The sequence below is a fragment of the Coregonus lavaretus genome (assembly GCF_964263955.1).
Source record: "Coregonus lavaretus genome assembly, chromosome: 10".
Taxonomy (NCBI): Eukaryota; Metazoa; Chordata; class Actinopteri; order Salmoniformes; family Salmonidae; genus Coregonus; species Coregonus lavaretus.
This window is the reverse complement of record NC_139997.1, coordinates 6,797,006-6,850,954: the sequence shown is the minus strand read 5'-3', so window position 1 is coordinate 6,850,954 and position 53,949 is coordinate 6,797,006. Positions and strand designations below refer to the sequence as shown.

Genomic DNA, 53,949 nt, shown 5'->3' with positions numbered 1-53,949 from the left:
GTTAGGTGGGGTGGTGGGGGGAGATGGCTGCCCTCTGGGTTAGGGTGGGGTGGTGGGGGGGAGATGTCTGTCCTCTGGGTTAGGTGGGGTGGTGGGGGGAGATGGCTGCCCTCTGGGTTAGGGTGGGGTGGTGGGGGGAGATGCTGCCCTCTGGGTTAGGTGGGGTGGTGGGGGAGATGGCTGCCCTCTGGGTTAGGTGGGGTGGTGGGGAAGATGGCTGCCCTCTGGGTTAGGTGGGGTGGTGGGGGGAGATGGCTGCCCTCTGGGTTAGGTGGGGTGGTGGGGGGAGATGTCTGCCCTCTGGGTTAGGTGGGTGGTGGGGGGGAGATGTCTGTCCTCTGGGTTAGGTGGGGTGGTGGGGGGAGATGGCTGCCCTCTGGGTTGGTCTACTCTTACCCATAAAGCAGCACTAGCAGCAGAACAGCCCAAACCCACAAGCCTCATTTGTTTACTTAAGTGGCTGTAGAACAGATTTATTTTCCCTTTGACCCCCTACAGTACAAACAGTAACAACGCAAACAGAAACATACAGTTAGGCCTAAAGGCCTTGTCTCCCTTGAAATCAGTTCAGCTGTTGATGATCGAGAGAGCCCTGTTTGCCTAACTAATTTTATGTCAGATCTATGCCAGTCTCTGTGCCAGTCTGCCCCTCCTCATGGGTAAGAGATAGAGAGCCGATCTGCTGCTGAGAGCTGAGTATGCCATGCTGGGAACACAGCGGGTGGAAGCAAACAGGTACTGCAGTGCCCAACACTTACTCAGACCCAGCCTCCTGTGCAGCGCGAACAGACTGCACGAACCCTCAAAGACAAGTCCAACTGAGATGGACCAGTATTTAAGCCCTTGTTAAGGGAGCTCTTCAGAGACTTGCGGAGAACTAACATTAGGAGATTATAGGAAATACTTGTTTACGTTTTTAAGCATTAAAACAAGTCTCAGATATGTGTCGCTAGTAACTAATTTGACATATTTTAGTTATTTGTCTTAAAATCAGCCTTAAAAGTGCCTTCAGAAAGTGTTCATACCCCTAGACGTATTCTACATTTTGTTGTGTTACAGCCTGAATTCAAAATGGATTAAATAAAAAAACAAATCTCACCCAATACACAAATACCCCATAATGACAAATTGAAAACATGTTTTGAGATTTTTTTGTAAATGTATTGAAAATAAAATACAGTTACAAGTATTCACACCCCTGAGTCAATACATGTTAGCATCACCTTTGGCAGCGATTACAGCTGTGAGTCTTTCTGGGTAAGACTATAAGAGCTTTGCACACCTGGATTGTACAATATTTGCATTATTATTTTTAAAATTCTTCAAGCTCTGTCAAGTTGGTTGTTGATCATTGCTAGACAGCCATTTCCATGTCTTGCCATAGATTTTCAAGCCAATTTAAGTCAAAACTGTAAATAGGCAACTCAGGAACATTCAACGTCATCTTGGTAAGCAACTCCAGTGTATATTTGGCGTTGTGTTTTAGGTCATTGTCCTACTGAAAGGTGAATTTGTCTTCCAGTGTCTGTTGGAAAGCAGACTGAACCTGGTTTTCCTCTAGGATTTTGCCTGTGCTTCCGTTTATTTTTATCCTAAAAAAACTACCTAGTCCTTGCCGATGACAAGCATACCCATAACATGATGTAGCCACCACCATGCTTGAAAATATGAAGAGTGGTACTCAGTGATGTGTTGTGTTGGATTTGCCCCAAACATAAAGCTTTGTATTCAGGACATAAAGTTAATTTCTTTGCCACATTTTTTGCAGTTTTTCTTTAGTGCTTTATTGCAAACAAGATGCATGTTTTGGAGTATTTGTACGTTGTACAGGCTTCCTTATTGTCACTCTGTCATTTACATTAGGTTGGTATGGTGGAGTAACTATAATGTTGTTGATCCATCCTCAGTTTTCTCCTATACTCTGTAACTGTTTTAAAGTCACCATTGGCCTCATGGTGAAATCTCTAAACGGTTTCCTTTCTCTCCGCCAACTGAGTTGTCTTTGTAGTGACTGTGTGTATTGATACACCATCCAAAGTCTAAATAATAACTTCACCATGCTCAAAGGGATATTCAATGTCTGCTTTAAAAAAATATATTGTATCTACCAATAGTTGCCCTTCTTTTCGAGGCATTGGAAAACCTCCCTGGTCTTTGTGGTTGAATCAGTGTTTGAAATGTACTGCTCGACTGAGGGATCTTACAGATAATTGTATGTGTGGGGTACAGAGATGAGGTAGTCATTCAAAAATCATGTTAAACACTATTATTGCACACAGAGTGAGTCCATGTAACTTATTATGTGACTTGTTAAGCAATTTTTTACTTTTAGGTTTGCCATAACAAAGGGGTTGAATACCTATTTACTTAAAACATTTCCGCATTTCATTTTTTATTGATTTGTAAAAAATTATAGAAACATAATTCCACTTTGACATTATGGGGTATTGTGTGTAGGCCAGTGACACACAATCTCAATTTAATCCATTTTAAATTCAGGCTGTAACACATCAAAATGTGGAAAAAGTCAAGGGGTGTGAATATTTTCCGAAGGCACTGCACAGCATGATTATTCTACCTATATATTGTACAGTATATAACAGAGAAATCTGCAGAGAGTTTCTATGACAACAGCAGAAGGACATTTGGATAAGCAGTCCTCCTGTACAGGTTATGATTGTTGCTTGACTGGCCGGCTGGCTGGTCTGCTAACATTTAGTGGCTTTCCTGTTTATATATACCAAGACACCCTCTCAGTATACTTAAACTCTCACAATGTAGGCTACAACACATTGCAACCTCCAGGAATAAGACTGTGGTCTCGCTACATACTCCTAAGGGGACGTTGGCCTACGGTATGCAATAAGCACAAGTCTATCTGTCAGAGTGGTGTGTGTAGGTGAGTGGAAGGAATCAAGCGCAGGACCCAGGATGACCTCAACCGTCTTTAGTAATGTTCCCAAAACAACGAGAACAATGAGTCGCCAACCCAACCGGGTGGCGCAAACAATTACGCACAAAACACAGTGCGTCAAAACAAGAAAAGCGCACGCAGTGCGAGCTCTCGGGAAAACACAACGAGAGAATACAATAAACTTCACAGAGGCAGGCTGACAATGAACAGACAAAACCAAATGAACATGAAACATAGAACGGTGGCAGCTAGTACTCCGGAGACGACGACCGCCGAAGCCTGCCCGAACAAGGAAGAGGAGCAGCCTCGGCCGAAACCATGACAGTACCCCCCCCTTGACGCGCGGCTCCAGCCGTGCGCCGACCCGGAGCTCGGGGACGACCCGGACGACGCGGAGCAGGGCGCGCAGGATGACCCCGATGGAAATCGGTCAGTAGGGACTGGTCTAATACGTCCCTCCTTGGCACCCAGCACCGCTCCTCCGGACCGTACCCCTCCCACTCCACGAGATATTGAAGACCCCCCATCCGGCGCCTAGAATCCAGGATGGACCTCACGGTGTACGCCGGAGCCCCCTCGATGTCCAACGGGGGCGGAGGAGTCTCCTCAATCTCAAAGTCCTGGAGTGGACCAGCTACCACCGGCCTGAGGAGAGACACATGGAACGAGGGGTTAATATTTTTGTAATCAACAGGTAGTTCTAACCTATAACTCACCTCGTTCAATCTCCTCAGGACTTTAAATGGCCCCACAAACCGCCGACCCAGCTTCCGGCAGGGCAGGCGGAGGGGCAGGTTTCTGGTTGAGAGCCAGACTCGATCTCCAGGTGCGTACACTGGCCCCTCACTGCGGTGTAGGTCGGCGCTCGTCTTCTGTCGACGTATGGCACGCTGCAGATGGACGTGTGCAGCGTCCCACGTCTCTTCCGAGCGCCGCACCCACTCATCCACAGCGGGGGCCTCGATCTGGCTCTCATGCCATGGTGCCAGAACCGGCTGGTACCCTAATACACACTGAAAAGGGGTTAGTTGGGTGGAGGAGTGGCGAAGAGAGTTCTGTGCCATCTCGGCCCAGGGCACATATCTCGCCCACTCCTCCGGCCGGCCCTGACAGTATGACCTCAGAAACCTACCCACGTCCTGGTTGACACGTTCAACCTGCCCATTACTCTCCGGGTGGTAACCCGAGGTAAGGCTTACCGAAACCCCCAACCGTTCCATAAATGCTCTCCACACTCTAGAGGTGAACTGGGGGCCTCGGTCAGACACTATATCCTCGGGTACCCCGTAGTGCCGGAAGACATGGGTGAACAGAGCCTCTGCGGTCTGTAGGGCAGTGGGTAGACCCGGCATGGGAAGGAGACGACAGGCCTTAGAGAACCGATCCACAACGACCAGGATGGTAGTGTTCCCCTGTGAGGGGGGAAGGTCGGTAACAAAATCCACCGAGAGGTGGGACCAGGGTCGTTGTGGAATAGGCAGGGGTTGTAACTTACCCCTGGGCAAATGTCTGGGTGCCTTACACTGGGCACACACCGAACAGGAGGAGACATAAATCCTCACATCCCTAGCTAACGTTGGCCACCAGTACTTCGTGCTCAGGCAGTGCACTGTCCGGCCGATACCCGGATGGCCAGAGGAGGGGGACGTATGAGCCCAACAAATGAGGCGATCGCGTACCTCGAGCGGAACGTACGTCCGACCCACAGGACACTGTGGAGGACTCGGGTCGGTGCGTAACGCCCGCTCGATCTCACCATCAACCTCCCACACCACCGGAGCAACCAGACAGGACTCCGGTAGTATGGGCGTGGACTCAACTGACCTCTCCTCTGCATCATACCGCCGAGACAGAGCATCTGCCTTCCCGTTCTGGGACCCAGGGATGTATGTGATTTTAAACACAAACCGGGCTAGGAACATAGTCCAGCGAGCCTGGCGAGGATTCAGTCTCCTAGCTGCCCGGATGTACTCCAGGTTACGATGGTCAGTTAGAATGAGGAAAGGGTGTTGAGCCCCCTCGAGCCAATGCCGCCACACCTTTAGGGCCTGTACCACGGCTAACAGCTCCCTGTCTCCTACGTCATAATTCCGCTCCGCCGGACTGAGCTTCTTACTGTAAAACGCACAGGGACGGAGTTTAGGTGGAGTGCCAGAACGCTGGGAAAGAACGGCCCCTATCCCGGCCTCTGACGCGTCCACCTCTACTTGGAACGGTAAAGAGGGATCCGGATGCGCCAACACCGGCGCCGAGGTAAACAGGTCCTTCAGTCTCCCAAATGCCCTGTCCGCCTCAGCTGACCACTGCAAGCGCACCGGACCCCCCTTTAACAGAGACGTTATGGGAGCTGCCACCTGTCCAAAACCCCGGATAAACCTCCGGTAATAATTCGCAAAACCCAAGAACCGTTGCACCTCCTTCACAGTGGTTGGGGTCTGCCAATTACGCACAGCTGACACCCGGTCTACCTCCATCTTCACCCCTGACGCAGATAACTGGTAACCCAGAAAGGAGACCGACTTCTGGAAAAACAGACATTTCTCTGCCTTGACATATAGGTCATGCTCCAACAGCCTCCTCAATACTCGGCGCACCAGGGCTACATGCTCAGCACGGGTAGGACTATACACCAGAATGTCATCGATGTACACCACTACTCCCTGTCCCTGCATGTCCCGGAAAATCTCATCGACGAAGGATTGGAAGACTGAGGGAGCATTCATCAACCCATATGGCATGACTAGATACTCGTAGTGTCCGGAAGTCGTGCTAAACACTGTCTTCCATTCATCGCCCTCTCGAATGCGCACCAAGTTATATGCGCTCCTAAGATCCAATTTTGTAAAGAACTGCGCACCGTGCAGTGACTCCGTCATAGTCGCAATCAGAGGAAGTGGATAGCTGTACTTCACTGTGATCTGATTGAGACCGCGGTAATCAATACACGGGCGCAGACCTCCATCCTTTTTCTTCACAAAAAAGAAACTTGAGGAAGCGGGTGAAACGGAGGTCCGTATGTATCCCTGTCTAAGAGACTCAGAGATGTACGTCTCCATAGCCTTTCTCTCCTCTTGAGACAAGGGATACACATGGCTCCGCGGGAGAGCTGCTCCTGACTGGAGATCTATCGCACAATCCCCCCGTCTATGAGGCGGCAGCTGCGCCGCCCTAGTCTTACTGAACGCCAGTGCCAAATCCTCATACTCGGGGGGAATCTGCAGTGCTGGCATTAGATTCGGACTCTCCACCGAGGTCGCCCCTATGGAAACACCCAGACACCGCCCCTCACATTGAGCAGACCACCCTTTAAGAGCTTTCTCTCGCCACTTAATAATAGGGTCATGGGTCATCAACCAGGGAAGACCCAGCACTACCGGATACGCAGGAGAGTCAATCAGATAGAGCTGAATTCTCTCCTCATGACCCTCCTGCGCCATCATCTGAAGGGGTGCTGTGACTTCCCTAATCAACCCAGACCCTAACGGACGGCTATCTAGGGCATGGACGGGGAAAGGCTTATCCACTGGAAGGAGGGAATCCCTAACTCTATACAAAACTGGCGATCTACAAAATTCCCAGCTGCGCCTGAATCTACCAGCGCCTTATGCTGGGAACGAGGTGCAACCTGTGGGAAACAAACAGGCAAGGTTAGGTGCACGACAGAAAGCTCTGGGTAAGCAGGGCGCCTACTCACCTGGGTGGACCCCCCAATGCGTGACCTGCCTTCTCCCTCACTAGAGAACCCGCCCCAACACCTAGCCGCGGTGTGCCCTCCACGACCACAGTTGGTGCAAGGGCCGGGTCCCCTCGGGCTCCTCCTCCTCCGTTCCCTAGCGCCAGCACCTCCGAGCTCCATAGGGCTCGGCTCGGAGGTGCTGGAGAGTGGAATGGGCGAACCCCCCCTCCCGGGACGCCCACGGGTGGCGAGCAGGGTATCCAGCCGGATGGCCATGTCGACAAGCTGGTCGAAAGTCAACGAAGTGTCCCTGCACGCCAACTCTCGCTGGACGTCCTCCCGGAGGCTGCAGCGGAAATGGTCGATATGGGCCCGCTCATTCCACCCTGCATCAGCCGCTAGGGTCCGAAACTCCAAGGCAAAGTCCTGGGCGCTCCTCATCCCCTGTCGGAGGTAGAATAGCCGCTCCCCCGCCGCCTTCCCCTCTGGTGGATGGTCGAACACAGCACGGAAGCGGCGGGAGAACTCCGCATAGTTCGTGGTAGCGGCGTCCATTCTCCTCCACTCGGCGTTGGCCCACTCCAACGCCTTGCCGGTGAGACAGGAGATGAGGGCTGAGACGCTCTCGTGTCCCGAGGGCGCCGGGTGTACGGTGGCGAGGTAGAGCTCCACCTGCAGCAGGAACCCTTGACACCCGGCAGTGGAGCCGTCGTACGCCCTCGGGAGCGAGAGCCGAATCCCACTTGGTTCCGGAGATGAGACAGGAGGGCTGACCGATGGAGCTGGGTCGGTTCGTGGAGGTGTGGGAACCCCGCTGGTCTCCCATCGGTGCAGGGTATTCATCACCCCCTCCAGGGCGTGACAGACCTGATTGATGCGGTCCTCCTGACCACGAAGACGTTCAGCCATCTCGGCTGTCGGCGTGGTCTCTCCTGCTGATTCCATGATAGATGCGTGATTCTGTCAGAGTGGTGTGTGTAGGTGAGTGGAAGGAATCAAGCGCAGGACCCAGGATGACCTCAACCGTCTTTAGTAATGTTCCCAAAACAACGAGAACAATGAGTCGCCAACCCAACCGGGTGGCGCAAACAATTACGCACAAAACACAGTGCGTCAAAACAAGAAAAGCGCACGCAGTGCGAGCTCTCGGGAAAACACAACGAGAGAATACAATAAACTTCACAGAGGCAGGCTGACAATGAACAGACAAAACCAAATGAACATGAAACATAGAACGGTGGCAGCTAGTACTCCGGAGACGACGACCGCCGAAGCCTGCCCGAACAAGGAAGAGGAGCAGCCTCGGCCGAAACCATGACACTATCTTGCTACAGAACGTGAGGAAGCATGTGAGCAGCCAAGTACTAACATAACACATGCTCCTATAACAACACAATAATTCACTTTAAACATGTCAGACCCATCTAGGTTTTGGCAATAACATTTTTGGGATGTTGATTTGATTTAACCAATATAGGCTTGTTTAACAAGCTTTATTCTGCTATGCCAAACGTCATCTCGTACCATTTTAGTAGTAAACTTGACATGAGTAGAAGTATATCATACAGAATGTGGGGAAATGTGAGTGAAACATCCTTATGTAACTAACTCATATTACTTTCTGTTATTGGCAGAGAGGTTTGGAACTCTCTTTCTTATTGGTCTATTAACTCATTTACCGCCTGGTGATGTCACCAGGCAGGCCAAAACTCCATCCCACCAAAACAGGCTGAAATTTCAGGCATTCTTTTCTAACAGCTCTTACATTAAAAGGGCATTATCATCATTTTCACAATATAACAGTATTATTCCAACCTGTGGAAATACACATAAAACACAGGAAAATACATATTTTTTGACTGCACTGGGCTTTTAACAACATAATATCAATGGAATTTAAGCATGTTTGTTTAACAAGATTCATTTGACTAAACCAAACTCTGGTACCACATCAAAACCACAACATTCAGAACCTGTTTAGATTATAACCATTTTGATGAGTGAAATTGTAAGAATTTACCTAAATCCTATAATACTGCCCATTACATATTAAGCAGTAGTGGTGATGTCATGTAGGAAATGATGTCCCAATGGGCCTGTCTGTCAGTAACAGAAGCTATCCTGTGAAAGTGTCCTGTCATGGTAAAACAAGGGGCTTGTGACATTCAGGAAACACTGGAAGAGAATGAGATCTACATTGTTCTATTTGTCCTAGACACTGAGCGCTGAGTTCATTGTTATGAGACAAGAAAAAACGACTTCCTTTGCCATCTCACATTTTAATTGTCTTAAAGTTCAGTGAAGCCCACCCCTCTGATAGCGTGTGAGGTTTCTCAGTCTCTCAGTTTCTCGCTCGCTGTCTTTCGCTCACTCTCTCTCGCCCGCCTATCAGAGTCCACATGCCAGACAGATACTTTCCCTTTCTAGATTGAAGAGGAGGGCGACCACATCTTTTCTCTCTGTTTCTTTTTTTCTGTTCTATGTAAACACCCTGGTCTAAGGAGTCTGTCATCCACCTCTACAGACCGGCAGAGCAGTATAATATGGCTGAGCAGTATAATATGGCTGAGCGGTATAATGTGGCAGAGCGGTTCATCTCTTCATCTCTGATCTCTACTCTGTTGCTTCACCTCTGATCTCTACTATGTTGCTTCATCTCTGATCTCTACTCTGTTGCTTCATCTCTGATCTCTACTCTGTTGCTTCATCTCTGATCTCTACTCTGTTGCTTCACCTCTGACCTCTACTCTGTTGCTTCATCTCTGATCTCTACTCTGTTGCTTCATCTCTGATCTCTACTCTGTTGCTTCATCTCTGATCTCTACTCTGTTGCTTCACCTCTGATCTCTACTCTGTTGCTTCATCTCTGATCTCTACTCTGTTGCTTCATCTCTGATCTCTACTCTGGTGCTTCACCTCTGATCTCTGTTGTAGTGACCACTGGAGGTTCATAAATAGTTTTTAGCATTTTTATTTGATTTCTTTCCTTTATTTATTTTTTACCCCAAACAACCCCTTACTGCTTCACCCCACTCCTTCCATAATGAATTTCACTCTAACAAAACTAAAAATTAATTTTGTCTGACCTAAATCAGAGGGTGTCTGAGCCATGAGTTTATTACACACTGTGCTTAACTTGTGTTGTGGAGGAGGGCTGGGGTATTATTATCTTTCAGCTACCCACCCTGCTATAAAAACTAGTGGTGCAACATCTCCACATTACAGTAATGCTGCTCTGCTCTCTCTCCCTACTGTGAATCAGACAAGCCTGCCTTCCCTGCCTGCTGTCTCTCGCTCTCTCTCAACTCCACTGTTGCTCTGCTCACCAACCTGTTTAAGCCTGCCAGGGACACACACACACCTCTCTGCGCTCCGGTCCGGTGGTCCACTGTTACACTCCTTTAGCTGTTGCTTGTCTTTGTATTGGTTTTGGAAGTGTTCCTGTTTTTTGTGAATGGGCGGCCGATGCGAGGTGGCTGTGACTGTGAATGGACTGACTGACTGACTGTCAGCTCTGGATACGCTATTCTGAAGAGGCAATGTGACAGGTCACTGGACACCACTGGTAGACTCTGAATTATAAACAAACAAGGAAAGAAAGGAATTAAGAAGGTAGGTGATGAGGATTCGGTTTAGAATTCTAAGGATTCTTGTTCGGAATTCTGCTGACTTTTGGCGTGCTGAAAATTCTGTATCTAGTTTGTGTACGTTTGTGTTTGAGTGAGTGTGCCTGCTTATTGCTTGCAGTGTATGGGTCTTCCTTTTCTACAGTGCACCTGTTCAGTGTGTATGTGTTTGTGTGTGTGTGTATAGTTAGCTATGTTTTAGATCTTTAGATCATGTCTGTTGTGATGTATTCCTCCCAGGTGCAACACTGACAGTGCCTCAGCTCTGGGTGTGGACACAGTAATTTATGACTCACGTAATTGTTTGGGTAGCACCGTGAGACGGCGTCTTCAGAAAATGAGGGTGCAAAGACCTCGTTCGCAATATAAATGTGGAGACAAAATTAATAGGAATGTATTTTACTGTGTAGAAGAAATGTTAAAAACAGTATTTTTGCTGTAACTTTTTTTGTATCTTATTTTAATCTCCTGATGTGGTTTCATTGAATTCATTATGTAGTCAAAACAGACACCTGTGCTGGTGGATTTGAGGCAACAACAAAAAAACTATGAAATAATAAAATGTGTGTAAGAGAATTGAACTCTTACACAGTACTGGGGCTAAGATATAACTTCTGAGACAAAAGTTAAGGTTTTATATGTTGAAGTTGGAGTGTGTTGAGAGAATAAGACTCTGCTATGGGGGTGAGAAGATTACTGTTTGTGACACTCTTATCCCCTCCAAATATAGGGATGAGGCTAGCTTGTTTTACAGCGATTGTTTGTTGTCTACTTTTTTTTAAATGGGGTACTGTATATATATAAAAAATAAAGAGATGTTGAAACACTCAAGTAAAATTTGCTATAAGGATTTGTTTTACAGAGTAGCAAATATGAAAATATATTTTGACTCTTAATGAGACAGTCTGAATTATAATTAATTTGTCATAAATCACTTAAACTCACAACACGAGGACAGGTTGTGAGCTTGATACAAGTGGTTGTCAAAGAAGACATCAACGATTCTTTAAAAACTATCACGTCTGCCATGGATCATCAATAATTTAATGAAAAGCATCAGTGGTCTAAATTGAACTCTTTAATTCAAACCGAAAAATGGCATTATCATAAGAAATATAAATAAATTAATATCTATTAATGATTTATAATGGTTCTATAAAATAATAATCACAGCCAATAAACTAATTATAAACCCTTTATAAAGATAACCTTATTGTAAAGTATGATATCTTGCTATATCATATTTAATAAAGTGGGTACTCTTTAACATTTTACCAGAATGGATTCAATAAACCAGAGGTTGTCCTCTGAGACCTAATAAACCACCAAAACAATGTCTTGACTGTCTGAGGCAGATAATGGTGTGAACCTCGGGGCTCTCCTGAAGGCTCAGTGGATGGCTCGATAATAAACTCCTCTGGGATTGGTCTTTATTTAAACAAACTACTGTGCGATTTGCTTATAGGTTTAATGAGCTTTCAATTCACTAGTGAAAACATTGACTATTTCTAATATATTCTCATTATACTTTCCAAAAACAAAATGAAACTTGGAAATAGCCAATTTAACATAAATCTTCAGATTATCAATATTTTTTTACACAGCGCACCAGCTGATAGTAAGTATGCTATAGGTATAAGTATACATCAGAGATGTCTCAATATACAGTATACAGTATCAACTATTTATATATTTAAATTCATTTGTCCTTCCCAATAATTCACTATTTCTATATGAACGTTTTGTCTATAGAAAAAGCCACTTCATCTACTGAATGTCACAGGTGTCGTCAAACCAGACAAGAGTAGTTTCATATCAATATCCTTTATATTCTGTGACTATACAGTTAAGAATACATTTGATTTAAAACAATCAACAAAATCATAATTTGGGAGTAAATAATAAATGTAAATAAATAGTTATAAACTTTGGTCGAGGTTATCTGGGAAGGCTCTGTGTTCACCTTTAGTAATTCAATTATTGGGAGTCTGATAGTGTACGGCCATCTTTATTTAAAAAATTCAGTGGTGGATAAAGTACTCAATTGTCATACTTGAGTAAAAGTAAAGATACCTTAATAGAAAATGACTCAAGTAAAAGTGAAAGTCACCAGTAAAATATTACTTGAGTAAAAGTTTAAAAGTTAAAGTAAATGCTACGCATCAAATTCCTTATATTAAGCAAACCAGACGGCACAATTTATTTATTTTTGTTTATTTTTACGGACAGACATGGACACACTAACACTCAGACATCATTTACAAACACAGTATTTGTGTTTAGTGAGTCAGATCAGGATGACTGCGTTATATTGATATGCGCGTGATTTGGACCATATTGCTGTCCTGCCTGTGCATTCGAAATGTAACGAGTACTTTTGGGTGTCATATATTTTCTTTAGGAATGTAGTGAAGTAAAAGTAAAAGTTGTCAAAAATATAAATATTAATGTAAAGAAAGAATACTCCCCAAAAAATTAGTTTTACTTAAATACTTTACACCACTGATTTTTTTTTATAACCAACTCATTCTAAACACAGACTGTAGGTAAGTTTGGCTCTAAATGCCGTTGTACAGTGTTCTGAGTTCCCTAAGTCTCCCAGCTAACACACTTAATTCGCTACATACGGCGTAGCTCAGTCCAGACAAGTGTTTCCCTTGGTAGCTCTGGGGTCACTAATCAGAGGTGGTGATGGGGAGTTTGGGGACACAGAAAGATAACTATGTTACTGTTAGACCCTGTCTGTCTGGCCCCTGGCAGCCTCTAATGATGACACTGCCTGCCACAGCACTAGAGGTGAGTGAGGAAACAGTGTCGTTAGCGCTGGAGCAGCGAGAGAGGGGAGCGTTGGCTACTGCCTGGCTAGCAGCCCATGTTCCCAGGGTGGGGGGAGACAGGCTTGCGTCCCAAGCGGCACCCTATTCCCTAAATAGGGCACTACTTTAGACCAGGGCATATAGGGATCTGGTCGAAATAGTGCACTATAAAGGGAATGGGGTGCCATTTGGGACACAGATAGAGACCAACCGCGGCCTCCCTCCCAGGCCCTCCCAGGCCCTCCCAGGCCCCTCTCTCATTCACTCTGTTGTTCTAAGCTCCACACCAACTATTTGACTTGGCTGGGTATTCCAGGGAGGGGCTCCTAGTCCTACACAGCGCTGGTTCTTGTGCAACCTGTTAGGGAACTTTTGGGGACATCTGATGCCTTTTTCTCTCACTTGCTCTCTATATCTCTTTCTCCCTCTCTTTCTCTGCCCCCCCCCTCCCCTTCTCTCTCTCTCTCTCTCTCTCTCTCTCTCTCTCTCTCTCTCTCTCTCTCTCTCTCTCTCTCTCTCTCTCTCTCTCTCTCTCAAGATCCATCCTCTCCTCCCTCTGTCTGTCCTCTGTGCTGAACGAATGCTGAGAGTTACTTAAGGAAATCTGGTGAAGCCAAGACCCTAAAGCCCACAGATCCCATCCCTTTGTCTCTTTTCCTTCTATTGTTACAGAGCTGACCTTTTGACATGACATCCATGCCTTACCAAGACCTAGAAGATGATTAGATCCCTTGTGTCAATATCAGCTGCTTCCAAGAATAATGCTAATATGGTAAAGCAGATGAAAGATATGCTAGACCTTATTGATCTTATGTCCTAGAGGTTATAGCAATCTGTGTGAATTGAGGGATAGTTTACTCTTATTATGGACGCATATTTTACAATGAAGCAACTTGCTCTTTATATTAACTGTCTGGAGGCAGAACAGATACAATAAGCTCTCTGAATTCCACTCTGTCTTTTGTTTCAAGTTGCCCATCACAGTTACTTCATCCTCCACTGTATATCTGTAGCTTATATATTCGCTTATAGGTCTTCCACTGTGTGTAGATACTGTCTACATCTGTATCATAATCATAGCAACTGTTCCCTAGCAACAAGATCGAGAACATTATACATTTGATTGGTAACTGAGCACAATGTCAACTAGAAATTAATTAAGGAGATGTTTTAAATATTTCTCCTGTGTGATGTATAGAGAGAGGAGTGTTAATATGGGGTTGGAAACTCATAGCGTACATACTCTGATTCTTCTGTAATGTTAACTATGGACCATTGAGATCCAATCAACAATGCAGTTGTGGCAAGAAGCCATCTGAAAGTATCTATCCACATGGCCGCTCTAACCACTGAGGAGCGGACAGCTAAGTTTAAGCTCTATTTATAGACAAGACATGAATGGGCGAGAAACTGTCCCAAACCATTTTTTCACTCACTGTAAACATTACTTAGAATGGACAAGACCATTTAGGATAGCATTCAACACCACTTTTACTATAATCAAAAGACAATGAATCGATCGTCAACTGTGGTCCGTGCAGCTCTGCAAAGTGATTTGTTGTATCTCTACATGTTCTAAATTAACTTGCCTGGTGAAATAATGTTTTATACATTTTATAAAGAAAATAACATGTCTACCTCCATAGTAATAACGCTTCTTTGTCACTGTGTTTCTGCTCCCTCTTTGGGATCTAGGCAGCGTTACTGTAAAGCTCTTTGGGATCTAGGCAGCGTTACTGTAAAGCTCTTTGGGATCTAGGCAGCGTTACTGTAAAGCTCTTTGGGATCTAGGCAGCGTTACTGTAAAGCTCTTTGGGATCTAGACAGGGTTACTGTAAAGCTCTTTGGGATCTAGGCAGCGTTACTGTAAAGCTCTTTGGGATCTAGGCAGCGTTACTGTAAAGCTCTTTGGGATCTAGACAGGGTTACTGTAAAGGTCTTTGGGATCTAGGCAGCGTTACTGTAAAGCTCTTTGGGATCTAGGCAGGGTTACTGTAAAGCTCTTTGGGATCTAGGCAGTGTTACTGTAAAGCTCTTTGGGATCTAGGAAGCGTTACTGTAAAGCTCTTTGGGATCTAGACAGCGTTACTGTAAAGCTCTTTGGGATCTAGGCAGGGTTACTGTAAAGCTCTTTGGGATCTAGGCAGGGTTACTGTAAAGCTCTTTGGGATCTAGGCAGGGTTACTGTAAAGCTATTTGGGATCTAGGCAGGGTTACTGTAAAGCTCTTTGGGATATAGGCAGGGTTACTGTAAAGCTCTTTGGGATCTTGGCAGGGTTACTGTAAAGCGCTTTGGGATCTATGCAGGGTTACTGTAAAGCTCTTTGGGATCTAGGCAGGGTTACTGTAAAGCGCTTTGGGATATAGGAAGGGTTACTGTAAAGCTCTTTGGGATCTACAAAGGGTTACTGTAAAGCTCTTTGGGATCTAGGCAGCATTACTGTAAAGCTCTTTGGGATCTAGGCAGGGTTACTGTAAAGCTCTTTGGGATCTAGACAGGGTTACTGTAAAGCTCTTTGGGATCTAGGCAGGGTTACTGTAAAGCTCTTTGGGATCTAGGCAGGGTTACTGTAAAGCTCTTTGAGATCTAGGCAGGGTTACTGTAAAGCTTGTTGGGATCTAGGCAGGGTTACTGTAAAGCTCTTTGTGATCTAGGCAGGGTTACTGTAAAGCTCTTTGGGATCTAGGCAGGGTTACTGTAAAGCTCTTTGGGGTCTAGGCAGGGTTACTGTAAAGCTCTTTGGGATCTAGGCAGGGTTACTGTAAAGCTCTTTGGGATCTAGGCAATGGATTACTGTTACTGTAAAGCTCTTTGGGATCTAGGCAGGGTTACTGTAAAGCTCTTTAGGATCTAGGCAGGATTACTGTAAAGCTCTTTGGGATCTAGGCAGGGTTACTGTAAAGCTCTTTGGGATCTAGGCAGCGTTACTGTAAAGCTCTTTGGGATCTAGGCAGGGTTACTGTAAAGCTCTTTGGGTTCTAGGCAGGGTTACTGTACAGCTCTTTGGGATCTAGGCAGGGTTACTGTAAAGCTCTTTGGGATATAGGCAGGGTTACTGTAAAGCTCTTTGTGACAACTGTTGATGTAAAGAGGACTATAAATGTGAAATAAATGTGATTGCTATAAATCAGTGACTTGCCTGGTTAAACATAATGTCTACATAGTACTCATAGTTAATGTCTGTCTCCCTGTTCTGTAGATCAGAGAAAGGAGAAGGAGAGTAGAGGATGGGCCACAGTGAAGATGACCTGATCGGGATTCCATTCCCCAACCACAGCAGTGATGTCCTGTGCTGCCTTAACGAACAGCGCCGAACCGGGTTACTCTGTGACGTGGTGCTCATCGTACGTGGCCAGGAGTATCAGACCCACCGCTCTGTCCTCGCCGCCTGTAGCCAGTATTTCAACAAGCTCTTCACCGTGGCCTCAGACGGAGGGGACAAGCACGGGGTGTATGAGATAGACTTCGTGGCCCCCGAGTCGCTGACGGCCATCTTGGAGTTCGCCTACACGTCTACGCTGACGGTGACGGCGTCCAACGTGAAGGAAATTCTTGGAGCGGCTCAGATGCTGGAGATCCCCTGCATTGTCAACGTCTGTCTGGAGATTATGGACTCTGGCAAGGGAGGAAGAGGAGGAGGAGGAGGAGGAGAGGGAGATGAGGAAGAGGAGGAGGAGGAGGAGGAGGAGGAAGAGGAAGAGGAAGAGTCGAGGAAGGACGAGCAGGAGGTTCATGAGGAGGACAACGCCAGTGAGTGGTCAACGAGGTCATCAGAGAGTCAGGACCAGGTCGGGTCAGAGAGAGAAGTACCACCAAGTCCACCCAGTACCTCCCAGTACCAGCACCAGTACGAGCTGCAGAGGAACAGGAAGTGCACAGACACAGACTCCCAGTGTGAGAAACCCAGGCGGGAGCATGAACGCATGGAGAGCCGAGCCCTCAAGGACTTTTCCATTGAGTCTCTGCTACAGGAAGGGCTGTACCCTAAACTACCAGCAGTCCTGGACAGGAGGGCCAACTTTTCCCCTCTGCACCCCGGCTACTACCCTCCCATGTGGGCTGCAGAGTTCCAAGGATTTCCCCCGCAGGTCCCAGACCCCAACCACAACCCCAGCCACCACGCCCAGACCCCGCCCCTCCGCCCCTCCTCCCACCCCCCTCAACTGGACAACCGACCTTTAGACCTGGCTGTGAAGAGAGAGGTCATCAAGGAGGAGCTGAAGGAGGAAGTCCCGCCCAGCATGCTTCACGGTGACTTCCTGAAAGACTTAATGACCTCCGGCCTGGGGATGGGGTCTGAGGGGCCTCGCCTCCACCCGGGTCAGATAAAGCACGAGGAAGACTTCCGGTCCTACCTGAGCTTCCTGAGAGCATCGAGCCACCTGGGGGCGCTGTTCCCTCCCTGGCAGATGGAGGAGGAGAGGAAGATGAAGCCGAAAGCATCCCAGCAGTGTCCCATCTGTAACAAGGTGATCCAGGGGGCGGGGAAACTACCCAGACACATGAGGACTCACACAGGAGAGAAACCATACATGTGCACCATCTGTGAGGTGCGCTTCACCAGGTATGACAAACTCTCTTCATACTGTACCATCTTCTGCAAGATTATAAAAAGCCAATAAACACAGTACTGACACATACAGTATCCATTAGTGATGCCGCGTATGTGGAGAAGTGGATAAGGGATTAGGTAAAAGTGTTGCCTGATCATATTCTAATATAATTATCAAAATGCCTACATGTAGAACAAGATAACAATCATTAACATCTGACATTGAGAGGGGTATTATGGGTGTGTTTTTGTGGTTAAGGCATTTAATTTGTATCCTCTCATCTGAATATCATCCGAGACCTAAGAAGTGGAAACCCCCTGTCTTTCTTTCTAGTCACTTCCTGCCTCTGCTCTGGCACGATAGTTTCACCTGGCACATTTAGTACATACCCCAGAGTATACCCACCAACAATGCTTTAATCTCTGATACATCTTTCAAAACACATACTTGAAAGGACAACCCCTTGAAAAATATATATATTTTGACCTCAATGGGACAACCTGGTAAAATAAAGGTGAACTAAAGTAAATCATATAAAATCCTATTTTTTCTATTCAGGCAGGACAAGCTGAAGATCCACATGCGGAAGCACACTGGTGAACGGCCCTACATCTGCCTCCACTGCAACTCCAAGTTTGTCCACAACTACGACCTGAAGAACCACCTGCGTATCCACACAGGGGTGCGACCCTACCAGTGTGAGCACTGCTACAAGAGCTTCACGCGCTCAGACCACCTGCACCGCCACATCAAGAGGCAGAGCTGCCGCGTCTCACGCCCTCGACGGGGCCGCAAGCCCGCTGCCTGGCGCTCAGCCAACAACGTCCTGCAGGGTCCTCTGGGTTCGGCCAATCACAACGAGGACGGCAAGGGGCAGGGTCTGTCTAAGGGTGGCTGCCGACTCCTGCCCTCCTCCCACAGAGGCGTTAGAGGTCATGGTCTGGGCCTGGGGGAGAGAGAGAGACGGGCCCTGGGTCTGGGTGGCAAGGGCCTGGGCTATAAGGACTTGAACAGTGACAGCAGAGAGAGCCAGGAGGGCAGGGAGGGCAGGGAGGGCCGGGAGGCTCGGCATCACTGGTCAGACAGGAAACATGTGGTTGACGAGGTGGAGCTGAAGAGACAGAGGGGCGTGTTCACCTTTGCCCTGGCGGGGCCTGGGGGGGAAGTCCTTACCCACCCTCCATTTTACACCCCGACCCCTGACCCCTGGACCATGAGACTGGAGAACCACGCCTCTCCCATCCCTGAGCCGGCCAACTGACACTTCCAACAGATAGCTAACTGATGCTTAATCTCAGAGTTCAAAGAACCATACAGAACAGAGAGAGTTCTCTGCCTGAAAGATTTTCTACCTGCTGTTTAGAGATATAAGGATATAAGGCTGAGGAAATGAGAGTTTGAGGGGAGTAATGTCTGGGAATATAAATGTATAAAAAACAGGGTCATTACTGGAAAACAGTTGATTTTAGACATCTCAGATCCAAATCATAAGGATTTTGATAAAAACATTTCATTTGAAGAAGTAAAACTGGATGAATAGATTTTGCATGTTGCAAAAGTACTAAAAACTAAATAAATAATAATAATACTCTCAGGACATGATAACAGTGTTTATATTTGGATTATTGACTACAATTAATGTAAATGTGTAATTCATAGTATAATTCATAGTATACTTAATAATGGCAATAGGTTGTTTCCCAAATTCACAGTCTACAAAGAAATAAACCGATATCAGCCATCAAAGTCATTTATAAGCTACAAACGGATTCCAAATGCATCCAAAGTTGCAGACCAAATATCAGTTCTAATAAACAGGGTAGCCAAAGCCACTGAAGAACATTCAACACCAGGAGAAAATTATTCACTTGACTTTAAAAAAAAGTCTGGATCCAAAACTTGTTTTCACCCTTGTATTGCCTTGTTCTCAGGTTTTGTAAATATATACAAAATGTTTTAAAGATTTTGACCATAGTCATATTGATTATTGTTGTATTATACTTGTTGTGGTTTTTATCATCGATAACCCATCCAAAGATGTGGAGTTTGATATTTCACAAACTTCAATAAGCCTTGTGTTACATATGGTATCTGTGTTTCTTCTAAAGACCAAGATGTGTACAATTTGTTAGACTGATATACACCGTATTATTGCTTTAGCTATGTCCTGCTCTTGATGGGTGCGTTAAGAAATTTAAAGGGGTTTGTACCCTATGTTCATATATTGCTCTTATCTAATCTATGTATAAATATTGCTATTCAGAATTGTTTTAATTGAAATGAAATGGGAAATTATTTTCTTGCTATTTATGCATATTTAAATTAGCCTTGGCTATATTTAGCAAATATGTTGTTTTATAAAGACACTAAATATTGTACTGTGGGTCTGGGTGTCTCATTATCTGACTTTTCTGTTTTGAGTGTGTGTGTGTGTGTGTGTGTGTGTGCGTGTACGTGTGTGTGTGTACGTGTGTGTGTGTGTACGTGTGTGCGCCTTTGGTACGAATCTTTCATAACTGGAAAATGGTTTAGATGCCATTTTAGAGAATGGATATTTGACACAATTAAATTAGGGCTCTATTCAATCAGATCCACTTTAGCCGACATCCGCATAGCGGTTGTTTTGGCGGTGGAACTGCATAGAGCTGTCAAATCCACAAGCGGCTCCTGGCATTATACCTAAAGCGGACATTGCCATTGGCAGCATGGAGTCGCATTAAGATAAATCCCATGCAGCCTTGTTTACAAGTAGGAACACTGGAATGTGAGATATAATCTACCCCTCCATTATGATGATAGAAATCCTCTTTTTTTAGTTTAATGATTTTCAATTTGAGCGTCATTATTTATCCTACACTTTCTCATTCTGAACTTCTAACAGGAGTGGCTGCTCACCGATTTGACAGATCCAATGCAGTTACAGATTTGACACCTCCGAAACATCAGCTATGTGGGTGCTAAACATCAGCTATGCGGGTGTCGGCTATCGCTGGTTAACGATTGATCTGATTGAATCTAGACCTAAATTAGGCCTATGGAATTTTGACATGTAAATCATGTATTTGCTCTAATTGTTTATAATGCTGCAAAACCTGTTTATTAAATCACCACATTTCATTAAACAAAATTGACTAAATATGTTGAATATACAGTATGCACTTTAGTTAATGTTCCGTACATCAGATCTTCATCTGAATAAGATGTATCTTTATATATCTTTTAACTTTCCTCCATTCCTCACATTTTCTCCTCACCCCATTCTCAAAACGCACTGGAGAAAAATATCAATTGAGAAATAGCAAGTGAAGTGTTTATTTTTATTTTTTAACAAGTGACCAACAAATTCAGGTTGAAGTGAGGGTTAATTAAATAAACTGCTTTTGGCAATCAGTTACAGTACACTTTCTGGTTTTGTCTTCGTAATGGACAAGCAAGAACATGACAGCTAGTAACGTTTTTACAGACGCAGCCACAATTTTCTCTCAGCAACTTCTAGACTTCATCCATCTGTATCTCTCCACTGCCCTCTACTGGGTGATTGACTATACTACAGTTTGAATATACACGATTATAAACTAGACCTCACACTGTGGTGCAGCTGTGCCCCAACAGAGGGTGCTATAGTATCACTTTTGATTTGAGAATACAAAGCACAACAAACACTGCAACGTCATAGGCTACACTCCGCTAAAGCCGGAATACGTTTTGCAAAGAAAGAAAAACGGCGTTGATTGAATAACAATAATTTATGAGTACACCATATCAGAACTTGAAATTATTTTCTGTTGTTTCAATTTTGGAGACATGGATGATTACTTTATACTGTCTGCAACAATATTAATACCGGCATGTCATTTTTCTGACAAATATGAAGGTAGGTCCCATCTTTAAAACATTTCTATGTGGAACCACATGTATGTAATTATCTTATATCTTATCATATCATGTGGTACCAGAGAATACTTTTGTGTATGCACTATGAAACTAAACAGATACCATAGGGATGCCAGTAGGCTACATGTTGATGTGTGGCTGATCCCAGTGCACAGAAACCACATCATACATGTGCTGCAGTTGATGTTGTTTTGAACAACAAGGGTCTGCATTGGGGCTGTCTCAGACATTTTTCCTTGATATTAATATTTTCAGTGAGAAAATAGACTTGAAGCTATAGATGAATTACAGTTATTTTCTTGTTTGCTATCACGCAACAGCAAGCTCTAGTAGCAGTGGAATATATACTGAACAAAAATACGTATAAACACAACATGCAACAATTTCAAAGATTTTACTGAGTTACAGTTCATATAAGGAAATCAGTCAATTGAAATACATTCATTAGGCCCTAATCTATGGATTTCACATGACTGGGAATATAGATATGCATCTGTTGGTCACAGATACCTTAAAAAAAAGTAGGGGCGTGGGTCAGAAAACCAGTCAGTATCGGTTGTGACCACCATTTGCCTCATGCAGCGTGACACATCTCCTTCGCATAGAGTTGATCAGGCTTTTGATTGTGGCCTGTGGTATGTTGTCCCACTCCTCTTCAATGGCAGTGCGAAGAGCTGGATGTTGGCGGGAACTGGAACACGCTGTCGTACACGTTGATCCAGAGCATCCAAAACATGCTCAATGGGTGACATGTCTGGTGTGTATGCAGGCCATGGAAGAACTGGGACATTTTCAACTTCCAGGAATTTTGTACAGATCCTTGCGACATGGGGGTTTGCATTATCATGCTGAAACATGAGGTGATGGCGGCTGATGAATGGCACTACAATGGGCCTCAGGATTTCGTTTACACGGTATCTCTGTGCATTCAAATTGCCATCGATAAAATGCAATTGTGTTCGTTGTCCATAGCTTATGCCTGCCCATACCATATCCCCACCGCCACCATGGGGCACTCTGTTCACAACGTTAACATCAGCAAACCTCTCGCCCACACGACGCCATACACATGTCCTGCGGTTGTGAGGCTGGTTGGACGTCCTGCAAAATTCTCTAAAATGACATTGGAGGAGGCTTTTGGTAGAGAAATGAACATAAAATGATCTGGTAAAAGCTCTGGTGGACATTCCTGCAGTCATCATGCCAATTGCATGCTCCCTCAAAGAGACATCTGTGGCATTAGGTTGTGTGACAAAACTGCACATTTTAAAGTGGCCTTTTATTGTTCCCAGCACAAGGTGCACCTGTGTAATGATCATGCTGTTTAATCAGCTTCTTGATATGCCACACCTGTCAGGTGGATGGATTATCTTGGCAAAGGATAAATGCTCACTAACAGGGATGTAAACAAATGTGTTGCATATATATTCACCCCCTTTGCTATGAAGCCACTGAATAAGATCTGGTGCAACCAATTGCCTTCAGATGTCACATAATTAGTTAAATAAAGTCCACCTGTGTGCAATCTAAGTGTCACATGATCTCAGCATATATACACCTGTTCTGAAAGGCCCCAGAGTCTGCAACACCACTAAGCAAGGGGCACCACCAAGCAAGCGGCACCATGAAGACCAAGGAGCTCTCCAAACAGGTCAGGGACAAAGTTGTGGAGAAGTACAGATCAGGGTTGGGTTATAAAAAAATATCTGAAACTTTGAACATCCCATGGAGCACCATTAAATCCATTTTTTAAAATGGCACCACAACAAACCTGCCAAGCGAGGGCCGCCCACCAAAACTCACGGACCAGGCAAGGAGGGCATTAATCAGAGAGGCAACAAAGAGACCAAAGATAACCCTGAAGGAGCTGCAAAGCTCCACAGCGGAGATTGGAGTATCTGTCCATAGGACCATTTTAAGCCATACACTCCACAGAGCTGGGCTTTACAGAAGAGTGGCCAGAAAAAATAAGCAAACACATTTGGTGTTCGCCAAAAGAGCAAACATATGGAAGAAGCTACTCTGGTCAGATGAGACTAAAATTGAGCGTTTTGGCCATCAAGGAAAACGGTATGTCTGGCGCAAACCCAACACCTCTCATAACCCCGAGAACACCATCATGGTGGTGGCAGCATCATGCTGTGGGGATGTTTTTCATCGGCAGGGACTGGGAAACTGGTCAGAATTGAAGGAATGATGGATGGCGCTAAATACAGGGAAGTTCTTGAGGGAAACCTGTTTCAGTCTTCCAGAGATTTGAGACTGGGACAGAGGTTCACCTTCCAGCAGGACAATGACCCTAAGCATACTGCTAAAGCAACACTCGAGTGGTTTAAGGGGAAACATTTAAATGTCTTGGAATGGCCTAGTCAAAGCCCAGACCTCAATCCAATTGAGAATCTGTGGTATGACTTAAAGATTGCTGTACACCAGTGGAACCCATCCAACTTGAAGGAGCTGGAGCAGTTTTGGGCAGAAATCCCAGTGGCTAGATGTGCCAAGCTTATAGAGACATACCCCAAGATACTTGCAGCTGTAATTTCTGCAAAAGGTGGCTCTACAAAGTATTGACTTTGGGGTGGGTTAATAGTTATGCAATAGTTTTCATTTTTTTTGGTCTTATTTCTTGTTTGTTTCACGATAAAACATATTTTGCATCTTCAAAGTGGTAGGCATGTTGTGTAAATCAAATGATACAAACCCCCAAAAAATCTATTTTAATTCCAGGTTGTAAGGCAACAAAATAGGAAAAATGCCAAGGGGGGGTGAATACTTTCGCAAGCCACTGTATGTTTTAATAATACATGTTTTTAACAATATTGCTCTTATTCTTGTGTGGAAATTGTTGGTAACTTTAATAACACAGTGTCTCCACAGCCCAAAGTCTTCCCTCTAAAATAAGGAAAAGACGTCAACACTCCACCATTACACAGCTTCACCAAATTCCCCAAACCTACGAACATGATACGATAAGCCCTGTTCACATTCACAACATTCATAACTAATCCATATCTTTATTGTCCAGGGGTAACCAGCCCAGACACTTAGCTTTAGACAAGTATGCCAACTACACAAAGCTTCTCCTTTGATAAAGTGTCCCCCCCAAATGGCACCCTATATAATGCACTACTTTTGACCAGAGCCCTTTGCAGATAGTGCAAAGTAGTGCACTAGCCAGGGAATAGGGTGCCATTTGGGAGGCATACAAAGTCATAACAACACCATAGCCTGACTGGGAAGACCGACATCATTGAAAATAGAACAAATCTGAAAAAGTTCTAAAAAAAAAAAAAAATCGAGGATGCAGTATGTTATCATATAACGATAATAAATGTCATTAGCGTAATTCCAAAAGAGACCGCAACTCACGGTGCTGTATATAATCCAATAATAATAATATAAGTATACGTTTCAGGTTTAATTGTCACATGCACAAGTACCGTGAGATGCTTAACTTGCAAGCCCTACTCAACATTGTAGTATTCAATATCAAAATAGTATAAATAATACAAAAAAATATATATATATATATACAGTGGGGAGAACAAGTATTTGATACACTGCCGATTTTGCAGGTTTTCCTACTTACAAAGCATGTAGAGGTCTGTAATTTGTATCATAGGTACACTTCAACTGTGAGAGACGGAATCTAAAACAAAAATCCAGAAAATCACATTGTATGGTTTTTAAGTAATTAATTTGCATTTTATTGCATGACATAAGTATTTGATCACCTACCAACCAGTAAGAATTCCGGCTCTCACAGACCTGTTAGTTTTTCTTTAAGAAGCCCTCCTGTTTTCCACTCATTACCTGTATTAACTGCACCTGTTTGAACTCATTACCTGTATAAAAGACACCTGTCCACACACTCAATCAAACAGACTCCAACCTCTCCACAATGGCCAAGACCAGAGAGCTGTGTAAGGACATCAATGATCATGAGGAAGGTGAAGGATCAGCCCAGAACTACACGGCAGGACCTGGTCAATGACCTGAAGAGAGCTGGGACCACAGTCTCAAAGAAAACCATTAGTAACACACTACGCCGTCATGGATTAAAATCCTGCAGCGCACGCAAGGTCCCCCTGCTCAAGCCAGCGCATGTCCAGGCCCGTCTGAAGTTTGCCAATGACCATCTGGATGATCCAGAGGAGGAATGGTAGAAGGTCATGTGGTCTGATGAGACAAAAATATAGCTTTTTGGTCTAAACTCCACTCGCCGTGTTTGGAGGAAGAAGAAGGATGAGTACTACCCCAAGAACACCATCCCAACCATGAAGCATGGAGGTGGAAACATCATTCTTTGGGGATGCTTTTCTGCAAAGGGGACAGGACGACTGCACCGTATTGAGGGGCGGATGGATGGGGCCATGTATCGCGAGATCTTGGCCAACAACCTCCTTCCCTCAGTAAGAGCATTGAAGATGGGTCGTGGCTGGGTCTTCCAGCATGACAACGACCCGAAACACACAGCCAGGGCAACTAAGGAGTGGCTCCGTAAGAAGCATCTCAAGGTCCTGGAGTGGCCTAGCCAGTCTCCAGACCTGAACCCAATAGAAAATCTTTGGAGGGAGCTGAAAGTCCGTATTGCCCAGCGACAGCCCCGAAACCTGAAGGATCTGGAGAAGGTCTGTATGGAGGAGTGGGCCAAAATCCCTGCTGCAGTGTGTACAAACCTGGTCAAGACCTACAGGAAACGTATGATCTCTGTAATTGCAAACAAAGGTTTCTGTACCAAATATTGAGTTCTACTTTTCTGATGTATCAAATACTTATGTCATGCAATAAAATGCAAATTAATTACTTAAAAATCATACAATGTGATTTTCTGGATTTTTGTTTTAGATTCCGTCTCTCACAGTTGAAGTGTACCTATGATAAAAATTACAGATCTCTACATGCTTTGTAAGTAGGAAAACCTGCAAAATCGGCAGTGTATCAAATACTTGTTCTCCCCACTGTATATATAAATAAAAGAGGTAGCTATATACAGGGTAAGTTAACAATCTGCAGGGATACTGGAGTATTTGAGGTAGATATGGACATGAAGGCGGGGTTTAAGAGAGAGTGACTGGAAGCAGGATAAATAATAATAATAGTAAACAGTATGGCGGCAGCATAAGAGGTGGGTGTGTGTGTGGTGGTGAGTGTGTGTGTGTAAGTGTCAGTGTGTGAGTGTGTAAGTGTGATGAGGTGTGAATGACGGAGTCAGGCGCAGGAGGTAAAACACCGAAATCCAGAGTTTATTCAGTGTACATGAATAAAGCGCAGCAAGCGTCAAAACGAAACTAGCACAAGGGAAAAATCCACCTTGGCTACATACAAGGAAAGAGTAGCTCAACCGAGCTACTCACTATCACAATGAACAATCACTCACAAAGGACAAGGGGGCAGAGGGAACACTTATACACAGACTAATGAGGGAATGAGTACCAGGTGTGTGTGATTGACAAGACAAGACATGACAAGACAAATGGAGTGATGATAAATGGAGCGGTAGTGGCTAGTAAGCCGGTGACGACGAACACCGAAACCTGCCCGAGCAAGGAGGAGGGGCAGCCTCGGCTGAATTCGTTACAGTACCCCACCTTGACACGCGGCTCCAGCAGTGCGCCGACACCGGCCTCGGGGATGGCCAGGAGGACGCGGAGCAGAGCGAGTCGGATGGCGACGATGGAAGTCCCTCAACAGAGAGGGATCGAGGATATCCCTCACCGGGACCCAGTACCGTTCCTCCGGACCGTACCCTTCCCATTCCACGAGGTACTGAAGGCCCCCCACCCGGTGCCTCGAATCCAGTATGGAATGGACAGAGTATGCTGGCTCCCCCTCGATGTTCAAAGGAGGTGGAGGGACCTCCTGCACCTCAGACTCCTGGAGCGGACCAGCCACCACCGGCCTGAGGAGAGACACATGAAACGAGGGGTTAATACGGTAATCAGGGGGGAGTAATAACCTATATGTGACCTCGTTGATTCTCCTCAGGACTTTGAACGGCCCTACAAACCGCGGGCTCAGCTTCCGGCAGGGCAGGCGGAGGGGCAGATTCCGGGTCGAGAGCCAGACCCGATCCCCTGGTACAAAGACGGGGGCCTCACTGCGGTGACGGTCAGCGTTGGCCTTCTGACGAAGCACGGCGCGTTGGAGGTGAACATGGGCAACGTTCCACGTCTCCTCCGCGCGCCGAAACCAGTCATCCACCGCAGGAGCTTCGGTCTGGCTCTGGTGCCACGGTGCCAGAACCGGTTGATAATCTAAAACACACTGAAATGGCGTTAGGTTCGTAGAGGAGTGGCGGAAATAGTTCTGGGCATATTCTGCCCATGGCAGGAACACCGACCACTCCCCCGGCCGGTCCTGGCAATAGGACCTCAGGAACCTACCCACATCCTGATTTACCCGTTCCACCTGCCCATTACTCTCAGGGTGGAATCCAGAGGTCAGGCTGACAGAGACTCCCAGACGTTCCATGAACACCTTCCAGACTTTTGACCTGAACTGGGGACCTTGGTCAGACACTATATCCTCTGGTACCCCGTAGTGCCGGAAGACGTGTGTAAACAGGGCCTCCGCAGTTTGCAGAGCTGTGGAGAGACCGGGCAGAGGAAGGAGGCGGCAGGCCTTCGAAAAGCAGTCCACAACGACCAGGATGGTGGTGTTCCCTTGAGAGAGAGGCAGATCAGTTAAAAAATCAACACTCAGATGAGACCATGGTCGTTGTGGAACTGGTAAAGGTTCTAACTTACCCGCTGGGAGGTGCCTAGGTGCCTTACTCTGGGCGCACACTGAGCAGGAGGAAACATACACCCTCACGTCCTTAGACAAGGTAGGCCACCAGTACTTTTCGGTCAGGCAGCCCACTGTACGACCAATACCTGGGTGACCAGAGGAGGGTGACGATCACGGATAATCGCAGGCACGTACTGCAGCCCAGCTGGACACTGCGGTGGAGATGGATCTGTGCGTAATGCCTGCGCTATATCCGCGTCCATCGCCCATACTACCGGCGCCACAATGCATGAGTCTGGCAGTATGGGGGTATTGTCTCTGGGCCTCTCCTCTGTATCATACAGCCGGGACAGTGCGTCTGCCTTCACGTTCTTCATACCCGGAATGTATGACAGTGTGAAATCAAACCGGGTGAAGAATAGGGCTTCCTCGCTGCCCGGATGTACTCCAGGTTACGGTTGTCTGTCCAGACGAGGAATGGGTGTTTCGCCAATGTCTCCACATGGTCATTGCTCGGACAACAGCCAACAGCTCCCGATCACCAACGCCGTAGTTCTGCTCCGCCGGGCTGAGCTTCTTTGAGAAGAACGCACAGGGGCGGAGCTTGGGCAACCTCGGACACATCCACCTCCACTACGAATGGTAGTGATGGATCGGGGTGGGCCAGTACCGGGGCCAAGGTGAACAGTTCCCTCAGGTTACTGAAGGCCCTGTCAGCCTCAGCAGACCAGCGGAGCCGGGACGGCCCACCCTTCAACAGAGATGTAATGGGAGCTGCGACCTTGCCAAAGCCCCGGATAAACCTCCGATAATAGTTGGCGAAGCCAAGGAAGCGCTGCACCTCCTTTACCGTGGTTGGAGTCGGCCAATTACGCACGGCTGCAATGCAGTCGCCCTCCATCTCCACACCTGTGGTAGAAATGTAGTATCCGAGGAAGGAGACGGACTGCTGGAAAAACATACACTTTTCTGCCTTAGCATAAAGGTAATTTTCCAACAGTCGGGCCAGTACTTTGCGAACCAGGGACACATGCTCGGCGCGCGTAGCGGAATACACCAAGATGTCATCGACGTAGGCCACTACACCACGACCAAGCATGTCCCGAAACACCTCGTTCACAAAGGACTGGAAGACTGAGGGAGCATTCATCAAACCATAGGGCATCATCAGGTATTCATAATGCCCCGTGGTTGTGCTGAATGCTGTCTTCCACTCATCTCCCTCTCGGATACGCACCAGGTTGTACGCACTCCTGAGATATAATTTAGTGAAGAAGCGCGCTCCATGCAATGACTCAACCACTGACGGAATGAGGGGGAGAGGATAACTAAATCTAATCGTCTCCTTGTTCAGTGGTCGATAGTCAATGCACGGGCGCAGACCGCCGACACTGCTACTCCTGGTGCTCTCTCCTCGTCTGACCATGTGTTCTCGCATACCCCGAGAGCATCTTGTCAGCGGGGTGGTGGCACAGGAATCCTCATCTCTCCCAAGTGGACATTCTCAATTTTTCCCCTGACCCATCTGTCTATCTCCTCATTTGAATTCCATGCTGTCACAGTCACTAGCCCATTTAAGCTTAATATCCTTGTCATCTATCGCCCTCCAGGTTCCCTTGGAGAGTTCATCAATGAGCTTGACGCCTTGATAAGTTCCTTTCCTGAGGATGGCTAACAACTCACAGTTCTGGGGGATTTCAACCTCCCTACGTCTACATTTGACTAATTTCTCTCTGCCTCCTTCTTTCCACTCCTCTCCTCTTTTGACCTCACCCTCTCACCGTCCCCCCCTACTCACAAGGCAGGCAATACGCTTGACCTCATCTTTACTAGATGCTGTTCTTCTACTAATCTCACTGCAACTCCCCTCCAAGTCTCCGACCACTACTTTGTATCCTTTTCTCTCTCCCTCTCCTCCAACACTACTCACTCTGCCCCTACACAGATGGTAATGCGCCGTCGCAACCTTCGCTCTCTCTCTCCCGCTACTCTCTTCTCTTCCATCCTATCATCTCTTCCCTCTGCTCAATCCTTCTCCCTCCAATCTCCTGATTCGGCCTCCTCAACCCTCCTCTCCTCCCTTTCTGCATCCTTTGACTCTCTATGTCCCCTATCCTCCCTGCCGGCTCGGTCCTCCCCTCCAGCTCCGTGGCTTGATGACTCATTGCGAGCTCACAGAACAGAGCTCCGGGCAGCTGAGCGGAAATGGAAGAAAACTAGACTCCCTGCAGACCTGGCATCTTTTCACTCCCTCCTCTCTACATTTTCTTCATCTGTTTCTGCTGCTAAGGCCACTTTCTACCACTCTAAATTCCAAGCATCCGCTTCTAACCCTAGGAAGCTCTTTGCCACATTCTCCTCCCTGCTGAATCCCCCCCCCCCCTCCTCCCTCTCTGTGGATCCTCGTTTGTTAAGTCAAATGACACTGCTGGTCCTGCTCACACTGCCCTACCCTATGCTTTGACTTCTTTCTCCCCTCTCTCTCCAGATAAAATCTTGCGACTTGTGACGGCAGGCCGCCCAACAACCTGCCCGCTTGACCCTATCCCCTCCTCTCTTCTCCAGACCATTTCCGGTGACCTTCTCCCTTACCTCACCTCGCTGATCAACTCATCCTTGACCGCTGGCTATGTCCCTTCCGTCTTCAATAGAGCGAGAGTTGCGCCCCTTCTCAAAAAACCAACACTCGATCCCTCCGATGTCAACAACTACAGACCAGTATCCCTTCTTTCTTTTCTCTCCAAAACTATTGAGCGTGCCGTCTTTAGCCAACTCTCTTGCTATCTCTCTCAGAATGACCTTCTTGATCCAAACCAGTCAGGTTTCAAGACTGGTCATTCAACTGAGACTGCTCTTCTCTGTGTCACAGAGGCTCTCCGCACTGCTAAAGCTAACTCTCTCTCCTCTGCTCTTGTCCTTCTAGACCTGTCTGCTGCCTTTGATACTGTGAACCATCAGATCCTCCTCTCCACCCTCTCCGAGCTGGGCATCTCCGGCGCAGCTCACTCTTGGATTGCGTCCTACCTGACCGGTCGCTCCTACCAAGTGGTGTGGCGAGAAGCTGTCTCCGCACCACGTGCTCTCACCACTGGTGTCCCTCAGGGCTCAGTTCTAGGCCCTCTCCTATTCTCGCTATACACCAAGTCATTTGGCTCTGTCATATCCTCACATGGCCTCTCCTATCATTGCTACGCTGACGACACACAACTAATCTTCTCCTTTCCCTCTTCTGATAACCAGGTGGCGAATCGCATCTCTGCATGTCTGGCAGACATATCAGTATGGATGACGGAACACCACCTCAAGCTGAACCTCGGCAAGACGGAGCTGCTCTTCCTCCTAGGGAAGGACTGCCCATTCCATGATCTCGCCATCACGGTTGACAACTCCGTTGTGTCCTCCTCCCAGAGTGCAAAGAGCCTTGGCGTGACCCTGGACAACACCCTGTCGTTCTCCGCTAACATCAAGGCGGTGACCCGATCCTGTAGGTTCATGCTCTACAACATTCGGAGAGTACGACCCTGCCTTACACAGGAAGCGGCACAGGTCCTAATGCAGGCACTTGTCATCTCCCGTCTGGATTACTGCAACTCGCTGTTGGCCGGCCTCCCTGCCTGTGCCATTAAACCCCTACAACTCATCCAGAATGGCGCAGCCCGTCTGGTGTTCAACCTTCCCAAGTTCTCTCACGTCACCCCGCTCCTCCGCACACTCCACTGGCTTCCAGTTGAAGCTCGCATCTGCTACAAGACCATGGTGCTTGCCTACGGAGCTGTGAGGGGAACGGCACCTCCGTACCTTCAGGCTCTGATCAGTCCCTACACCCAAACGAGGGCACTGCGTTCATCCACCTCTGGCCTGCTGGCTCCCCTACCTCTGCGGAAGCATAGTTCCCGCTCAGCCCAGTCAAAACTGTTCGCTGCTCTGGCACCCCAATGGTGGAACAAGCTCCCTCACGACGCCAGGACAGCGGAGTCACTCACCACCTTCCGGAGACATTTGAAACCCCACCTCTTTAAGGAATACCTGGGATAGGATAAAGTAATCCTTCTACCCCCCCCCCCCCACCCCCCCCAAAAAAATAAAAAAATAAAAAACAATTGGTAAAGTGGTTATCCCACTGGCTATAAGGTGAATGCACCTATTTGTAAGTCGCTCTGGATAAGAGCGTCTGCTAAATGACGTAAATGTAAATGTAATGTAAATGTCTTTCTTCTTCACAAAAAAATAACTTGAGGAGGCGGGTGAAGTGGAAGGACGTATGTACCCCTGGCGCAGGGACTCTGTGACGCATGTCTCCATAGCCTCTGTCTCCGTCTGCGACAGGGGATACACATGACTCCTGGGAGGTAAAGCGTCTACCCGAAGGTTTATTGCGCAATCCCCCGCCCGATGAGGTGGCAATTTAGTTGCTTTATTCTTGGAGAAAACTTGTGCCAGATCATGGTATTCGGGGGGAATGCGCACGGTGGAGGCAGCGTCTGGACTTTCCACCGTGGTTGTACCAACGGAAACACCCAGACACCTACCCTGACACTCTCGCGACCACCCCGTAAGAACCCTCTGCGGCCATGAGAAAGTGGGGTTGTGGAGTGCTAGCCATGGAATACCTAACACCACAGGGAAAGCAGGAGACTCAATAATGAAAAAGTGACCTGCTCACAATGCATTTCCTGTGTGATCATGGTGACTGGTACCGTGACTTCCTTTATCAACCCGGACCCTAATGGTCGACTATCAAGTGCTCTGATGGGGCGTGGAATGGATAGGGGAACTAATTAAATGCCCTGGCGGCGTGCGAAAGTTTTATCCATAAAGTTCCCAGCTGCGCCTGAATCTAGTAGCGCCTTACACTTGGGAACTCTCATGTAATCAGGGAAGTATATGGGTATGGTACAGTGTGCAGCAGAGGGCTCTGAACAAGTGTGGGTGCTCAATACCTGGGGTGATGCGAGAGTGCCCTGCCGACCGCCTCCTGACCAAAAAGAGCGCTGACGACAACGTGTGGTGGAATGTCCCTTCGTGCCATCCGATTGGCACTGGCGCTGTCGTCTTCCACTCTCTCGGTGCGTGGTACCACCCAGCTCCATGAGCTCTGGATCCGCGTTGGTCGGGGCGGGAACGGGCAGACCTCCTCCAGGACGTCCTCTGGTTGCCAGCAGGTTATCCAGACGAATGGCCATGTCCACCAGTTTGGTAAAAGACATACTGGTGTCACGCAGGCTAGCTCCCGTAGGATGTCCTCCCGTAGATGGCACCGGAACTGGTTGATAAGGGCCCGCTCGTTCCACCCGGATCCTGCTGCCAGAATCCGGAACTCCAGTGCGAACTCCTGTACTGTCCTCGTCCCCTGCCTCAAGTGTACCAGCTGCTCACCCGCCTCTTGACCCTCGGGCGGGTGATCGAAAACTGCCCGAAATAGGCGGGTGAACTTCCTGTAGTCCTCCAACGCGGCTCCTCCTTCTCTCCAAACTGCGTTGGCCCACTCCAGGACTTTCCCCGAGAGGCAGGAAATGAGGACAGACACCTGCTCTCGATCTGATGGCGCAGGCCTGACGCTGGAGCAGTACAGCTCCAGTTGGAGAAGGAATCCCTGACATAGAGCCGGCGTCCCATCGAACGCCCGTGGTCGAGATATCTGGATCCCTCCGGGTGCTGTGATGTAGGTAGCTGGATCCGGTTGGCCAGCTGGTCTCGACGGATCGGTTCCTCTTCTCTCCAGGCGTTGGACGACCTGAAGAACCCGATCACCAACGCCGTAGTTCTGCTCCGCCGGGCTGAGCATCTTTGAGATGAACGCACAGGGGCGGAGCTTGGGTGGCGTGCCCGAGTGTTGAGACAGGACTGCTCCCATCCCAACCTCGGACGCATCCACCTCCACTACGAATGGTAGTGATGGATCGGGGTGGGCCAGTACCGGGGCCGAGATGAACAGTTCCCTCAGGTTACTGAAGGCCATGTCAGCCTCAGCAGACCAGCGGAGCCGGGACGGCCCACCCTTCAACAGAGATGTAATGGGAGCTGCGACCTTGCCAAAGCCCCGGATAAACCTCTGATAATAGTTGACGAAGCCAAGGAAGCGCTGCACCTCATTTATCGTGGTTGGAGTCGGCCAATTACGCACGGCTGCAATGCAGTCGCCCTCCATCGCCACACCTGTGGTAGAAACGCGGTATCCGAGGAAGGAGACGGACTGCTGGAAAAACATACACTTTTCTGCCTTAGCATGAAGGTCATTTTCCAACAGTCGGGCCAGTACTTTGTGAACCAGGGACACATGCTCGGCGCGCGTAGCGGAATACACCAAGATGTCATCGACGTAGACCACTACACCGTGACCAAGCATGTTCCGAAACACCTCGTTCACAAAGGACTGGAAGACTGAGGGAGCATTCATCAAACCGTAGAGCATCACCAGTTATTCATAATGCCTGTGGTTGTGCTGAATGCTGTCTTCCACTCGTCCCCTTCCCGAACACGCACCAGGTTGTACGCACTCCTGAGATCTAATTTAGTGAAGAAGCGCGCTCATGCAATCACTCAACCACTGACGGAATGAGGGGGAGAGGATAACTAAATCTAATTGTCTCCTTGTTCAGTGATCGATAGTCAATGCACGGGCGCAGACCGCCGTCTTTCTTCTTCACAAAAAATAAACTCGAGGAGGCGGGTGAAGTGGAGGGACGTATGTACCCCTGGCACAGGGACTCTGTGACGCATGTCTCCATAGCCTCCGTCTCCGTCTGCGACAGGGGATACACATGACTCCTGGGAGGTACAGCGTCTACCCGAAGGTTTATTGCGCAATCCCCCGCCCGATGAGGTGGCAATTTAGTTGCTTTATTCTTGGAGAAAACTTGTGCCAGATCATGGTATTCGGGGGGAATGCGCACGGTGGAGCCACCGTCTGGACTTTCCACCGTGGTTGCACCAACGGAAACACCCAGACACCTACCCTGACACTCTCGCGACCACCCCGTGAGAACCCTATGCGGCCATGAGAAAGTGGGGTTGTGGAGTGCTAGCCACGGAATACCTAACACCACAGGGAAAGCAGGAGACTCAATGATGAAAAAGTGACCTGCTCACAATGCGTCTCCTGTGTGATCATGGTGACTGGTACCGTGACTTCCTTTATCAACCCGGACCCTAATGGTCGACTATCAAGTGCTCTGATGGGGCGTGGAATGGATAGGGGAACTAATTAAATGCCCTGGCGGCGTGCGAAAGTTTTATCCATAAAGTTCCCAGCTGCGCCTGAATGTACTAGCGCCTTACACTTGGGAGCTGGTCTCGACGGATCGGTTCCTCTTCTCTCCAGGCATTGGACAACCTGAAGAACCCGATCCATCGCTTACCCCAAGCTGGCCAGCATAGTGGAATGTTCCTGGACCCTTGCCACTATTCCAGGCATGCGCTCCTCTCCTGCTGACTCCATAGAGGTGAGTGATTCTGTGATGAGGTGTGAATGACGGAGTCAGGCGCAGGAGGTAAAACACCGAAATCCAGAGTTTATTCAGTGTACTTGAATAAAGCGCAGCAAGCGTTAAAGCGAAACTAGCACAAGGGAAAAATCCACCTTGGCTACATACAAGGAAAGCTCAACCGAGCTACTCACTCTCACAATGAACAATCACTCACAAAGGACAAGGGGGCAGAGGGAACACTTATACACAGACTAATGAGGGAATGAGTACCAGGTGTGTGTGATTGACAAGACAAGACATGACAAGACAAATGGAGTGATGATAAATGGAGCGGTAGTGGCTAGTAAGCCGGTGCAGACGAACGCCGAAACCTGCCCGAACAAGGAGGGGGGGCAGCCTCGGCTGAATTCGTGACAATAAGAGCGTCATTCATGAGAGACATCCTCTGAGGAAGCGGTATCACAATGTCCCCGAGGGCTGCAGCTGAGGGGCACAGGCCATTTTTAGATGACAAAGTGTAGGACGTTCTCTTTGGGGGGTATTCTAGAATGTCACAGAGGAAACACCTTTCACAATGGGCTCTCTGGTTCTCGCACAGTTTCTCTCTCTGTGTGATTTCAGAGAGGCAACCAGTTTCTGCATCATTTTTCATCCATATGTGCAGTATGTACATCTTTCTAAGAGGTAATGTAACTTTTTATGAACTCTATTTTGCTCTCCTTCTCTCTCTCTCACTCTCTATGTCTCTCTCTCTCTTTATCTCTCTCTCTGTCTCTCTCTCTCTCTCTCTCTCTCTGTCTCTCTCTCTCTCTCTCTCTCTCTCTCTGTGGATGGTTTCTGCAACATTCATCATCCTTATACAGGTGCAGCTTTCTAAAGGGTTAACATAATGCCGTTACATTGATTGAAGTATTTCCAAGGTGATTGATTTTGTCATATGTGGATGGATAGGTCAGCCAGAGCAGAGATTAGCGAGACTAACAACTGCCAAGTCTAGCAAAGTCTACCACGGATCTAACAAAATCAACCATGGATTGGAGCCAGTATTTTTCCACCATGCGCTATTTTAAGGCATGAAAACAATTAAGCAAATACAGAAGTTCAAACCCTGTGAAACTGTGCTGAAAAGCAGAAGGAGAATGGGAGATTCCCCAGGGATTTAATCATTATTCATCTGGACCAATTGTAAGACTGACTGTCTACCCTTTCCTGATCCAACTTAGAATAGGTATTACTCAACACTCTATTGTTTCAGACAATCATGAGAAATGTTTTATAATAACAAGTGAAGATTGGGTCCACTGTTACGCCTCTGGTGTGAGAACAGCTTGAACAGAATTGCATTTATACACTGGCCTTTCATTACTGCTGAATAGGGCAATGGAAGAAAGAAAGGTTCAAAGAATGTATGTGAGATGTATTGATGTTGTTCATATAGTAGTGTTTCTCTCTTATTGTCATATGTCAACATATGTGAATGGCAATTTGGTATGACATCTCTTCACAAACACCTTCGCTGTTACAGTAACAACCATGAAGCTACTTCAGAATAAGACCTTCCCATCAAGGAGATGTTGTTCATTACATCCATATCCTCCATACATGTTTCATAAGAGGGTTCTCTGTGTGACTAGTGCCTTCCTGCCATGGCCCCTGGCACTCGTCCCCGCCCCCTGCACCAGCCAGAGAAAGTCTGTGTCCCAAATGGCACCCTATTCCCTTTATATTGCCTATATCGCCCTCGTCAAAAGTAGTGTACTAAGGGAATAGGGTGCACAGGGTCTGCAAATGTTTGCTGGGTAGAAGGTAGGAGTTAGGAGGTAGGAGTTAGGAGGTAGGAGGTAGGAGGTAGGAGGTAGGAGGTAGGCGGTAGGAGGTAGGAGTTAGGAGTTAGGAGGTAGGTGGTAGGAGGTAGGAGGTAGGCGGTAGGCGGTAGGCGGTAGGGGGTATTAGGTATGAGTTAGGAGATAGGAGGTAGGCGGTAGGCGGTAGGCGGTAGGAGGTAGGAGGTAGGAGTTAAGAGGTAGGAGGTAGGCTGTAGGAGGTAGAAGGTAGGCTGTAGGAGGTAGGAGGTAGGCGGTAGGCGGTAGGCGGTAGGAGTTAGGAGGTAGGAGGTAGGCTGTAGGAGGTAGGCTGTAGGAGGTAGGAGGTAGGTGGTAGGAGGTAGGAGTTAGGAGGTAGGAGGTAGGCGGTAGGAGGTAGGAGGTAGGCTGTAAGAGGTAGGAGGTAGGAGATAGGAGGTAGGAGGTAGGCGGTAGGAGGTAGGAGGTAGGGTGTAGGAGGTAGGAGGCAGGAGGCAGGAGGTAGAGGTAGGAGGTAGGCTGTAGGAGGTAGGAGGTAGGAGGTAGGAGGTAGGCTGTAAGAGGTAGGAGGTAGGAGATAGGAGGTAGGAGGTAGGCGGTAGGAGGTAGGAGGTAGGGTGTAGGAGGTAGGAGGCAGGAGGCAGGAGGTAGAGGTAGGAGGTAGGCTGTAGGAGGTAGGAGGTAGGAGGTAGGAGGTAGGAGGTAGGCTGTAGGAGGTAGGAGGTAGGAGGTAGGCGGTAGGAGGTAGGAGGTAGGCGGTAGAGGTAGGAGGTAGGCGGTAGGAGGTAGGCTGTAGGAGGTAGGAGGTAGGAGGTAGGCGGTAGGAGGTAGGAGGTAGGCGGTAGAGGTAGGAGGTAGGCGGTAGGAGGTAGGCTGTAGGAGGTAGGCTGTAGGAGGTAGGAGGTAGGTGGTAGGAGGTAGGAGTTAGGAGGTAGGAGGTAGGCGGTAGGAGGTAGGCTGTAAGAGGTAGGAGGTAGGAGATAGGAGGTAGGAGGTAGGCGGTAGGAGGTAGGAGGTAGGGTGTAGGAGGTAGGAGGCAGGAGGTAGGCGGTAGAGGTAGGAGGTAGGCTGTAGGAGGTAGGAGGTAGGAGGTAGGAGGTAGGAGGTAGGAGGTAGGCTGTAGGAGGTAGGAGGTAGGTGGTAGGAGGTAGGAGGTAGGCGGTAGAGGTAGGAGGTAGGCGGTAGGAGGTAGGAGGTAGGAGGTAGGAGGTAGGAGGTAGGCTGTAGGAGGTAGGCTGTCGGAGGTAGGAGGTAGGCGGTAGGAGGTAGGAGTTAGGAAGTAGGCGGTAGGATGTAGGAGGTAGGCTGTAGGAGGTAGGAGGTAGGAGGTAGGAGGTAGGCTGTAGGAGGTAGGAGGTAGGAGGTAGGCGGTAGGAGGTAGGAGGTAGGCGGTAGAGGTAGGAGGTAGGCGGTAGGCTGTAGGAGGTAGGCTGTAGGAGGTAGGAGGTAGGTGGTAGGAGGTAGGAGTTAGGAGGTAGGAGGTAGGCGGTAGGAGGTAGGAGATAGGCTGTAAGAGGTAGGAGGTAGGAGATAGGAGGTAGGAGGTAGGCGGTAGGAGGTAGGAGGTAGGAGGTAGGAGGCAGGAGGTAGGCGGTAGAGGTAGGAGGTAGGCTGTAGGAGGTAGGAGGTAGGAGGTAGGCGGTAGGAGGTAGGAGGTAGGCGGTAGAGGTAGGAGGTAGGCGGTAGGAGGTAGGAGGTAGGAGGTAGGCTGTAGGAGTTAGGACTCCTACAGGACAACTGTGTCCCAAAGTGTGTTCCAAGTGTATCCCAAAATGTGTTCTAAGTGCAGCTATTTTTTGGATTGAGAAACTTGGTATTCTGACTGCACACTGGACACAATGTGTCTGACAGGAGTAGCTGTTGCATCCTTTCTTTTGCTTTTACAAACTGTTTCCTTATATGGCTAATATTTTAGTGCTAACAGGAACATAAACATTATTTTCACTCGCTGGAAATGAGCATGATGAAAAAAACACACTTACACACACACTTACACACACACACACACACACACACACACACACACACACACACACACACACACACACACACACACACACACACACACACACACACACACACACACACACACACACACACACACACACACACACACACACACACACACAGTGTAAAGCCAGTGTGTCCATGTATGCGGATGACTCAACACTATACACGTCAGCTGCTACAGCAACTGAAATAACTGCAACACTTAATAAAGAGTTGCAGTTAGTTTCGGAATGAGTGGCAAGGGATAAGTTGAGGTGAGTAACACTGGATTGTAAAATGTTGTGGTCAAAGCATATTGATACAACAGTAGCTAAGTTGGGGGAAGTATGTCCATAATTAAGCGCTGCTCTGCCTTCTTAACAACACTATCAACAAGGCAGGTCCTACAGGCCCTAGTTTTGTCACACCTAGACTACTGTTCAGTAGTGTGGTCAGGTGCCACAAGGAGGGACTTGGGAAAATTGCAGTTGGCTCAGAACATGGCAGCAAGGCTGGCCCTTAAAAGTACACGGAGAGCTAACATTAATGACATGCATGTTAGTCTCTCCTGGCTTAGAGTGGAAGAGAGATTGACTTCATCACTGCTTGTTTTTTAAAGAGGTGTAGACAAGCTGAATGTACCGAGCTGTCTGTTTGGAATGCTGGCACACAGTTCGGACACCCATGCATACCCCACAAGACATGCCACCAGAGGTCTCTTCACAGTCCCCAAGTCCAGAACAGACTACGGGAAACGCACAGTACTACATAGAGCCATGACTACATGGGACTCTATTCCACATCATGTAACTCAGTCAAGCAGTAAAATCAGATTTAAAAAACAGATAAAACGACACTTTATGGAACAGCGCGGACTGTGAAGAGACACACACACACACACAGGCACACACACAGCATTCGCAAACACATGCTAACACACGCACTCTACACACACACATTTTAATATTGTTATTTTGCTGTATTATTGATTTTGTATTGTAAACATGTTATGGTAGAGTAGTGTGTAATAAGGTGTTGTGTAATGTGTTGTTTCATTGTATGTAAATTGTGGTTGGACCACAGGAAGAGTAGCTGCTGCCTTGGCAGCCGCTAATGGTGATCCCTAATAAATACAAATACAAATACACACACACACACACATACCCCTCCCCATCCACTTAAATGTCCAGTCTACACACAACCAATAAAAGGTTAGATGTAAGTGTGTATTGCTGCAAGTATTTGTTTAGAGAATACCACAACATGAGTAATGCTAACACTGACTGTTACTAACCCTTATGTGGCTGCTGAGCCAGATAGGTCATGACGAGCCAGAGGTAATTCATTATGTTATTACTTGTCATTACTACACAATTTCCTACTATTATACAACCTTCGGTTATGTAAATACCAAGTAAGTACCAATGTAAACCGTCAAAGTGTGACTTATCCCACTACTATGTGATCCGGGGTGAAGAGGAGGCAGTGAGGAGGATGAGATGTTTCTACCTAACATTCTGCAGTCTACGTGCTGAGATATGACGTAGATCCTTAGATGAGACCAGTGTGTTTCCAGTATTCGTCTCCACTCGCCTCATAGATTTAGTGAACAGACACTTTGAGGTACCTAACTCAAACCTTTCTGTTTGAATGTCAACATATAGCCCAAAGGGTCAGTTTACCGGAACCAGATTAGGTAAACAAAGTCCTGGTTTTAAAAGTGCATTTCATTTCAGGACTAGGCTTAATCTGGGAAACCGGCCCATATAACCTTAGTTTTAAACCTGAAAATATTTTGGTTACTGGCCCAACTCTCTTAACCGCAAGGCTACCTGCCGCCCTGTTTTAGGTCAGATCCCCAAAGGGTTTCTATGCTCTACTGTACGTGGTCTCACTCATTGTTCTGTCCTGGAATTCATCCTCCCCAGCTAGCACATTTGGTTCTTTGGAAGTGGTGGGAACACACGTTTTTAGTTTCCCATTGGTTCTGGGAACGAAGCCATAAGTTTCCTGACCGTTAAAACTTAACATTTTTAAACGTTCTGAGAACGGAAGTGAACATTTAGCCTGTTCTTGTCACGCCCTGACTCTGGGGACTCTTATTTGTTGAGTCAGGGTGTGTATTTTCTATGTGGTGTAGATCTATGTTTAAAGTCTAGTATGTCTAGATCTATGTTGGCCGGTGTGGTTCCCAATCAGAGGCAGCTGTCGCTCGTTGTCTCTGATTGGGGACCATACTTAGGCAGCCTTTTGGCACTAGTGGGTTGTGGGATCTTGTTCCGTGTGAGGTTTGTTGTGTGTACCTTAGGACGTCACGTATCGTTGGTTTATTGTTTTGTCGTTGTGTTTATTCGTTAAATAAACATGTTTGCAGATCCCACCAAACGAGGACCAAGCAGCGTGCCCAGGCGGAGAGAAGGGCCATGTCACAGGTGGGCAAGTTGTGGTCATGGGAAGAGATATTTGCGGGGAAAGGACCATGGGCTAAGGTAGATGCCCAGGCAGGAGAGGAGCAACGGCAACACGGAGGAGGCCGGTCAAAGAGGAAGCACGAGAGGCAGTCCCAAGAACATTTTGGGGGGGGGGCACACGGGGTGGTTGGCGGAGCCTAGGGTTAGAGCAGAGCCAACTCCCCGTACTCACGCGAGAAGGCGTATGACTGGGCAAGCTCCGTGTTATGCGGAGATACGTACTGTGTCGCCAGTGCGCCGGTACAGTCCTGTACGTCCTGTGCTTGCCGTGCGAAGATGGGCATCCAGCCAGGACGGGGTGTGCCGGCTCAACGTTCCTGCTCCTCGCACCAAGCCAGTGGTGCGCGTCGCCAGCCCGGCCCGGCCCGGCCCGTTCCTGCTCCTCGCACCAAGCCAGTGGTGCGCGTCGCCAGCCCGGCCCGGCCTGTTCCTGCCCCTCGCACCAAGCCAGTGGTGCGCGTCGCCAGTCCGGTCCGGCCTGTTCCTGCCCCTCGCACCAAGCCAGTGGTGCGCGTCGCCAGCCTGGCCCGGCCTGTTCCTGCTCTTCGCACCAAGCTAGTGGTGCGCGTCGCCAGCCCAGCCCGGCCTGTTCCTACCCCTCGCACCAAGCCAGTGGTGCGCGTCGCCGGCCCGGCCTGTTCCTGCTCCTCGCACCAAGCCAGTGGTGCGCGTCGCCAGCCCGGTCCAGCCTGTTCCTGCCCCTCGCACCAAGCCAGTGGTGCGCGTCGCCAGCCCGGCCCGGCCTGTTCCTGCTCTTCGCACCAAGCTAGTGGTGCGCGTCGCCAGCCCGGCCCGGCCTGTTCCTGCCCCTCGCACCAAGCCAGTGGTGCGCGTCGCCAGCCCGGCCCGGCCTGTTCCTGCTCCTCGCACCAAGCCAGTGGTGCGCGTCGCCAGCCCGGCCCGGCCTGTTCCTGCTCCTCGCACCAAGCCAGTGGTGCACGTCGCCAGCCCGGCCCGGCCTGTTCCTGCTTCTCGCACCAAGCCAGTGGTGCGTGTCGCCAGTCCGGCCCGGCCTGTTCCTGCTCCTCGCACTAAGCCAGTGGTGCATATTCCTAGTCCGGTTCGGCCCGTGCCTGCTCCTCGCACCAGACCAGTGGTGAGTGTGTCCAGTCCGGCATGGCCCGTGCCCGTTCCACCGGTGCCTGGTACGGCATCAGTCAACAGCTCCAGTCCGGAGCCAGAGCAGTCCACCCCACCAGTGCCTGATCCAGCTCCGGTCAGCTGCTCCAGTCCAGTTCCGAGGCGGAATGCCCACCCGGCCCCTACCCTGTTATGTTTATGTTGTGCAGTCGGAGTCTGCACCTTTGGCGGGGGGGGGGGGGGGGTACTGTCACGCCCTGACTCTGGGGACTTATTTGTTGAGTCAGGGTGTGTATTTTCTATGTGGTGTAGATCTATGTTTAAAGTCTAGTATGTCTAGATCTATGTTGGCCGGTGTGGTTCCCAATCAGAGGCAGCTGTCGCTCGTTGTCTCTGATTGGGGACATACTTAGGCAGCCTTTTGGCACTAGTGGGTTGTGGGATCTTGTTCCGTGTGAGGTTTGTTGTGTGTACCTTAGGACATCACGTATCGTTGGTTTATTGTTTTGTCGTTGTGTTCATTCGTTAAATAAACATGTTTGCATATCACGCTGCGCCTTGGTCCGTCCCGTTTATGAACGAATGTGACAGTTCTGGGAATGTACATTTTTAGGTTGCAGGTTCTGAGAACGTTTTTTTATGGTTCCCTGAAAGTTTTCATGGGAGGTAATTAAATAACGTTCTGAGAACATTTTTACATTTTTTGTTTTTGTTTCAATAAGACTTTTAATAACACTGCTAGCTTAGGTTAACTGTTTTGAACTCACAGATAGGACATATGGAAATTCACTTGCTTAGCCATTAATCATGCAAACACATTTATTTTTTATTGTGGCACGGCATCGGTGAGATTTGAACATATGATGTTCTGCAGTCTATCAATGGAATTAGTCCACTAAACCACCAGGATGGAGCTAGCATGACATGTTTTTTTTCACTCAAACAAAGCTGTTAATTTTAGTCTATTCAAACAAACCCCATTTCAAAGGAAACAAGCACTCATTAAGATCAGGTGTGGCTAATTAGTGGGTGTGGCCAACACACCTGAACACACTTAACAAGATAGAGAATAGAGAGTTTTGTTAAAACTGAGAACGGAATCTGTATGTTTTTAAATAGCATTCTTAGAACGTTCTTTGACCATTACTCATGTTTTTATGGAAAGTTTTATTAATGTTCTGAGAACACGATTTTAAATAGAACCATGAGTAAACCTGCAGAAAACATTATGCTGAAATACTGGAATTCCCCCAGAAGAACGTTGTTTTTTAACTTTCTGAGAACATGACTAAATAGAACCATGAGGAAACCTGATATCAAGGACTGTCATCCATACTGCCCTACCAAGCAAAAAGACAGTAACTGCTCATTTGGTCGAAAATGAGTTAGTCATTTTTGCTACATTAAATACATGCTTAATCATGTGGACAAGTATCCTGCCTCTATTGTATTGTGGAGAAAATGGGGGTCATGTTAGCAGTAACTGCATAAGGTTACTGTGAAACCAAGGTAAATAAAAGCAATTTTTCTCAGTTCCACACTATGAGCAGGTACTGCCTTTTTGCTTGGTAGGGCAGCATAGCTCTGTCTATGAATTTGAGAGTTGTTACATTTCTCCAGCCCTATCCCTCACCTTTTTACTGAAACGGGCATTATTGTTTCATCTGAACCATGAGTAAACCTGTAGAAAGTGTTATTCTGAAGTACTGGAATTCTCACAGAAGAAAGTTGTTTAACGTTCTCTGAACAATATGAGAACATTACTTTAAATAGTGTAACACAGGTGCAGTTAGTGAGTTTAATAATAATGAACATGGAGCAATATAAAACAAGAGCAGCGTCTGATATAAAAACATAAACAATACTACCTGATGACTGATAACAAAAGAGTGCTGTATAAAGGGTACATAATCAAGGGAGTAATGAAGTCCAGGTGTGACTGATGATGAGACGCAGGTGTGGGTAATGATGGTTGCCAGGTGTGTGTAAAGATGGGTTGCCAGGACCGGTGGTTAGTAGACCGGGTGTGGACGTGACAAATAGAACCATAATGAAACCTGTAGTAAACGTTATGGGAGGATTTTATGCAAAATAATAGGACAACCACGCTCTCATCATCTCTAAGAAACATATAGTTCTCAGAACGTTATGCGCTAGCTGGGTCACATCTAACAACTGACTGGGAATGAGCCATCTCTAATTGCCACTAAATAGAAAACTAAATAATCATCAATGACGAATACAAGAAAGTTGTGAACTCCTCATCCCTCAAATGACATTAGCCAGTGTACTCATGTCCTGTGTTTTGCGCAATCATGTGGCACAGCAAGATTTTATCCTGTATTTTAAGCCTTATCTAGAAATGAGAAGTAGACCAAAACCAAAAGCGATCGTCTGAGGATGGACCAGCTGACATGAAAAGAAAATGGGATTAGTTTGATGAAAAGTATTTAAATAAAGGTTCAAATCCAGGTCATGTCACATGATAGAGCAAAGCACAGGGCCTTACACATAACTCATAGAAAGGAGGCGGGCGTATGGGTTTGTGTTACGTTGAGGAAGCCAAGACATCAGAATGGAAAATACTTTAAATAACGCACACAGAACTTCTGTTTCTGTCTGACAGTCAAAGGTAGTGCACTATTTACTGTATGTTCGATTAAAAAACAAACATATTTTGTATATTTTTTGCACTGACTCTCTTGCACTGGCTATATGCACACTCGCTGGACTCACCACACACTCACACACGCTACACTGACACTCCAACACACACATACACACACGCACACATACTACATACGCTCACACACACACACACACATGCATATTGACGCCACACACACACACACACACACTCCCACATAGACACACTTTCACACTCTTTCACACTCTTCACATAAGCTGCTGCTACTCTGTTTATTATCTATCCTGATTGCCTAGCCACTTTTACCCATACTGTATGTACATATTACCTCAATCACCTCAACTACCTTGTACCCCCGTACATTGACTTGGTATTGGTTCTACTTGTATATAGCCTCATTATTGTTATTTTTATTGTGTTAATATTTCCTTATTTTTTTTTGTGTGCTAATTTTCTTACTTTTTAACTCTGCATTGTTGGGAAGGGGGCTCGTAAGTAAGCAAAGTCTACACCTGTTGTATTCCGCGCATGTGACAAATAACATTTTATTTTATTGATTTGATTTGATATAGGAAATAGGGTGCCATTTGGGATGCAGACCTGGTCAACCTCAGTATAAATTCCCTCCAAATCAACCAACTGTTTAAGTTCCAATAATGTGTCAGCCCAGATGATATGTCAGATACAGTATGCATTAGTGGAACTGCATAGTTGTTTAGGGGTTGCATGCAATCATGTTGGCAAGACAGTTAATGTGAACGTTTAGCAATAGTCCATTAATCACTAGGCTATGTGCTCTCTCTCTCTATCTCTCTCTATCTCTCCCCCCTCTCTCTCTCTCTCACTTCACTCTTTCTTTGCTCTCTCTCACTTTCTCTTTCTTTGCTCTCTCTCACTCCACTCTTTCTTTCACTCTTTGCTCTCTCCTCTCCTCTCCTCTCCTCTCCTCTCCTCTCCTCTCCTCTCCTCTCCTCTCCTCTCCTCTCCTCTCCTCTCCTCTCCTCTCCTCTCCTCTCCTCTCCTCTCCTCTCCTTTCTCTCTCTCTGTATTATCCACACTCCTCTCCTCTCCTCTCCTTTCTCTCTCTCTGTATTATCCAGTCCCCCCCCCCCCTCTCTCTCTCTCCCTCTCTCTCCCTCTCTCTCCTCTCCTCTCCTCTCCTCTCCTCTCCTCTCCTCTCCTCTCCTCTCCTCTCCTCTCCTCTCCTCTCCTCTCCTCTCCTCTCCTCTCCTCTCCTTTCCCTCTCTCTGTATTCTCCAGTCCAGATTTACTGTCAGGGCCCAGGTCTGATAGAATATGTGCAGAAGATCTAGGTGCTGCTGTAGGCCCTCCTTGGTTGGTGACAGAAGCACCAGATCATCAGCAAACAGTAGACATTTGACTTCAGATTCTAGTAGGGTGAGGCCGGGTGCTGCAGACTGTTCTAGTGCCCTCGCCAATTCGTTGATATATACAGTGAGGGAAAAAAGTATTTGATCCCCTGCTGATTTTGTATGTTTGCCCACTGACAAAGAAATTATCAGTCTATAATATAATGGTAGGTTTATTTGAACAGTGAGAGAAAAAGAAAAAAGCATGTCAAAAATGTTATAAATTGATTTGCATTTTAATGAGGGAGATAATATATTTGACCCCCTCTCAATCAGAAAGATTTCTGGCTCCCAGGTGTCTTTTATACAGGTAACGAGCTGAGATTAGGAGCACACTCTTAAAGGGAGTGCTCCTAATCTCAGTTTGTTACCTGTGTAAAAGACACCTGTCCACAGAAGCAATCAATCAATCAGATTCCAAACTCTCCACCATGGCCAAGACCAAAGAGCTCTCCAAGGATGTCAGGGACAAGATTGTAGACCTACACAAGGCTGGAATGGGCTACAAGACCATCGCCAAGCAGCTTGGTGAGAAGGTGACAACAGTTGGTGTGCGATTATTCGCAAATGGAAGAAACACAAAAGAACTGTCAATCTCCCTCGGCCTGGGGCTCCATGCAAGATCTCACCTCGTGGAGTTGCAATGATCATGAGAACGGTGAGGAATCAGCCCAGAACTACATGGGAGGATCTTGTCAATGATCTCAAGGCAGCTGGGAACATAGTCACCAAGAAAACAATTGGTAACACACTACGCCGTGAAGGACTGAATTCCTGCAGCACCCGCAAGGTCTCCCTGCTCAAGAAAGCACATATACATGCCCGTCTGAAGTTTGCCAATGAACATCTGAATGATTCAGAGGAGAACTGGGTGAAAGTGTTGTTGTCAGATGAGACCAAAATGGAGCTCTTTGGCATCAACTTAACTCGCCGTGTTTGGAGGAGGAGGAATGCTGCCTATGACCACAAGAACACTATCCCCACTGTCAAACATGGAGGTGGAAACATTATGCTTTGGGGGTGTTTTTCTGCTAAGGGGACAGGACAACTTCACTGCATCAAAGGGACGATGGACGGGGCCATGTACCGTCAAATCTTGGGTGAGAACCTCCTTCCCTCAGCCAGGGCATTGAAAATGGGTCGTGGATGGGTATTCCAGCATGACAATGACCCAAAACACACGGCCAAGGCAACAAAGGAGTGGCTCAAGAAGAAGCACATTAAGGTCCTGGAGTGGCCTAGCCAGTCTCCAGACCTTAATCCCATAGAAAATCTGTGGAGGGAGCTGAAGGTTCGAGTTGCCAAATGTCAGCCTCGAAACCTTAATGACTTGGAGAAGATCTGCAAAGAGGAGTGGGACAAAATCCCTCCTGAGATGTGTGCAAACCTGGTGGCCAACTACAAGAAACGTCTGACCTCTGTGATTGCCAACAAGGGTTTTGCCACCAAGTACTAAGTCATGTTTTGCAGAGGGGTCAAATACTTATTTCCCTCATTAAATGCAAATCAATTTATAACATTTTTGACATGCGTTTTTCTGGATTTTTTTGTTGTTATTCTGTCTCTCACTGTTCAAATAAACCTACCATTAAAATGATAGACTGATCTTTTCTTTGTCAGTGGGCAAACGTACAAAATCAGCAGGGGATCAAATACTTTTTTCCCTCACTGTACGTTGAAGAGTGTGGGGCTTAAACTGCATCCCTGTCTCACCCCACGGCCCTGTGGAAAGAACTGTGTGTTTATTTTGCCAATTTTAACCGCACACTTATTGTTTGTATTAATAGATTTTATAATGTCGTATGTTTTTTCCCCCAACCCCACTTTCCATCAATTTGTATAGCAGACCCTCATGCCAAATAGAGTCAAAAGCTTTTTTGAAATCAACAAAGCATGAGAAGACTTTGCCTTTGTTTTGTTTTGTTTGTTTGTCAATTAGGGTGTGCAGGGTGAATACGTGGTCTGTCATACGGTAATTTGGTAAAAAAACAAATTTGACATTTGCTCAGTACATTGTTTTCACTGAGGAAATGAACTAGTCTGCTGTTAATGATAATGCAGAGGATTTTCCCAAGGTCGCTGTTGACGCATATCCCACCGTAGTTATTGTGGTCAAATTTGTCTCCACTTTTGTGGATTGGGGTGATCAGTTCTTGGTTCCAAATATTGGGGAAGATGCCAGAGCTAAGGATGATGTTAAAGAGTTTAAGTATAGCCAACTGGAATTTGTGGTCTGTGTATTTTATCATTTAATTGAGGATACCATCAACACCACAGGCCTTTTTGGGTTGGAGGGTTTGTATTTTGTCCTGTAGTTCATTCAATGTAATTGGAGAATCCAGTGGGTTCTCGTAGTCTTTAATAGTTGATTCTAAGATTTGCATTTGATCATGTATATTGTTTTGCTGTTTGTTCTTTGTTATAGGGCCAAAAAGATTGGAGAAGTGGTTTACCCATACATCTCCGTTTTGGATAGATAGCTCTTCGTGTTGTTGTTTGTTTAGTGTTTTCCAATTTTCCCAGAATCTCTCTCTCTCTCTCTCTCTCTCTCTCTCTCTCTCTCTCTCTCTCTCTCTCTCTCTCTCTCTCTCTCTCTCTCTCTCTCTCTCTCTCTCTCTCTCTCTCTCTCTCTCTCTCTCTCTCTCCCTCCTCTCCTTTCTCTCTCTCTGTATTCTCCAGTCCCCCCTCTCTCTTTCTCTCCTCTCCTCTCTTTTCTCTCTCTCTGTATTCTCCACTCCTCTCTCTCTCTCTCTCTCTCTCTCTCTCTCTCTCTCTCTCTCTCTCTCTCTCTCTCAATTCAATTCAATTCAATTTGCTTCATTGGCATGACATAACAATGTACATATTGACAAAGCTTACTTTGGATATTTACACTATTAACATTATTAAAATAATAATCATCAATATTGTCAACGGGACAACAGTAACAACAATAACCAAGGGTCAAAATAACCATTGAACAATAACAATATAGAGGACATGTGCAGGTTGGTTGGTCTGTCAGACATTGTCCCTCATCTTATGGCAGGCAGCAATGTAGTGCGCTGCCAACCCACAGCTCTCTGTGTCCTCCCCCAACAGGAAGGGTAGCCTATTCTCATCAGAGAGGTCTTTGAAACCTTGAAAAACGGTTTGGGGAAATGACACTCTCCTGACCCTTTGTCAGGAAATGCAGCTCTCTCTCAGATTCTGCTGTGGTGCAGTGGTTGCAGAGCCTTTCCTCTACAGGGAGACAGGTTTTCTTGTGTCTACCCTTCTCAATGGCAAGGCTGTGCTCACTGAGCCTGTACTTTGTTAAGGTTTTTCTAAGGTTTTGATCAGTAACCATGGTCAAATAGTTAGTCACGGTGTACTGTCGATTTAGGGCCAGATAGCACTACATTTTACTTTGTGCTTGTGCTTGTGTTTCCCAATAAGCAATGCAGTTTTGTTTTGACTGTGTTGTAGTTTTGTTTATTCTGATTGATTGGATGTTCTGGTCCTGAGGTTTCAGTGTGTTAGTAGAATAGGTTTGTGAACTCAGCCCAGGACCAGCTGGATGAGGGGACTCTTTTCTTTGCTCAGCTCTTGGCATTGCAGGGCTTGGTAATGATATGAGAGTGGGTCACTGTATTTTAGATGTTTCCAAAACGTAATTGTTCTTTTTTGAGTTTTTATTATTAGTGGATATTGGCCTAATTCTGCCCTGCATGCATTGTTTGTAGTTTTCCTCTGGACATGTAGGATAATCTTACAGAAGGGTTTCAATGAGGTGTTTGTCCCATTTGGTGCAATCTTGTTTTGCAAGTGGACCCCACACCTCGCTGCCATAAAGTGCAATTGGTTCAATGACACATTCAATTCGTTTTAGCCAAATTTTAATCGGTATTTCAATTTGAATTTGTTTTTTAATGGCATAGAATGCCCTGCGTGCTTTCTCTCTCAGTTCATTCACTGCATCATTAAGGTGTCCAGTTGAGCTTATTTTGAAACCTAAGTAATTGTAGTGTGTGCAGTACTCTATATATTTTGTACCAATTGAGAACTTTGGTCTAATTCCCTGAGATCTGGATCTTCTCTGGAAAATCATTATTTTAGTATTTTTGGGGTTTACTGCCAGGGCCCAGGTCTGGCAGTACTGCTCTAGCAGGTCCAGGCTCTGCTGTAGGCCATGTGCTGTGAGTGACAGCAGGCACAGGTCATCTGCGAAGAGCAGCCAATTAACCTCTAACACCAGGGGCTGGGGATTTTTCTAGAATAGTGGTCAAATCGTTAATGTAAATATTGAAGAGTGCAGGGCTCAGATTGCAACCCTGGCGAAGGTTGGGTGAAATAATTATGTTATTTTCTTGCCAATTTTGATGCTGCACGTATTGCCAGTATACATTGATTTAATTATGTTATATGTTTTACCCCCTACACCACTTTCAATAACTTTGTAGAACAGTCCTGTATGCCAAATAGAATCAAAAGCTTTTTGGAAGTCGATAAAGCAAGCGTACATTTTGGTATTATTTTGGTTTATCTATCAGGGTGTGTAGGGTGTAATTTTTTGGTATAAATCCAATTTGGCTTTTACTCAAGACTCTGCTTATTAAGGAAGTTTAGAACTCTTACATGTATAATACTACAGAAAACCTTCCCCAGGTTACTGTTCACCCAAATGTCTCTGTAATTGTTAGGGTCAAATTTGTCTCCGTTCTTAAAGATTGGGGTTATGAGTCCTTGATTCCAGATGTCAGGGAAATAACCTACACTCAGGATAAAATTAAACAGTTTTAATATAGCCAATTGACACGTGAATTTGAGCATATGATTTAGGATGCCATCTGGTCTGCTTTTTTTAATTTGAGGGCCTGAAGTTTCTGATAGAGCTCCTGGTCAGTAATTGGGTCCAATGGATTTTGATTGTCCATAGCTTTTTCTAATCCATTCAACTTCTCATGAATTTGGCATTGTTCTGCATTTGTGTCAATTTGAACGGTGTTGTAGAGTTTTTTTAAAAATGGGTTGTCCATATGTCACCATTTTGTATCGCTAATTCCTCTTGTTTGGATTTATTTTTCGTTTTTTCCAATTTTTCCAGAAGTTGTTTGTGTTTAGGGACCCCTAATTAGTGCCAGCTGCTTGCTGTTGTACTGTGCTTTATTGGTTCTGAGTGTACGTTTATAGAGCTTTAAAGTCTCACAATAATGAAGGCGTAATTCACCATTATTTGGGTCTCTGTGCTTTTGGTTTGATAGTGTTCTAAGTTTTTTCCTTATAATTTTACAGTCTGCATCAAACCAGTTGTCATCTGGGGTCTTTTTTGTTTAGTTTTTTTATCAATTTCAGATTTGCTTCTTTTGCCGTTTGATGTTTTTTACTGCTAGATTGATGCCTTCTTTTTTTTTAATTTATTTTTTTTATTATTTGCGGGGTGGATCAGCTTAATATTGCAGATAGATTGTAACTTCCATCAATGTAATTGTCTGCATCACTTCTAATCCCCCATGTTTTTATATATATATATATATATATACTCCCCTTTATTACTTTTCAACCCCGCCATCCTTTCCCTACTTGGGGTAAATTAGTGAACAACAACGCTTAGGCCTCTACTTCCAGCTTATACTTACTATATACATTTTATGGACACAGTCAATTTTACAATAATTATATTTTATTTGTTTTTGCTCCTGAACTTCTTCTACTCTCAATCTCTCCGATCATTTTCATGATGTCCATCCGGTTTGCTTCTATATGCCATATCTTTCTAACTGTGCTCTTTCCCAAAAGCTCCCAACATACAACCTATATACTTATTATGGACACAGTATGCTTACATTATTAGTTATCTTGTTATTATTTGTTGTTATTTGTTATTAGTCCCATCCTTCAACTCCATTCAACACTTCCCATCTATCTCTTAACACCATCCATATAGGATTTCTATTTGCCATATATATTTCAACTGTACTGTGATGTTTTACAAAAGTTCTGAACCTTTCTATTCTCATTGCTTCTACCGATTGTGAATTAAAAATATTTTTTTTTGCTAAAAGTATTATTATATTATTGATCGATTGACTATGACTTTTCAGATCACCCAGTAATGCTATCTGCAAGGTTAGCTCCAGGTAAATATTGCACTCCTTTAGCCATTCCTGGACCTGTGTCCAAAAACAAGCTACAAATGGACAGAACCAAAACAAATGATCTAATGATTCTGTCTCTTCACAGCAAAATCTGCAGAGCTGGGAAGATTGTATCCCCCATATAAATAACATTCGATTGATGCCTTCTTTACTGTGAGTGAATGTGGTATCCAGAAAGTTTTCTAAGAGTGTTTGGATATTTTGGTTACTGGTTGCTTTCTCGTATTCTTCTGTGCTGTTTTGGGCCCATCTGTATGAATTTCTGATGTTGTACAGCTTACTGGGCTGTGAATGTGTGGTTGTTTCCATGTCTGTTCTTTTGAGGAACAACGTAATTTGGCTGTGATCAGACAGAGGTGTTAGTGGCTTGACGGTGAATGAGCTGAGAGAGAAAGGGTAAATGTCTGTAATCATATAGTCTACTGTGCTGTGGCCAAGAGGTGAGCAATAGGTGAATCTCCCCAAAAGAGTCCCCCGGTAACCTACCATTGACAAAGTACAAACCCAGTCTTCGACAGAGCTGCAACAGATCCCTTCCGTTTTTGTTGATGGTGCTGTCACTGTTGTTTCTATGGGGGAGATTAAGACAGTTAGAAACAGTATGGCCTGTAATAAAGCTGTCCCCTCGTGTGGTCGTTAGATCAGGTAGTGTTCCTATGCGCGCATTTGTGTCCCCACAGATGAGCACATTTCCCTGGGCCTGGAAATGGCACGTGTCTTCCTTAAGGCTGGGGAATATCTCCTCTGAGTTATATGGGGATTCTGAGGGGGGTTAAATATTGCGCAAAGGAACAAATTATTTTCTGTCAGTACAAGTTATTTTTCAGTGTTAACC

General features: G+C 46.5%; 1 protein-coding gene across 1 annotated transcript; it reads left to right on the top strand.

Annotated features, from left to right (window-relative positions):
• The first annotated feature begins 9,811 nt into the window (after nucleotides 1–9,811).
• LOC311135518 (zinc finger and BTB domain-containing protein 7C-like) lies at nucleotides 9,812–20,705 on the top strand. Its single transcript, XM_084169527.1, is given in 5 exon segments — nucleotides 9,812–10,202; nucleotides 16,233–16,647; nucleotides 16,649–16,688; nucleotides 16,691–17,597; nucleotides 18,145–20,705. Coding segments are annotated over 4 exon segments (2,037 nt in total). The 5' UTR covers nucleotides 9,812–10,202; nucleotides 16,233–16,260; the 3' UTR covers nucleotides 18,848–20,705.
• Nucleotides 20,706–53,949: the final 33,244 nt, after the last annotated feature.